The sequence below is a fragment of the Colias croceus genome, chromosome 25 (assembly GCF_905220415.1).
Source record: "Colias croceus chromosome 25, ilColCroc2.1".
NCBI lineage: Eukaryota > Metazoa > Arthropoda > Insecta > Lepidoptera > Pieridae > Colias > Colias croceus.
In genome coordinates this window covers 928109-1000197 of record NC_059561.1, presented here as the reverse complement: position 1 = coordinate 1000197, position 72089 = coordinate 928109, and the positions used below count along the sequence as shown (strand labels likewise).

General features: G+C 31.9%; 1 protein-coding gene across 1 annotated transcript; it reads left to right on the top strand.

Moving 5' to 3' along the window:
* The first annotated feature begins 23691 nt into the window (after window positions 1–23691).
* Window positions 23692–61491, top strand: LOC123703149 (hemicentin-2-like). The gene is made up of 7 exons (XM_045651052.1): window positions 23692–23762; window positions 29255–29436; window positions 46040–46141; window positions 46566–46674; window positions 48191–48302; window positions 54431–54609; window positions 61001–61491. The coding sequence occupies exons 1-7, from the start codon at window positions 23696–23698 to the stop codon at window positions 61093–61095; spliced, it is 846 nt and encodes a 281-aa protein (XP_045507008.1). The 5' UTR covers window positions 23692–23695; the 3' UTR covers window positions 61096–61491.
* Window positions 61492–72089: the final 10598 nt, after the last annotated feature.

The following is a 72089-nucleotide window of genomic DNA, read 5'->3' as shown; positions in this document are numbered from 1 at the left end:
ATTTACTTACACAATTATTAGACTTCTTCTTAACACTTTGAATCGTCATAACATAGTTTTACCATTACCCTCCGGTTCGGAAAGCAGTTTCTACAGAGAGCCAGCAAGCAATTCTGTAGTTGCTCTTTCAAAACCATTTGAATTACATTTAAAGCCGAAAAACTGTTTTACCGACGATGAACCTTTTTACCGACATTCAGGAGTTCACATATCTAGGGAATTTAGGTCCTTTACACACATACCTACGTATAAAATCTGTCATCATCTTCGTCAGTTGTATTGCCTATGTTCCCTATAGGGGCTTAACTCATAATCCACTAAGCTGACCAAGAGAGGGTTTCTATATGACATGTCATCACATAGTTCTTATGTTATAAATGTGCAAGTTTTTATGTATGTGTTTGTTACTCTTTCGTGCAAAAACTACTGAAAGGATTTTGATGGTGCTTAGCAGTGATGTAGGTAGCTTATGTACGAGAAAACTTGTGATATGAGCTATAAAAATACTTGCTTTTGACAGAGGGTTTGAACGCGAGTGAAACCGCGCGGCAAAACTAGCATTCTTATTAACTGCTTGACCCGGTTTTTCGCAGATTGATCGAGGATATAATTAAATAAGGACTATGTTACTTGGTAACGATATTAATTATAGTGCTAATGGTCAAATCATTTTTAAAATTGGTCATTCATGATATGACACATTTTGTCAAGATAATATTTGTTTAGGATTAATAAGCTACTGTGGTGTTTATCAATTTTCATTTTTTAAAACTTACGTAACTGATTTTTGGAAGAAATACCTACAATGATGTTAAATTCTTTCACCAGTTTCTATTAAAACAATGAATTATAGCATAATGTTTTTATTAGCTTAAATAGTAGAATAATTGATCTTTTAAGCTTCAAACCCGGTCATTAAAATATCAATTTAATACCTTTTATAGTCCAGGATCCACATCATACGTCACATATTTTCTCTTAGGGCTGATTTTTTAATCCTTGGTTAAAACTTATTCATCGAATAACGTATTAAACTACCATTTCAAAAATATATTCTAATTGTCCGTATTTGACAGTTTACAGGTGACATTTTAAATGTTCGTGTAATACTTTATTGGACGGATAAATTTTAACCAAGGATTGAAAAATCGGCGCTTAAACAACTCAATTTTATTCACAAATAGAATAAAGTATTTACGATAAAATGTATTCCAGCAATTTCCCATATCCACTGCGTAACGCATACAATTACTTGGAGAGAAACAATGCTATCGTGAACAATGAGTATAATAATTATGGAATGCACTTCACTCAGCAATACTGATTATTGTTTTAATTGTTCATGATGGGGATTTTCAGGGGCTCATGACTCGTGTGTTTTTAGGATTTTCGACGTCTATGGGAGTAATAAATGTTACTATACGTCCTAGATAAAACTAGAGAAAACATAATAGATTAAACTTGCATCAAAATTTCAGGCGTTCGAATTAAGAGGAGCACAATTTTTTTTGTGTTTCTTTTCAAGAATTAACATTGTAACAAGACGTATTATCTATCAGAGTAGGTACCTACATTAAAAAAAAATTAAAAACAGTGGAACTTATCCCCACCTACTATTTAAAATCTGTAAAAAATTTCACTCAACTTTATACTTTTTTCAACCATTGTTTAATAGCAAACATGTCTTTCAACATTCATTTTTATTCACAACGCAAGACAATACTTAATATTAACTTAAACATCAAGTGTCTGGCTTTAACTTAAATCTTGGACACTGCTTTATGAACCCGTCTAGACGTGTTGAATTGTGCTGAGACTAAAGTATTTGAAAATATTATGCGCTTGCAACTTTCGAGACTTGCATGAAAAATCTTGAAGTTGATCGAGCATTGTCTTGAAGGGTGTTCTTATTTCGTCTGAGTTGACTTCACTGCACCTGAAAGGGGTTCTCATGTAAATCTATATCTATACTAATTTTATAAAGCTGAAGAGTTTGTTTGTTTGAACGCGCTAATCTCAGGAACTACTGGTCCGATTTGAAAAATTCTTTCGGTGTTAGATAGCCCATTTATTGAGGAAGGCTATAGGCTACATATCATCACGCTAAGACCAACAGGAGCGGAGCAATGCGGGTGAGACCGCGCGGAACAGCTAGTAATGTATAAAATAAATTCGTGTTTGTAACAATACTTATTTCAAGAAGTGTTTCTTGTTTCGGTATTACGAAACTGTTATATGATTTTGTATATAATATACCAATAATTGCCTTTTGCTATTAGTTTAATGAATCAAGAATTTCTGGAGAGAAGATAACTTATATATATAATATATCTAATTTTGAAATTTTTACTTCTATAAGCAATACTATAATATGCTTATAATTAAATAATAGCCAAATGTCTACTTCTTTGTACGGAAGTAATCGTAAAATACAATCATTACACAGCTATCCATAAAATTAAATGTATTGTCACAGATTACTAAATAGTTGTACTTATAAGGTCTTATTTTTAATCTGTATTACCAATTTATATTCATAGTTTAGAGGGAAAATAAATTATTATGTAAATACCGACACCGTTCATCAATGTAGAAGCTAAAATCCCATCTCGAATGGAGCTTTCCCGTGGAAATAACATCCAATTACTTAAATTATTTTTTGCGTGATGCACGTGTAGATAAACAAACATAATATTAAAACTATTCGATAGTGTCCATACCTAGACCGTCTAATAATAAACGACCGACCGAAAAAAGCAATTGAAAAAAAATTACAGTCGAATTGACAACCTTGCCTATTCGAACGAATATTTTTTTGTGTTTGTGTCCTCAAAAATTTTGACAGGATTAACCGATTTTGATGATTTTATTTTTATTTGATAGCTAGTATATTCCGTGTGGTCTCATTTAAATTTGGTCTTGTTCAAGCAATTTGATGGTTGTGTAGTTTTTTGTTAAATATACTACCTATATGATATTATTATTCGTATAAAAATATATATAGTGAAGAAGTATAACATATTATTTACTTGTTACTAGCGGTCCGCCCCGGCTTCGCCCGTGGTACATAAATTTCGCAATAAATATAAAAGGTAGCCTATGTTCCTTCTCATGGTCTAAAGATTGTCTGTGCCAAATTTCATCAAAATCGGTCCAGTAGTTTATGCGTGAAAACCATACATACATACAAACCTTTCCTCTTTATAATACTAAGTATAGAAATACAGTATCTATTCCAAGTCTGTAGCATCTAAACCAATATAAGAACTAGAATTTTCTTCCTGCATTTGACATCTCTCTTATTGATATTGCAACATAGAAAATACTTTATATTTTACAAGTCCTTTCAAAGGAACTTTTACATGACGGTTAATTAACTTTAAGATAAAATAAATTAGAGTTTATTAGTTTATGGTTGCTTGTTGAATAAAATGCAGATATTTTGTAATAGCAATGTTTTTAAAAATAACTTGGGTTCCACTGTGAATTTAATGTCAATATTTGACTAGCTGAATCATACGACATTGTTCTCTTTATTTTAAAACTAGCTGCGCTCCACAGTTCCATCCGCGTGGCTCTGCTCCTGTTGGACTTAGCGTGATGATATATAGCCTTCCTAGATGAATGGGCTATCTATCACCGAAACAATTTTTCAAATCATACCAGTAGTTCCTGAGATTAGCGCGTACAAATAAACAAACAAACAATTATCTTTAGCTTTATAATATTATATTTTATAGATTATAACCTGCTAAGTATTCTATTTGAAAGTTCGTCATGCGTTATCAAACATACTAACATACTTTATTTGTGTAAAATCGAATCTGTAATATCCTTACAAATAGAATCACAACCACTGCGCCACAGCAAGTTAATAAAATATGCCCTAATCAAGATTGTTCCATACACAAGGAAAGACAATGAATAAGAATGTATATTTATGATACAGTAAGTAGGTAAGGCTGTGCACAGAGTGAGCGAGTTAGACGCTATACTATTTTTTTGATTTGACGTTAAAAAGTAGTTCTATTTTTGTTTGGATTGACACTTTCATAGTTACTATGATCCATTTCGATATTTTTTTTCTTTTAGGTACCTACTAATTAAACATTTTTTTGTTCTAACACAATAAGTTAATTAGTATTATAAAACATGGGTTGACCCACAATGCAGCCTTTAAATGGTTTCGAAACATCACGGCGTCGCCTGTTTTTGTTCCCGTGGGATGTAATAGCGATTACAAACTCGACTATTTATTATAATCACTAAAACATATTATAAAACAAAGTCATTTTCTCTGTCGTGAAAGTGAACTGAAGTGGGTAGAATTCAAGCCCACACTTTTATGTAGAATGGCAGTACATTCTTATTACATTCAAAATAATATTTAACCCAGCCTCCCGTATTATTTCTAAAAATATAATTTACTAGGTTTTAGACAAAGCGGGCGAAACCGCGGGCGGAAAGCTAGTTACCTATAATATAAAATATAGATCAATATCGCTTTATACATCTTTGTGACCCATACCTTATAACCATGAGTCAGCCAGCACTATGGAAATGTAAACGCATCGTTTATCCGACGAATTGTCATAAAGTTTTATGTTTCGTCTTGCTTCGTCTGCGTATTGTTATACAGAAGAAATTGAAGGGAATAAACCTTGGAACTGAAACTGTTAAATATGCGTATTTTTGTAGAGAAAAGGGTGTAAATTAATACTATTCAGTCAGTTTGGGATTTATTTAATTTGGTGTTAAATGCTTCTCATAATAAATTTAATTATGAAAGTATTTTTTTTATAGGGTAGATGGATTTTAAAAACTGATCGAAACTGACATTTGGCAGAGATAAACATTTTAGTTTAGGCAGTTTATTACACAAATCTTTGTGCTAAATGTATTCTTTTCCTTATATTATGTGCGTATGAAAAGTTATAATCTTCGCGGAATAAACTTAATCTGTTCACTGACGATGGAATCATATACCTAGACAAACTATAAACAAGCTAGCGACCCGCCCCGACTTCGCCCGTGGTACATTTATAGCACAATCCAATGGTGAAATAATTTTTCAAATCGGACCAGTAGTTCCTTAGATTAGCGCGTTCAAACAAACAATCAAACTTTAGCTTTATAATATTATTATAGTATAGACGTCTAATCTATGGTATAGTTGACTAGAAACAACATTATTTTTCTTCCACTACACGAGTAAAATTCTTTCAGTTGCAATCTTTAAAACAATGTGTGTCTTTCACTGTTGAATATAAATGGGTGGTTTTGTAAACAGATAAAATATACAAGTTTTATAGCGACGGACGCAGTGATAAAAGAAATGTTATTTTCTATACGAAAATTTTTAGTTAAATGTCTATAGTGTGAAAAAGTTTCACTTTTACCGTGGTTTCATAAAACCACACAACATTTTTTTTCTTAAGGAACGATTAAAAAAAATAATAGTAACCAGTTTTACATTCCTCTAAAGTGTGCACTATCAACTATTAATTCTGTTTACAGAAGTTTAATATAATTATACTTACTTGAAAATACAAACATTGTTTTTATTCTAGTCAACTAAATCCTATGCACAATTGCACACATTTAGAAAACCCTCTACTCATATTTGCAAACCATATTGTCTAAAGGAGATTGTTTTGTTTGCATTCAAAATGGCTGATTGTAAAACCACGTGCATGCATGTCATAAATTAGAGTAATTAAACACAGCCTGTACAAGAACGTGAGAGTTGATCCAACTAGTAGTAAATTAATTCAGAAAAAACTGTATACTGTAGTTATACTGTATACTGTATACGGTATACTGAAGTTTCAGTGATAAGCATGAGTAAGCTTTTGTTTTATAGATATGAAAATATTAGTAAACTAGCGCTACGCCCCGGCTCCGCCCGTGGTACCTACATGTTTACGTTTTTTCATAAGAAACATCCTCGTACTTCAAGGAATAGATTCCGCAGCGCACGCGATGACAGAATTTTTATTAAGGAATTTTTTACAGCTTGGGTTACATTATTGCATTTTAGTAAGGATCTCTAATTTTTTGAAAATGCAATATAGTCTATGTTGCTCAGTGAAGATGCAGCTTTCTAATGGTGAAAGAATTTTTGAAATCGGTCCAGTAGTTTATGCGTGAAACATACATACATATATACATAATTACAAACCTTTCCTCTTTATAATATTAGTACAGATATGTGATTTTTCTTACCACACACACATTTTATCTTCCCTTTACCGGGTTTTCAATATTCTTTGTTCACGGAAAACTTAATTAGAAGGGCCAATTATTTCCGATTAGAGAACTCCACTTTTTAAAGTCGTTTAAACAGACTTATCAATACTTACAAAGGAACAACAATCCATACTGTATGTACATTAAATTTATAACACTAAATGTAGTATAATTAACGACCATAAATTAATATAAATCGATAGATGAATGGCCATGCATATTGAGGCTATTTGTGGCAACAATGACTTATATGTTTCCATTTGGTAGCCTACAGCTCTATAATAATAATATTTAGGCATAATAGCCCTTTTAACGGATTTTAAAACGCACTTAGACATGTTAAAATCGCCCAGAACCTCGTTTGTTACAAGAACATGAAAGAAAATGAAACTACGTAATTAATATAATTAATGAATTGAATTTAAAATTCGTTCGCCTTTTAATATAGGTACTCGGAAAATATCTTATACTACAAAAGTTTATTACTATTACTCATTCTTTTATAGACTCTTATCTTGATTCTCACGACTAATTTTCACGAAAGCAAAACAGCAAAAATATATACGCAATAACATTATTTTTTGCACACAATAACAGCAAATTCAGTCCGTATTCCGACCGCTCATATTCCGATTAGATTAGATCAAGCAACCAGAATTCAAACCTAAGCTTTTTTTAACCCAGATCCCATCTAGATACCTACTGCGTCTAATGTAGAGACGAATAAAACGCTTTAAGGTTCAACCAAGATATGAGCGAAGCGATAAGCGGCAGCGAAAAAGGGATGAAACTGCTTTTACGGTATAATGTAACTTTAAAAGCTACTGTTTTCTTATTGATTACTATTAATACTACTACCTTATAATATTACCTAATGTAACGTCAGTTATTTTACAATAACATTATTTTAGGAACAACTATACATTGTAGGTATACAAAGTAAAACTATGTTGATTATGCATCGTTGTAACATGCTTCATCGAATGTTAAATATTTCTCTACATACATAATTTTATTTTGAATCTATTATAAAATAACACTTTTATCTGTATAGGTTTAGAGACTCTTCTTTTTTCATGATACATTATTTAAAACAACAAAAAATAAGAAATCTCACAAATAATGTAAACACAGCCTTACCTCAGCAATTAGTGAATATCCAAAGCGCTTAGCAGTTCAAAATCCTCGCAAATCTTTCAAATTCTATAAAATCGTGTTGGATGAAAGGTCATTAACCATGGAAATATTACAGATACGACATTTAAATCTTTATTAGTATATAGTTTGATAGAATCTTTAACTTACCTCTTGTTCATACTGTGTCAGCTAAGCGTTGTCCCGCCTATATGGGTCCTTTGCTCTATAATAAAGTAAATAAAATATTAAATATCCGCAACATGACTTATTTTAACCTAAAAAATAAAACCACAAGCATGTTACTTACCTTATCATACACAGAGACCGAAGAATTGCTAAAATTATAACTGATAATGTGTAATGATGTAAATTGTGTAATAATATAATGTAATGTATAATAATTTAATGTGTAAAAATGTAATTTATATTAATCTAAATTTATTAAAAAATCAAATGTATTAGGTATGTAAAACTTATCTATTACTATAGGTATTACGCACGCAATCTTGTACACACTCTTACTTACACTCACTCACACACACACACACACACACACACACACACACACACACACACACATAATCGCTTTTACTCACGTTATAATGGCACTGTGTCTCATGGAGTGGAAAGCGTCGATCGCCTATAGCACAGGTCTAGTACCTAGTTTAGGCGATTGTCGTGTCTCATTTATGTAAACTTTTATAATGTGGGTCCTAATAAATATTTTTTCATTTTCATTTTTCATTTTCATTTATTAAATATTGAATTTACATAAAAAAATTTTCGTGAGAATTTTTGTAAAATCTGTAGACATAGGACTGATATAATATTTTCGGAATAATATCTATCTATGAGGATCATTTTCATTCTAGTACTAGGTATTAAAATCTTTTTTTAAATTATTTTCATAATTATAAATTACCTACTCGTAATAATACAGGTTATATTTTCTACGAGTTAACAAGAGTAGAGACGGGACGAGCAGCTAGTCAGATATATAATCCAGATTTTACTTATTGTATGAATAAACTGATGCCATTATAATAAACACTTAAAGAAGCAAGCTATAATTAAACAAAAATTGTATTAACACCTGACTTTTCAAAATGCACGTTAAAATATACATTCTCTATTGAAAGAGACAAAGAGACACTTCTTTAATTATACTTATTTAGAAATATGTATAACTGTATTCGCTAGATAATTAATTATTATATTATGACATTTAATTAAGAGATGCATGAACTTTTGTTTAGAAATGAAATACTTACTTCAAAAGTGATTTATTATTAAAGTACCTATCTAATTAACATTACTGGCAAAGCAAACAAAAGTTAGTATTATGAGTTTAGAACTTTTAGTTCTATTTGATGTCTGATGTGTTATTTTGAATTGTTTTTAGAATAGAGAATTGAAATATTAAATGTGTAGGAGAGAAAATCAGCGCTGTCTGAGTTTCAAAGTTGACAGCAATTGCTGAGACGCAGTATTTAGCTTCATTTAAATACACTTATCTACATATAAGAGTTCTAACGTTCTAACGTTCTATTCTATTCTAACGTTTTTCTAACGTTTCTAACGTCTGTTCTAACGTTCTACGACGAACGGCATGTCGACGGCTGACGTCGACATGTGGCGAGCGACGGCTGAAGTAGCCTCTGCCGCTCGCAACTTGCCGTTCGTCAGTTAGAACGCTAATTGATGATTTGTTTTCCTTGTTGATTATGTATTTTTATTTCCTTTTCATTGAATGAAATTGAATCATCCTTGTCCTCAACAAACTTTCTATTTGGACCCAAAATTAAAGTTTCTATTATTATAATTTGCATTTATTATGATAGTAAATAAAGAGCAAATTATTCTGAAGTAATTTTAAAGTTATAAACCACGGATACCTCTATAACTGAGGTTCAAAGTTTGCTTTACGACCCACTATTTCGAGTTTTGCGCTTTGACCGCAGTTGACTAATTTATTCTCGACCTGCCTGACTTGCCGGCCATTCCTAGTTCTACTCTAGTTAATAGTTTGCTCTGTTTTGCGTTCATTTTGATATTGAAGGGCTATCTTTGTAGTGGAAATTTAATTATGAACTGTTGGTTGTAATATTTGTGATAATTAAATCGTTGGTTTTGAGTGTCATAAGTAAAGTGTGATTAGATTAGAATTTAAAAAGTGTTAAATTAATAGAAATGCTTTTTATATGAAAGAATGTTGCAGTTATTGAAACTTTTGGTTTATTGTAAAAGTGGGATGTCTCTATTTAAGACCTATTTTAGAAGTATTATTGCAAAAAATATTAATAAAGAAGATTTGTTGTCAAAACAAGTCATGAGGGTGCAGTTCTATAAAAATTTATAGTAAAATATGTTGTGTATTGTTCAATTCCTATTTCCTTTCAATGTAGTTGGTCAAAGGCAAGGATATCTTTTTAAATTGAAACCACAGGTTCGATGCAAAAAAACATTTGAAGTATTTTATCAACTAAGAAACAAACAATTGAAATATTGTTAGGCAAAGTAAAAACAAGAAATAAAAATAAACGACATTAAAACAACTAAACAAATAAGTAATAAAATTTGTAAAACGAATTGTCAATGTGGCATAAAGACAACACGGTACAATCTTCTTCAAAGCGACACCCGAAATATTCCTAGAACTGTTAGTCTTAAAAACTACATTTTCACATGGAATAAAAAAGCCATTCCTTGCACATGAAATTCAAATACAAAAATGCTGGAGTATAATTTCCAGCTGAGATCCTTTATTTGCAAGTCGGGTTGAAACTTGCGAAGTAGCAGCTCATTCATTTTAAAGTTTCCCTATTTTTAACCTACTTTGTTTCCCACGTAACTCGCGTTTTGGTAAAGGATTGACGGATACATCAAGGGATAGATATTATGTAGATGTAGTTAGCTTGTACGAACTCACTTGGTTGAAAAATTAAGAGTTTAGAAGTAAATGAAATAGAGCTTTTAATGTATGAATTGTACACAGTGATCCTAGTGGTTATTTCAAAATATTAGAGACAAGCGGTCAGCCCCGGCTTCGCCCGTGGTACATATTTCGCAATAAAAGGTAGCCTATGTTCTTTCCCAGGATCTAAAGATTGTCTGTGCCAAATTTCATCAAAATCGATCTAGTCGTTTTTGAACCTATTCATTACAATCAAACAAACAAACAAAGTTTTCCTCTTTATTTTTATTTTTATTTTATTTTCTTTATTTAAGGATCACAAAAGGTCGTTACATGTGTACTTAGGCTAAATACAGTTTTTTTATATATAAGTTGGCGTATGCACTACCGGTTATATGTGACCACAGCTTACACACAAGCGTTAACATAAATTTATGAAATTAATACAAAGTGATAACAAATATTAAAACAGCTTAATCATGCATATAAATATACCTGCACCAAGTGAGTGGAATTATGCTGTTTTAAGAATTTAATTAGGACAAAAAAAGTTTTATAATCTTGTTCTTCATTACAGGCCATTTATCAGAAAAAATATCAATATCCACTAAATTTAACAACGAGTTATAATGTCTTAAAGTTCTTGTAATAGGTGAATTATATTTAGTATTTGTTTTACATGAGGGTAGAAAAAATAATTTATAAGAGCTAGGACGCTTCTGTCTACAAGGCACAGATATATTTATATGGTTAAGAAGTTCTGGACAATCAACTTTACCATTTAATATTTTATGCAAAAATGCCATATCTAAAAGTTTGCGTCTGTTATCTAGGGAGCATAATTTAAAAAACTTTAATCTTTCGGAATAAGAAGAAAGCTGTAGGTTGTGATGATAAGAAAGTAGGGACAAAAATCTTTTCTGAATCCGTTCGACTCTGTTCCTGTGCACGTCATAGAACGGAGACCATACTTGAGAACAATATTCTACAATATTGCGACATAAACACAAATATAAAATTATTTTAGTTCTATAATTTTTAAATTGTTTTGTATTACGTATTATAAAACCTATTAATTTGGAGACTTTAGTTAAAATTGCGTCGATGTGTGGATAAAATGTTAGCTTTTTATCAATAATAACGCCTAAGTCTCGTATCGAGTCGACCTGTGCCAAAGATTTATTATCAATTACATAAGTTACTGGAATCAGATTTTTATTTCGTGTAAAAGAAATGTGATAGCATTTCTGAATATTTAAAGACATGTCATTCTCTTGGCACCAATTAAATAGTCTATTAAGGTCTTCTTGTATAAGAAATTGATCGTAAGTACTAGCAACAGGTCGCATTATTTTGAGATCGTCTGCGTAAAGATAGGGAGTTGTATTTTGGAAGCAGTTAATTATGTCGTTCACAAAAACTAGAAATAAAAGCGGTCCCAAGTGTGACCCCTGGGGAACACCCGACATCACGTCAAAACACTTAGATTGATAACCATTCACGACAACATATGATTTACGGAAACTCAAATATGACCTGAACCAATTCAACAAAGATCCAGTGACGCCATTTTCATTTAGCTTTAGCAAAAGCATTTCGTGATTGACTTTATCGAAAGCTTTGCTAAAGTCAGTATAAATGACGTCAACTTGAACACGATTGTCAACATAACCTATAATATTTTCTACAAATGAGATTAAGTTACTAGAAGTAGATCTATTAGAGATAAAGCCATGTTGACTACAAGAAATTATTGATTTGAAATGGTTGCTAATAAACGGATAAACTATTGATTCGAAAATTTTTGGAAAAATTGATAGGATTGAGATTGGTCTGTAGTTTTTAATATTTGATCTGAAACTATCTTTAAAGATTGGAACTATTTTTGCTTCTTTCCAATAGTCAGGGAATAGACCAGTTCGTAATGATTCATTAAAGATAGTAACTAAGGGTGGAGTGAGCATTTTATAACATTCTTTTATAAATATGGGAGGGATTTCATCAGGTCCCGGCCCTTTATTTCTATCCAAAGACTTAAGTTTATTTGAGACCATTAATTGATTTATTTCTATTTGATTAAAAGATATTGCAGGTGTGGTAGTTGATTTTATAGAATTTATAATTAAATTTTCATTTGTGTTTTGTACGGCACGGGGTAAAGAATAATTAGATGAGAAGTATTCAGCAAAGCTATTGCAAATATCATCAAAATTGTTACAAACTTTGTCTTCAAATATCATATAACTGGGTATAGCATTTTTTGATTCTCTTTTATTGTTCAAGTATGACCAGAAAAATTTAGGATTGCTTGCGATACTTTCTTCTATTTTAAAACAATAATTATTGTAACATACGTGTAATAATTTATCACATCGCTTGGTTAAAAGGTCTAAAGTTAATTTGTCCATGGGGTTTCTATATTTTTTATAGCGCAATCTAAGTTTATGTTTCTCTTTTAGTCGTTTTATTAAGTTATGTGTGAACCATAATGGATATTTCGCAGGAACAGCTTTTGTGAGAGGTACATTTTTATGTATTATATTTCGTAGACAGTTATAGAAGCTAGTAACCATATCATTTACATCAGTGCAATTTTTAAAAATCTCATCCCAATTTATATCTCCTAAATCTTTGTTTATATTTACATAGTCAGCTTTAAAGAAATTTAATTTTGACTTTCTCTGAGTGACAAGACATTTTTCAAAATTTAATGTTAGTTCAAATTTTAGAGCAGGATGATAAACGTCAAGAACGGAAAGAGAGATGTCGCTCTTATCTACAAGGACATCAATATGTGACGCTAGGACTAAATCCAATAAATTCGATTTATTATTCAATACTCTGTTGTATTGTGATAAATTATTAAAAGCCATAAACTGTGACATTATATCTCTTACACTACATGAAGATGTGTCAAGAACAGAGCAAACGTTATCAGCATTAGGCACCCAGTGTAAACTGGGCAGATTAAAATCTCCCACAACAACAGTGTACATATACTTAGACAGAAATAGACTAGCAGACTCAGTGAAATGTTCCAATGTTTGAGCGCTAACAGGTGGCGGAATATAAACTATACAGATACATAAATCAATAAACTCTTTACCATCTTTGAAACGCACAATAACCCACATATCTTCTACACCAGTATTAATATTATTACATATTTGATATGAAAAGAGATCTTTATTAACAGCTATCATGACACCACCGCCTGTTTTTTTTGACAGAGGCTTTGAGATATCCCTATCTCGTCTATATACAATGTAACGATTATCAAACAATTCTTTATCCATAACATTATCTTGAAGCCAGGTTTCAGTGATAAATATAACATCAAAGTTATGAAGCAATACATTACAGAAAAACTCATTTGTCTTGGTATTAAGACCGCGACAATTTTGGTAAAAGCAATTTAGTTTAGAGAATTTAAGTGAAACAAAAAATATATATAAATCTGTTAATCTACATAATTAAATCTATTTGATCTTATTTAGGGTATTATAGTCCTTAATATGAATAGCATCAGTGTCTTCTGACTTTCTCATGAAGATTCTACCATCACGGATCCAAACAAACTTATAACCAACTTCTTTTTTTTTAAGGCGTGCGGCTCTATGTAGTTCCTTATTCCTGGGAGAGAGATGTTCACTAATAAATACATTCTTTTTTTCGCCGGCTATCCCCAAGTGACTTGAGTTTAGTTTGTTTGTGGGGTTGGCTTTATTATATCTGATTGCAGCCGCTAGTATCCCATCTCTAACTACTGGACTACGTAACTTAATTACTATTGATCTAGGGCGAGGGCTGGTCGTATTTATTTTCGCGGTCCTGGTGCACAATTGTATATCGTTTTCATGCAAATCAAAGGACACTGTTTTCGCTAATTGCAATGTTAAGGTTTTTAAATTTTCAGAACGATGCTCCGGTACACATTGCAGTTCGATATTACTAGCTCTGACTTGTTGTTCCATTTGACATAATCTGTTAATTAAATCTTTATTTTCTAATTTAATTGCGTCCAGCTCCTTTTGAAAAAATGAGATTTCACTGAATTTGCTTTCAACCTCTTTTTTAACACTCTCATATTGCGAATTTATAAACTCCAATGAGTCCCTAAATGCGTTAATTTCTGTCTTTATTAAAGTCAGTTCAGGGTTGATATAATCTTTAATATGTGCTACAAAGTCCACGGAGAGAAATGCTTGAAACTCCTCTTTAATAATTTGTCGTATGTCCTCTTTTGTTAAGCAAGAATGTCCGATATCTGCCTGACTTATGGAAGACGAAGGACTGTCGTCACCGCGGCGAGTGCGTTGCGGGATCCACTGTGTTAGTGTATCTTTTTTTTCACCTGCAGGGCGTACCGGTGTGTTACTATTATCCCCTTTAGCTTGTTTACTAGTGCAAGAAGGGCAAGTCCATAAAAAGTCCTTGCGTTTTTTTTTGTGACGAACATTTGCACACAAATTGTGACAAAAAAGCTTGCAAATCGAACACGTAATATAATCCTCGCCATCGATCCGATTCAGACATCCAAGACAAATTTGCGGCATATTTATAATAAACCAACTTGCAAATGTTTATAATTACGATATTAAGTCAACAAGTTAGTAAACAGATGTTCAAGGTCGCGCGGTCACTTGTAGTTGCACTGTAGGTACGATATTGTCACAGCGGCCGCGGCGATGTATAATGCCACAAATTGTTTTTCACTAAAATTCACACAGTTTTGTTTCGCTCATGCAATTCTTCATACACATAAACGTTGAAAACGATTAGGCCAACGATATTAGTAAGTAAACTTTCAACTTTCTCAACTAATCACTTAATTTATCAATTTAAAACACGGAGGCTAAAGTAATGCGTAACGCTTAGTCGCAAGCGCGCGAACGAAACCAATTTATAATATACTTATTATATATATTAGTACTAGTGGTCCGCCCCGGCTTCGCCCGTGGTACCTACATGTTTAAACTATCCTATCTCTCAAGTTGGATCGAACTGCACATGGTGTGCGAATTTTATTATAATCGGTTAAGTGGTTTGGGAGTCCATTGAGGACAAACATTGTGACACGAGATTTATATATATTAAGATTTAGTGTAGATGAGTGAGATGATGAATAGGTATGAAGTAATTTAAATACATAAATTATTTTTTATTATGATGAACTGTTATGATGTAAAGAAGTGAGTTTTCATTAATAACACACTTGCAAATAGACAACGTTGATAAAATCGAGAGGCATTGTTTGTTAATCATTACATCAATCAATCAATCAATCATCAATCATCAGCCTTTCGATGTCCACTGCTGGACGTAGGCCTCTCCTAATGCACGCCACTGAGCCCGGTCGTTGGCTCTTTGCCGCCAGTTATGGCCAGCAACCTTGCGGACGTCGTCACTCCACCATGTAGCAGGGCGTCGTACGCTACGTTTGCCGAGTCGCGGTCTCCACTCTAAGACATGTGTAATCATTACATGTCAAGAAATAACTAAAGCGATTTTCCAAATTACACGATTTTTTTTCCGCTAATGGTTCCATTTTCAGCTTAATTTTCTCGTGCTTTATTTAAATATAACTTATTATTAGTTTAATGACCTCAGGCACGATTTTTATATTGTATTTCCCGTACTTCAGAAGTACCAAGAATCAAGGGGAACAGGAAAATTCGCTGATCGTTAAATTTGTAAACAATGTACCCTTAAACGTAATTGGGAACGACTTGGCAATTATAATGTTTAATAGCCTCTAGTAAATTGTTTATTTTACTGTATTTATTAAGCAATAAACGTCTTTAACTATGGCCAATGCTCACTGAACATTATTTGTTTAGCATTCAATAAATTGGTTGTCCAATTGTTCTATAAGGTTTTATGAAAATTATACCTTTTTATGATTCGCTTCTTTTGCCTTAGTTTCATTAGAGAGATCTCGCCATAAATACTTTGTCAAAAAAACTAAAACATTTATTCAATTAGACTTCTTCTAGACTCACTTTTGAATCTTCGTAACATAGTTTCACCATTCAAGCAGTTTCTACGGAGAAGAATCGTCAAGAAACTACGTTGTCGCTCTTATAAAACCACTTCAATATTGCATTGTCATGATCAACCATATCAATATTCATTTGATAATGAATAATATAATTTTCTCATAAGAAAATAGGAAGTTGAAGAATACTAATAAATATCTGCCTGATGTTCATGATTGCGTTGATTTATTTGCGTATAAAGAAAAAAGTTTTGATTATACTCCGTAATTCCGCTCTTTTTATAGTAGTATAAGTACTATGTTATGTTTTGTTTCTCATTTATTTAATTGGCTATGGCTTGCGAATCAAGTCGTCGCTGTTGGTTTGTGAAGGACGCTGCTTCGAATCCCAACAACATAACTTTTTCAAACTTCATTCAGCTGAATACCTTCTCCCCTGCAGGTTGCCTGGAAGAAATTACTTCTAAATTGTAAGGTCGCCAATATACTACACTGTTTTTACATTTACATTTGTACAGTACTAAGTAGTTGTTTTAAATTGTTAAAAAATAAATAACATTTTCTACACGCATTTACAAACTAGCATAAAAAATTTACTATACATTATTTCGATTAAACATAAACCTTTGATCTTCCACTACGAACAAACCGACATACTTAACAAACTAGATTGATAATGATTTATTAATTCCTTCATAATTATTCCTGTCACTCTGAACATTCAACTGAGAATTTGGTACATTGGAGTCAACTACCCGAAACCACAAAACGTAAGCTAGGCTCGGGAGATTAATTACAAAGGGTGTTATTTTAGCAAAAAACAATTAAAACACGCAAAATCTTATCTTCAGAGTACACTTATATAAAACAACAGCTATAACATGAAATATTCAATTTAAAAAGTTTACCATTAGGTAGTAGTCCAATAAACAACAATTGAGTTAACGTTCAATATTTTGAAAAAAAAAGAGAGATAGAACATGATAGTATGTGTCAGTTTTAATCATGAAAATATTATAAAACTAGCTTATCGCCCGCGGCTTCGCCCGCTTTGTCTAAAACCTATAAAATCTATATACTAAAACCTTCCTCTTGAATCACTCTATCTATTAACAAAAACTGCATCAAAATCCGTTGCGTAGTTTGAAAGATTTAAGCATACAAAGGGACATAGGGACAGAGAAAGCTACTTTGTTTTATACTATGTAGTTATGATACTTTTACAACACATTTGAATAAATATGTACAAACAAAGAAAAACTCGATAGCATATTTATATACACAATACACATACAATAACCCAATTTCTTACACTAATTCATTTATATGGAACGATTTTACGACGCCATATATTATTACAACCGCCATAACAATCCTATCTTCAATACAAGGAATCTATTATCCACGCAATCGTAAACGTATTTTATCAAACAATCATTTTATGTACAATTTCTTTTATTTATGTATATCAATATTAAAATTAATTACTTAATAAAACCTCTTAAGTAATGAGATTTCTTTCTCGCGATTATGATCGATGTTCATTGCTCATTATTTTTATAATAACTTATTTAATGAAACTGTTTGACTATTTTTTTTAGATAGAAATTGTGTTTATTGTAATATATTTTATGCTAAACAATTACAAAATCCATATATCACCAAACTCATTGTAACGGACGCAAGAATATTGTATCTGTATTTTGAAATTTTATTATCTGTGCGTTATTAAAAAATTGTCTTTGACAGCTGTCAAACTTGTTAGATTTTTTTGTACGCGCATGATTTCTTTGTTCTATGTAATGTTGTAATTGTTTATAAGATGCTTATATATTTTGGAAATGCATAATATAATATGATACACGACCCCTTGTGACGTGTTTTCCTTGACCAATAAAATTCGTACACGTGCAAGTCGAAAATGTCAATTAAAATTGTTATCTAGCCTTGCTCCAATTTGAAATATTCATTAAGAAAACTAGTTTCTATTGTCTATTGGTTCAACAAAGGTAAATTAACAGATACAAGTGATGCTATTGATCGATGAGTGCTTTAGTCGTTTTAATTCAAAGATGTTTCGTTGAATTAATTCTATCTGAATGGCTTGTATGGCTCTAAACAAACTTGATGATGGATGGTTTAGTAAAGTAGGTCAAATGTTTTAAAATACATAACAGTTTGGTGTTATTTTGATATCATTGTTTCACCTGTTTAATTGACTTTATACTAAGTACTTTAAATAATAGGTATATTTTCATATCATATTTTTTTATCTTATTAAACTATTTTACATATATTATTATTCTTTATTATAATGATGAAACTGTTACCAAAAGGTTTTGAATTTTGCGTCGCTCAGGCACCTATCCCAACAAATTTTCTATATCTAATGCTTAAAAGCAATAAAATAAGCTGCGCTTCACGGTTTTACCCGCGTGGCTCCACGCCTGTTGGTCTTAGCGTAATGATGTATTATAGCCTATAGCCTTCATCTATAAATGGGCTATCTAACACAGAAATAATTTTTCAAATCGGACCAGTAGTTCCTGAGATTAGCGCGTTGAAACAAACAAACTCTTCAGCTTTATAGATAATATCTTATAGATAACTAGCGGTCCGCCCCGGCTTCGCCCGTGGTACATATTAACGTTTTCTCTACATAAGAACCATCCTCGTACTTCAAGGAATATAATAAAAAAAGAATTATCGAAATCGGTTCAGCCGTTCTCGAGTTATGGAATTACAACGAAAAGTGGCATTGATTTTTATATATTAGATATGTATTTAGTATAGATACATTTCTAATTCTAGACAAATTATGATGAAATAATTACGTGAAAAAAGAATGTACAATATAAAAATAAAATCCGATGCTTCAAATTATGCACCTAATACATTAAAGTCTTTAACAAGACAATTAGGAAGACGCTATGTAAACAATCCGAAACATTTCCAGCGATTTCACACTTTCCGTTTTGAAATCAGATTTTATCAACAGAATTTTCAGTAATTCGCCGAGCCAACGTATTTCCCTTGGATCTGGCAATTTGCAAAATTAATTTCGGATAAATGTATCGACGCAAGATGATGAATTCAAAACACGTCATTCATATTGCTTAGATAGGTACTAAGCAATATGAATGACGTGTTTTGAATTCGGTTTTACTTGGAATTATTATGTTTACAATATGTGTTCACTATTGTGTGTAGGATTAATATCATTTTGTTGTTCTTCCTTCCTATTTAATCTAAATTCATTGTTTACAACAAATAAATTATTATTATGTGTAGCTATTTTTGCGTGATTTATAAGACATCCATAATTTACTCGTTATTACGAGCGATGTTATAAACATCTTACTTTTAACTAAATTTCTTAAAACTACTTGAGTTTCTCAATATGCAAAAAATTGCTGCTCAATTTTTTTATAAGAAAGCACAGGCTTTGAATTTAAACACATTTTCAGCGCCTAATTTAGTAGGAATATTGTGTTTACGACCCATCCAAAACACATCTTTGAAATTTTTCACATTTCCAGAATCTCCTCAGTGCATTTAATAAAAATATAACATACTACATTACAATATTCCGAATCTCCTAGCAATCTTAGGAATCGACAATCCTAACATTCTGAAGGGTTCTTCAAACTTCAAAGTCCTATCGCAGTGAGTTAATTAATTACCATTGTTCGAACACAATGCTCGTCAGATTCAAACAACAAAATGTTTAGCTTTTGTTTTAACAAAGCGCCTTGTTTTATTATAAGAAACTTCCTTAAGTTTGATGTTTTTTACTGTTCATTTTTAAGACGCGCAAGTTAGACTTTTGTTTTAGACTTCAATCTCAAGGCTTTCAAGATGGTGGTTAGGTATAGGAATTTTGTGAAATTAACTTGAACTAAAAGTTTTTGGTACAATAAAAACGTAATACACATGCGATGAGTGTTTAAATTGTTGTTACCCATAAAAAAAAATGTGTGCGTCCTACTAGTGTACACACGTAAGAAGTGAAACTTCTTTATGACCTTATTTTTAATATAATTTACTATATGCAACTTTACAGAAATACGTCGAATCACGCGTGGTAAGGATAAGAAAAAGATGGCGCGTAACGAAAAAATGTACACTAAATTTTTTTCCAACCCCGATAAAGAAGTTTCACTTCAATAAATAATCGTTGAATTTATTCATACTAGTTTAATGCGACATGCGAAAGTATGTCTGTCTGTCACACTTTTACAGAAGTGTTTTTAGTAGATTTAGTTTTAAGCCCAGATCAAAATGTATAAATTAATATTAACTTATTACTACTTGTTCAATAAGTATTAATGTTAACAATGCTATCTTACTCATAGAACAACTAAAAACGATCTAGTATTCACTTTAATAACTCAAAAGTTCTAACAAAATCGTTTTCTAAATGACCTCAAACCCTTCAAGGTGAATTCAAAGCAAAACTTTAACGTCCAATGCGATAGACTTGTAATTACAGACTTGAATAAATTAGAAAAGTTTGTATGGAAGTAACCCCAGCGTTGTCTCTGTGAAATGTAGTTATAATGTATTTCTGAGATCTAATATTCATAGATTTTTAAATTGACTTATTGCAATTGTTCTATATATTTTATTCTTAAAACTTCTTAAAGATGTATCTTAGATGACAAAGGCTTGCGTAACAAAAACTAGATGGAGTAACTTTCTATAGTATAATTTTCCGATTTTGAAAAATTCGTAACAACTAAAAGTTTCCTCAAAAAGTTTGCATAGGACAATATTCCACAAAAAAATTTACCTACGACACTCAACTCGACTTTACCAAGATAATCTAATATATTATATATTATAAAGGCGAAAGTTTGTATGGATGTATGGATGGATGTTTGTTACTCTTTCACGTAAAAACTACTGAACCGATTACAATGAAATTTAGCACACATATAGAAGGTAACTTGGATTAACACATAGGATAGTTTTTATCCCGGAAATCCCACGGGAACGGGAACTATGCGGGTTTTCCTCTGCAAACGCGGGCGAAGCCGCGGGCGGAAATCTAGTAATAATCATAATAATACAAAACAAAATAACTTAACCCATATTTTTAACACCTTTAAAGTGATTAAATTCCACGAATAGGCCTAATAATTAAACACCATATCTTACAATAATAAAACAACACTGAAAATACAATAAAATTTAAACAAATTTAACAGACATTGGGTAAAATCACGAAAAAATTATTAATTAATGATTATTCATTAACCCATTGAGTCCCGAGCGGCCCGATATGATAGGACCACAATAGATTTTCTATTGTGTCTGTGATTCCGGGGGCTGATTACACACACACACTTACATACAATTTCATACGCAATAAAAAAATCAACTGAAAAATTATATTTCCACGAAAACATAGCTGAAATAACACGGTTCATAATTTCATTGAAAATTAATTTTATTTGTGATACTTTTATAGATAAAAATGGCTTACTAAAAAGCTGATATTTTAATTCGTATGGAGTACAAAGAGATGGTTCGATAGGCTTTCAATGCAAACAATGGGGTCAATATACTTTATATTTCATGTAAACCTGTATTGTTACCTGCTTAATATCACGTTATTATTATAATTAATATTGATTTAGTCTTGCCATAAAATAAAGCACTTCGGAAGATGTTATAGTTTTATGTTATAAAAAATAATTGTGAGAGACTATTTTGGAGAAACAGTCAGCACATTACATCCATACTAATATTATAAATGCGAAAGTAACTCTGTCTGTCTGTCTGTCTGTTACTCAATCACGCCTAAACTACTGAACCAATTTTTATGAAATTTGGTATGGAGATATTTTGATACCCGAGAAAGGACATAGGCTACTTTTTATCCCGGGAAAACGACGCAATCCCGGAAATCCCAAAGGAACGGGAACTATGCGGGTTTTTCTTTAACTGCGCGGGCGAAGCCGCGGGCGGAAACCTAGTATAGAATAAAAGAAAACTTTATCAACTTATATGTTAATTCAAATATTAAAGAACATGGATAATATTAACAATAGCATCTCAAATATAAAACGGTTTTTTAATATGCACAGATAATATTTTGCTTTTTCGTGCTTAGACTTTAAGGCTTACTTAATAATAACTATTAGCTTTACTATTAACTATCATTCTGTTAATTCGAAAATGATACACTAAACAATGGAACTAGTCAATCAAAACTAAATCTGCGAATCCTAAATTATCATCGTGTATTTCGAAAAAAAATCTCTTAATATAAATTATGAAAGAGCATCAACTAGCATATTATTAGCTTAAACATGAAACCTTAAACTGAGCTCAAAAGAAACAGCAAAACGTGGCAAAACTGTCTCAGTCGTTCAAATTACTAATGTCAGTCTCTTGAAAGTTTGCAAAGCGCAATTGTTCTTTGAAAACAAGACCTTTGAGGAGAACTGCTTGCAGATTAGTTTTGTATGACGGACGTGAATGGCAGCTTTATCATCGAAGTGTTTAATTTGTTCCTCAATATGAAAAAGAAGACATTTACCTGGTTTTTTCACCAAAGAGTTCTTCTTGTGACAAGGCTAAAATACAATTACTTTCTACGTTACGTTCGTAAAAAGAACTGAAAAATCGTACGGTCTAATTCACTAATGAATGAACAGCAATAATAATATAATAATAATAATTTGTCTGTGGTTCACATTTTATATATTAGGTATGTTTATAAGCTTCTTGGGTATGTTTAACACAGATGTTTGACATTTGATTTGACAATTATTGACATAGACAGTGTGTTCCGTTCTAAAATATATATCACATTGAGTTTAAATTATGTAACGGTTTCATTAATTTAAAAGTTCAATTCGTTTAAATAATTGATTATACATTTAATATTTTAATAAAATTAAATTAAATAATTTTGTCTTAAATAAATTAAAAATAGGTATCCAAAGTTAATTTGTTATCATCGTAAATTTTGATACTGGCAATTTATAGTTATATTATCTGCATTCTTAAGCGAAAAAAAAACGCAAATTTACAGCTGTTGAAAAAAATTGGTTTTGGCGGTATTATAAAATTTATTCTAATCAGAAAAAAAAAATTCTGTTTATTTTAAATTTATTATTTCGTCTTTAATTTGTGAATAAATAATGTGGTAAGTGCTAGTTATTACGCCTTTATCAATCGTTATGTAAATTGTACATATTTTAAGGATTTTTTTTTAATTAGGAAAGAATTGTGTTATGGGAATAGGTGTAGTATAACTTTAAAGCGTTTGTTAAAGTTCTTGTTAAAAAAGTCATGCCTTACAAATTACATTTTTCTGATGATTATTAGATACGATTTATCAAATGTTTCTTTCCTTGTTTCAGGCGTATAGCCCGTCAGAATCGATGGAGGGGCAGCGATGCTTGTGTGTCGTTGTGTTCCTCGTCCACAGCGCAATAGGAGCTGGTGAAGGTATGTATTTTTTATTTAAACATATTAATTAATGATTTTAGTTGCTAAAACATCAATTATTAACGTCCTTCGACCATGACACGTCAATTTGAGCATAATAATATGAAAAATAATTATAAAAAATTATATTACTGTACACAATATATTTAATGGTCAAAGATGAGGTACCTATAAAAAAATGTAGTTAATGATCTACACCAGAGATTAATTATGTAGTAATCTGTGTATAACTTTATAGCAATTTCATCTAAAAAGGGTTTCAAAAAATAACTTTTGCAAAACATGAACCTCAAAATACAGCTGTTATAATGATGTCTTTGCAATGGTTTTACGTGCCTCTAGAGAGAAACAAAGAATGTCAGCGTCTTTTAAAATTCAAAATTCGAACACGTTTAGAAATTTTGAATTTGTTTCACGCGTGATAAAATTCGAACAACTTCAGATTACACGCACATATTTACGCGTGTATGCGTATTGCGTAGTGTACCTATCTGTGTGAAATACGAAATTTGACAGCTATTTATAAGGAACTAGCGGTCCGCCCCGGCTTCGCCCGTGGTACATATTTCGCAATAAAAGGTAACCTATGTCCTTTCTCGGGTATCTACATATTATCTCCATACCAAATTTCATGCAAATTGGTTCAGTAGTTTAGGCGTGATTGAGTAACAGACAGACAGAGTTACTTTCGCATTTATAATATTAGTATGGATTTTAATGTGTCAGAGCTGTGGTTAACGTGTGTTTAAAGGTTTAAATTATATTCTAGAGCTTCAGAGTTTATTTATAGCTTTCTCTAATTTGCGGGCAGAAAGTAATATCATTTCGAATCACCGTGTCTCGTTTTTAACCGCAGGCTGGCCATAACCGCTCTGCGGTGGAGTGGATTAAATTTGTTGCCAGTTTAAATATATTTTTGAAAATAGAAACTCGGCTGATAGGTATATTTTTAAATTTAGAAAAAAGTTAAACAGTCATTTTTCAAGTGTCAATTGAGAAAAAAGAGTGTTTTTACAAGACTTTCATACGCAGAATGTGAAGCCACATTTTGTTATTTTGTAGGTACTTTAAATATGTATTATTAAGGTATAATATCATATGTAAGAACTTAGATAAAAGTTAGTCTTTATAAATTACAGCTCATCCAAAATAATAAGTTCTCTCGACATCTAAAAAGAGGTACTTTGGAAACATTTAACATAATATTAAGTTGAAATAAAACGTCATGTTCGGTGCAGATGTGAACTGAATTTAGATGAAGAGAAAAAGGAATATTCTTTATAGCTTTTATGTTTATAAACGACTTTTGTAAAGGACAAAGGTGCACAAAACAATGAAAATGTAGGTGTGATCTTGTTAAAAACGACTGGCCATGTGTGTCAGAGCGATGATTATAGTTTGTGTTAGGTATTTGAAGAAATAATAAATGCTTTCCGTATCGGTGGTAAATGTTAAAAATGACGTTTCAAAAGTGCTTCTAGAAGAAGTCTAATTGAATAAATAAATGTTTGAGTTTGAAATTATGAATTTAGAATAATCGGTAGTGACCATAGAAATCTAAATAACAACTTGTTATTTAGATTTCTATGGTAGTGACTCAGTGGTTAAGACTACGTAATTTTTAAGTAAAAGCACAGAATACTAATAATTAATAGTAGGTAACGCTAGTCAAAGAAAGTCCAAAGGTTTGCAAGTTGATAATTGTGTAAAACTTATCTAGTTTTTTTACTTTTAGTTTTCGGGTTATTAAAACAGTGTTTATTTTTGGGATTTCTAATTGATTTCTAAAATTGATGTTTATATAGATTTAAGAATGGATTTAAGTATACAAATGTAGTTTACAAATGTATTTAAGGTTACAAAATATGTTTTAGTCAGGTGTTTGTTCGACTTTGCAATGTACTGAATTAATTTTAATAATTAGAATTATAATATGTGTAAATTTTAATTAATTGGCTTCAATTCTTCAATATTTACATTCGTATGTTGAGTTTAAATTATGTGAACTGTAATTATTTTAGCACCTGCTATCATGAAATCACAAATAGAGAAAATAATTAATATGATTTTATTTTATTAATATTAAATGCCGATATTTTTATGTCAACGCACGGGTGATATTAACTTTTAATAAATAAATCAATAACTATAGAAACTACACTTTTGTAGATATCGTATAATATTTCCGACAATGTGATTTTTTTACTATTATTCCATAATATCACAGATTAATAAATCGCTACATAAAAATAAAACAAAGTCGCTTTCTCTGACCCTATATCCCTTTGTATGCTTAAATCTTTAAAACTACGCAGCGAATTTTTTGTTTTTTTTTTTTAATAAATTATTGTGTGATTCAAGAGCAAGGTTTTAGTATATAATTTATTAGGATTTAGATATAGCGTAGTGTAGTTACTGTATGATCAATGGAATTATTTAATTATATTTTTTTTTATTTAAGCTCCATCAAAAAATATACTAATTTTATAAAGCTGAAGAGTTTGTTTGAACGCGCTAATCTCAGGAAGTACTGGTCCGATTTGAAAAATTATTTCGGTGTTAGATAGCCCATTTATCGAGGAAGGCTATATATCATCACGCTAAGACCAACAGGAGCGGAGCAATGCGGGTAAAATAGCACAGCACAGCTAGTATGATAATATATAAACCCCCGCAATTAAAACTATACAACACGTCATATATCCTACCATTCTTCCTATAAAAATACACCAAACACTATTAGAGTCCATCAAAAATTCACACACGTCTTCAGTCCAAGCCTTTAGAATTCTGAAAAACATTCACCATTGTTCAGATTCGACTCCAAAGGCTCTCAGGTGTCGTAAAAATCTTAATGAACCACTTGAGAACGGGGTCAGAACTCGCTTATATGTTGTTCTTTTAACTGACTTGCAGGAATGGGTTTTTAGGTAGGGAGTGATTTCGATTTTATGTGTGATATCGGTGTAGAATTTATGTTTTATTACTTTTTTGCAGCTTGTTAATTAGAATTTGATGCCTATTAATTAGTCTTAGGCTACACAGCTATATGTATGATAGTTGAATTAATTTCCTTAATATTTTAAAAGAAAATATTATATCACTACATAGTATGAAACAAAGTCGCTTTCTCTGTCCCTATGTCCCTTTGTATGCTTAAATCTTTAAAACTACGCAATGGATTTTGATGCGATTTTTTTAATAGATAGAATGATTCAAGAGGAAGGTTTTAGTATATAATTTAATATTTATTAGGTTTTAGACAAAGCGGGTGAAGCCGCAAGCAGTAAGCTAGTTCATAATATAGGACGCATGGTGAATATCATTTACTTTTGTCCGATAAATTATGAGCATACGATTTTCTTTATCGTATTTTTTAATAAAGTTAACCAGTTACAGTTACATTTGAACAGTAACGGTCACCCATCGATATATTGACTGCGCCTGTAAATGCTTAATTATTTCTTTATTTTATAACTGATAGATACACAAATCTACAGATGACGTTTGAAATTATGCTTCTCGAATAACTTGCTTCGTTCGCTGTAACCTAAAGTTACTGCTTATTTTTCAAAAGAGAGAAATCTGAAAGAACAGAAATACTTATATAAATTCCCTGCAAAGTTAATCTTTATAAACATCATAAAATACGGCATATTCTAAAACCTTAGATTAAGGATGGGATGGCAATCCTTAATCTAAGTCTAAAACTATTTAAAATGCATACAAATATTTACAATACCGATTCGATTCCAGTATTAAAAGTAATATTTTAATCCAATAAACATCATAATATAAGAGAACAATAAATAAATATTATGAATCATGAAACCGAGTCTTTGAAAAATACCTCTTAACAATTTTATTACTTATTCATTGGAACTATTTCACTTTTCTTCCATTTATATTATTTTCAAGTTTTCGACGCTGCTTTTAATGAAATTGAAATCTTCAATTTTCAAAAGGTTTTCATGGTATTGAATATAAGATAAATATCTTGTTTTAATAATTGGTATTTGTATCGAATAATGTCTTTTGTATTCAATTTTGTGCAATCGATTCAAGAGAGTTTTCCATGAACATATTTGTAAACTTACCTACTTTTATTTTGCGTAGTAACTTAATCTGTGCTTTTTTATGTATAGGTAAGCTGGCTGTGCTTTTATAATCCTGTTGTAAGTTTGTAAGTGAAAATTACATTTATAATTCTTTCTTTGACCATTAAACATGTTAATTTTTTTTCGTATTTCTAGACTATAAATATTATGTTTTCGTAATATTACAAAAAATATTTTAACACTAGCAAATTGATTGATAAACTGACAAGTGATAACTGCGTTAAAAACAACCGACTTCAAACTTGCACTTGCAAAATTTACAAATACCTACAGACAAAAATGCTCATAAAATAAAAACTACTGGGCCTATCCGAATAAAATTTTTATGGGACCAATTCGACACCATCTCGCATCGAACAAAAAAAGAATCACGTAAATCGGTTCAGAAACCTCGGAGTAATCGGTGTACATACATAAAAAAAAAAAAAAATATATACCGGCCGAATTGATAACCTCCTCCTTTTTTTGAAGTCGGTTAAAAACAGCATCCGATAGAAGATAGGTACCTAGTATAAAAATTAAACACTTTATTCGCGAAAACAAAAGTTTTAATGTATGAAAATTTACAGCATGCGGAATTGTCGGTAATTTAAAACAGATTTACTTTTCATACTTAACACTTTCTATTCCCGTAAAAAGAACACAATTAAAAAGTTTACAAATAAAACAACCGAAAATAAACGCACCAAAAATAAACTAAACTAAAGTTTCTCAATGAAGGCAAGTTTGTAAGAAAATACCCTCAATTACCTAAAACATTCTAATTAGAAGTGATATTTTCATATAATTACCCGTTCATTTGTAACTGTATCCTATTTCGGTGTAATTAGTGAAAACAAAATATTATGTTGTTTATTAATTCAACGTCTTTCTATGGGAATGGACGTGTTTTAGGAGCTCAAGATAACATCGTCGTTGAGTTTTAGTAACATTACAATGAAGATAATTGTTTACAAATTATCACACTATTATTTTGAAGATTGATTAAATCATGTATTACTTAATTGTTTTTATATTCAACATTGTACATATAAGTAGGTATTAAAATTTATACAGCATTTGAATACTATAAACTTAATTTTAAACTAAATAAAGAGGACGCGTTCCATCCTTACAGTAATAAATATTGTAATTGAAATAATGTTTCATATTGGTTGAGATGGTTGTTAAATCATCTCAATAGATGGCATGGGGTATCCTTTACACACATAAAACCGAAAAGTTAGAATAAATATGATTGCTCTGGAGGGATCATAGGTGGCTGAGTGGTCAGGCGTTGCCCCGGCATGGCAAAAAAACGCAGATTCGAATCCAGCCTTAAAATCGATTTATTTTTCTGTCTTTAAAAATGTATAACAATAAAATCTTCTACAGGTCCACCAACAACCGAGCGGCCAGAACTGAACGAGCTCACAGTATCCTTTCCACCACTAGAGGACATCTATACAAGCACTTTAGAAAAACACTTCGCGACAGAGAACAACACGGTGGTGACGTCACAGACTGGGTCCACCGCGCTACTGCCCTGTGTCATACGGAATATTGGTGATGGAATTGTGAGTATAGAGCACAGTATAGAGTTACTACTACTGCAATAAGACAAGTACTTTAAATGAAACATAATAATATGTATATTTTTGTATTTTAATTGGCTGTATTATAAGAATTAAGGCGTCGAAGACAGCGATACCTTACCTGTTGAAATCAAGGTGAAAAGCATAGTATATCCTGGGGCTTAACAATACTTTCATTTTGCAACCTTCTAAAAATAAAGAAGAATGCGATAAGAACATGCAATTTAGGTACAGTCTATAAAACCAATATTGAGTTCGGCTTATTATTTCTTCACATAAGAGACACATAGACGATATATTTCTCAGATACGCGAATATTGCTTACAAATACAAAAACAAAATACAGGTAAATACTCAAAACAAAATAAACTAAAAACAGATATTGTAGGTGCGACGGACCTTTCAAATTTGCTGCCGGGTCAGTGACTTACATTTGTTAATACATCACTGATCTTCAGTGAACACAAAGCTTAAAAGGTGACAGGTGATATCCCAGATTATATATGTATTTTACTATCTTATAATATTATATCTATACTAATATTATAAAGCTGAAGAGTTTGTTTGTTTGAATGCGCTAATCCCAGGAACTACTGGTCCGATTTAAAAAAAATATTTCGGTATTAGATAGCCCATTCATCGAGGAAGGCTTTATCATCACGCTTAGACCAACAGAATCGGAGCTACGTGGGTGAAACCGCGGAGCGCAGCTAGTGTAGAATAATGGTAGTACAACATCTTAATAAACTTAAGTTATGAATTTAATAAATTAGCTTTGTTTTAAGCTATTCGAAATTTCATTTGCTTTAAGTATAAGTAAAGATTGAAAGGGTAAAGAAATGAAAATCGCTTTTTCTATTAAAACTTCTTTCCCCTTTTTCTTCCTAAAATACAGTAATAATAATAAAAAATACACAAGTACATTCTTATTTATAGTTTTTCCTAAAATACAGTAATAATAATAAAAAAATACACAAGTACATTCTTATTTATAGTTTTCGTTATAAATTAATTGTGCCAAATATCAAAACTATAGTATATCCTAAATTTTACTCCATAGTTCATCGATAAAACATCTTAAACTATCACTCAATTAGAATATTAGTTTGTTGAACAAAGTCAAACAGAATTACTAACTAGTCAAGGGTCAGTCGCTAGCTTAATCTTAAGTTAGAATTTTAGTTCAAAACATTTCAAACAATAATACACTTTATAGTTATAACAATACAGGCTAACTTTCTCTGAATCAATTATGGTGGGCAACGTTAATATCGTGTGGTGAATTCAGGTAATTTCTAAATTAAAATTTGTTGAAATAGGACTTAATTGTTGGCAGAATCGAGCTGATTTATTATTAAAATTATTACGGTAATATGGAAGTTGAAATTTATTCCAGGCCACTTTATTGGAACAGGAACATTTATATTATTATAGCGGTCCGCCTTGGCTTCGCCCATGGTACATATTTCGCAATAAAAAGTAGCCTATGTCCTTTCTCGGGTATCAAAATATCTCCATACCAAATTTCATGCAAATTGGTTCAGTAGTTAGGCGTGATTGAGTAACAGGGAGACAGAGTTACTTTCGCATTTATAATATTAGTATGAATTTATCTTTTCTGTTGGTAATAACTGATCCAATTTTTCGTGAAAATTATTTTTAGTGTCTGAAAGGAGAATTAAGAGAATGAGAATGACCAGTACTTATCTACCAAATTATTAAAAAATGGTTGTGTGCCCGTCTTTATTCCATCAAATTTCCGGAAAAACTAAACATGTTTTAAACCCTTTTTTCACTCACATAAAGCTAATGGTGTACGACATGCCTTTACAGTTTTCATTTTCGAAAAAGAATAAGTCTCATCACTTACCAACGCCGTTAAGTCATCTTTTTAAAATTAGGTTACCATGTCCATTTGGACAAGTACTAAAAAGCCCAATAACGCGTTACCAAGGACCCCATAATCATTCCGAAACCTCAAAAGAACTATAACATTAAAAATATCCACGATTTCGTTCTAGTTTCATAACTCCTTGTAAATAACTTTTTAACTTTTTGTTACACTCGTGCCTCAGAAAACTGAACAAAGTCTGGATATAAATTGGTATAATATTATTAGCAAACATTTCTTCTGATATTATAATGCTTTTAAACCTAGTTTTGCTGAGAACAGAATAAGATGCAATTAGTGTATTATTTTGCATCAGCTTTTCATTTTCATTTTTATACCACTTTCATTGAAGCTCTCAACAACTGTTCAAATAAAAATTAAAACCAATTAAGTAATATTTTATAAAGCTAAATATACACCATTAGTATAGTACATTATTCGTTTTCCTTGATCTCAATTGCCTTGTTTTCGCTCAACCACGTTATTTTTTTTTCCTTTTACTTTAAGGGTTGCCTGCTAGAGATCGCTAACTAGTGATAAGGCCGCCTTTTGCTAATTTTAACGTATATTTAATTTTCATGTTTTAATGATTAATACAACAATAGAATTTAATTCATCCCTTCAGAAAATGCTACAAATATTTTTGATAAGACTGTCTAAAAAATTTAAAAAGACATCTCATGCGGTTTAATCAATCTACCAAGTATTTCTGTTTTTGATGGCAGAGCAAGCAAATGAGCAGGTAACCTGATGAAAACTTATAAAACTGATTATATGTTCACTTATTTTTATTTTTTCATATAAAACCTTCATATATAGAAGTCTAAATCACCTGAATCATGCATTTGAGTTTTGACCCACGCCCTCAAAGTGACAGAACTTCACATTTACCTAATAATTTTGTTCAAAAATCCAACCGAGTACCGACAAGGTAGCAAACTTATTAATGGACCTTAAATTATTTAAAAGCGAGCCAAGTAAAGCTTAACGAATTCCGAACTTTTTGTTGACAGCTCCCGAAAGACATTTTAATATTAATTAATTCATTTAATTACATCGATGACGGGATTACGTTGATTTACTGATACTGTACATTTTTCGGTTTATCTATACGTTGTTAATTATACACTTTTAATTAAACTGTATAAAATATGAGCATTAACTATATCACGTTTCACCTTTATATTGTTGTAGATATTAGTTTGATTGATGACTAAGAAATATATTTATATGTTTCTCTTTATCTTCTTCCTTTTCAATGCTATAAGTAGCTATTAAATTTTTTCCCTTTTAACCAATTACTTATAGAGTTCGACCAATATTCGTGATAATACTATCAATAACGCGCAGTCAGCTGTATAATCTGCAAGTTTTCAATTAAATCCCCATGGTCCATTGGGAATCTTCTGGAACTTCTAATCCCCATTTAGTGGAATCTCGATTCGGTTCCTGGGGAATAGAATACCTTAACGTTTTGGACTGGTTCTGTTGAATTTAATTTACTATGCAGGATTGTTTGTCATGGTTGTATAAATAGAAGTATATGTTTATGCTGTTGGGTCCAATTATATGTGGCAATTTTCGGTGGTTGATACATATCCAGGTAGATAAAGCTGGTTCTTATACTTTCAGATCAAGTTTATGGAGGCATTTAGCTATGACAGCTTCACACACGCGCATGCAATTACAAACACACACACATGCTTATTTTCAAACATATGCTATAAAAATAAGGTTATATTATCAGACAGGCACCCCGACAAATACACAAGTACATACTTACATTTACGTACGTATACGCACACGCACACACACACAAGTGTCATTTGAATACTACCCCTATCTACAACGTACTGATATTATAACCTTTTCAATAATCAAGAAATAGTGAATTAAACACATTACCCAATCTAATGAAAGAGATCACTTACATCGCGATTTCTCAACGCAATGGGGTCTTGTAATTTGGCCGTGCTATATCAGAAATTTACATACCAAACACTCATGAATATGTATGTTTTGCTGATGAACGTCATCAATATTCACACATTGCGAGCTTGATTTTATGTTTTATAGTATTTTATAACCTTAGATTATGCACATGCTGCGTCTAACGAAACGGTGTTAAAATTATTTTTCTTCTATTTTAGAATGAAGTCACTTTAGTTTTACGGGTTATCTTTTACCTGACATGCTTAAAGTTAATATTAATATACTCTCTCATTATAACTAGATACTTACTTAGTTTGTTTATATTCTTTTAGTTTAGTTTTATAGATTCAAATTGCTTAATAGGGGTATTTTTTTTACTATTTCTCAAAATTTCAAATCAATAATAGCTGTGTTTTACCTGAAATAAAACACATATTAAATATTTACCTATATTTGAAGCTTACTTATTTGAAGCTTACTTATTGAGAAGGTACGCTATGAGGTACGGTACGAGGAAGGTAAGCTTTTTCCGCCTATTTTCCCTCTCTTTCTCGTTGTATATACCAGGTGGCGCGGCCGGCGCACGATAATGTGCAGGCGCTAGATCTTCTTCATTGAGTCGAAATACTCAACAGGTGGACGTTAAGTGTAAGCTTCAAATATAGGTAAGTATTTAATATGTGTTTTATTTCAGGTAAAACACAGCTATTAAACACTTGACCGTAATTTGAAGCTTACTTATTGAGACCTGTTTGTTACCCACCTGGTGTACAATATATGGACGCCAATGTGAATTTGAATAGGTACATAAGTAATTACTTATTTCTTTATTTGAAAGAATAAGGTGTGCAGATAGTATACCAATAAATCACACAAATTTTTAAATTTTTATATTATTTATATTAACAATAAAAAGTTAATCAAATAAGAACCAAAAAGTAAATCATAATGATTAAAAGTATTAGAACTTATGAGATTGGTTTAAGCGTACCTTAGTTAACCTTTTGGGCTTGAAAAGTTAAAGTTACTACAATTTCCACTATCTTTAGCGTAAATCTGCGAAAGAGCAAGTAACGACTTTTAATTACGCATTTAGATGTTACTTACAAAATTAAGCAACAGCTCATCACCGACGAGGCAAGAATACCTCAAACTCAAACCTTTATTTATTCAATTAGACTTCTGTAGAAGCACCATTGAATCCTCATAACATAGATTTACCAGCTGTCTCAACTCACACAGTTCTAACCCAACCTGCTACTAGCGGACAAGTAGAGACCTTGGTCTTTACTTTTAGGGTCAAATAAATTAAAAGGTCATCCCTTGGATAAGGTAATAAAATAAACCAGGTAAGCGGTTTAAATTATAATACAGATAATATGTAACATCCAACCAAAGCGTGCGGTGTCTATTAATGTTTAGAGCCAACGCCACCGATCATAATATAAACATGGCTGGTACTTTCAGTGCAATGCATGAATTATTTAAAACTGATAGGTTTTAAACTCTGTACTGGAAACATATAATGAACTCAAGAAGTTAGAGACTAAAATGATAAGAGCTTATCTGTGTCCCAAACCTGCAATTACTACAGCTAAGTACGTTAAGTTTTAATCAAATTAATTTTAAGGTATAGTTATGGTTTACATCAGAACTTATATACCAAAAGTCTCGGGACTACATAACGTGACTTATTTATAAAGTGTTTGTGCATAACATCTAGGCCATCAACAGCTATATGAACGTCAGATAGGAAATGAGCCAAATTTATCCAGTAAGTAACAAAGGTTTTTAATTATACTTATTCTAATTCAACCAACTTCTACTAGCTACTCCGTATGTTTTTTGGGTAGACGGAGGCAAATAGGATTTTTCTTCCGACTATAACATTTGATATTTGGAAAATGTATACATTTCTGTATACCTTCAGAGTCAGATTCTAGTGGTGCAGCACTAAACACTGTCTATTAGGTGAATGGTGCTGCTGACCGGGCCTTCAGTTCTGCTTTCCAGAATACCTTCGCCCTTCTCGGTGCTACTACTACTGAAATAGCAGTACTCTTACACGTCGTTCAGGCCTCGAACTGACTAGGATTTCTCATATTATCGTTACAACCCTCGCTCGCTCTAACGAGAACAAATTATCGCTAAGGAATTCTGCTGCAGGACAATGGCAACAGATTAATATGCATTATTATGTTCAGGAATATGGTGCGTTCTGAATACTATCGTCGTCTGAAGGTATCTCCTTTCGATTAACTGCATTAAGGGTGCAGATCTGATCCCATTTTTGTTCCGTAGGAATGCTACGACTGCCTAAACGTTAAACTGGACAAAGAAAGTTGCCCTGAATATGGTCGGTTGTTCCAACATCCCTAATATGGCTAGCTTACCTTAGTTACCCCTTGATTGTAACTGCTACCAATTGAGGCACTGCTCGTGGGTTGTCCACAGTTTTTCGAGTGCAAAAATGAAGAACTGAACTCGTGGGGATCTATGTCGAATGAATCTGTTTTAAGATTATGAAAGGACAGTTGGTTGTGGATGCGAAGACAGGACGTTACTTTAGTCATCTGTAACCACCACGAGAGGCAGCCACGGACAGTGATATAGTAAGAACTAAACTAGCAAAGTTTAGTTGGCTTACTAGACTTTGTCATGTTTAAAATGCAGTATATCATCTGTATAGAATTGCATTTATGACCATTGATAAACTTAATTCAACCGCAACCACGAGAAGCAGGCACGGATATCGATATAGCAAGAACTAAACCAGAAAGGTTTAGTTCGCTTATCTGGTATATTTATAATGTTTCAAAAGCCGTAGGTATAGTCTGTATTGCATTGCATTTATTGCCCCCCCCCCCCTTCAAATCAAAGAAATGTGAAGTCATCTGGCAGAGCTTTCTCGTGAAGGGTAGGGGTTCCAAATAATATCTAATAATACGAGGCTTTTGTTTGGAAGGATTGACCTTCCGTTATTAATTATCCTCTATCCTAAGTAACTCAATAGTCAGAATTCACAGTACTCGTTGAGTCCTTAAACGTTTTACGTTAATAGTTGCATATAAGTTTATTATATAATATAATAATCCTGGTGGGATGACAAGAAACTTGTCTAAGCAAATGATTATCCTAATCCCTCAGCGATTTATTGTTTGAGCCCTGAAGAAAAACTCATGGGTGCCATAATGAGGCCAAACGGGTTGATAAACGAGTCGAATAAATTGCCTACAAGATCGGGCAACTAAAGTAGGCCTATGAGAGGTCAACTATACATAACCAATCGTAATTTGTTACATTCAATCGCTTTGCGATTAAAAAATCTCTTCAGGTGATTTTATGTGAAAATTGGTCGGCTAGTGCCATGGAATTACGATAACAAATATACCATTGACACAAGGCTTGGTGACAATCCTGGAAACCACCGCCACAAATCATCTGCGAGATGATATTTGATCCGACTCGCCTCCCTTTGTTGTGATTCTCTGCATTGTGAGGCTCTGCATTGGTAAATACAATTTGTTCAAGTCGCAATTTCCATAATTGATAAACCAATGGTGGTTTCCTGATTAAATAAGCGTAAGCTAACCTTTTAGGATACAAAGTATTCATTTCATGCGTCCATTATTTAACGTCTCTTACCTATTTTATTGTATTTATTAGGTTATATTACTATACTTATATTGTATAGATGGCCCACTGTGAATTAGATTTCAAAACCTTTTTCTACCTACCTTAGAAGAGTGAAGATCCGTTACTGTCATCTCTAACATTTTCGTGGGTCCTCGTTGACGAAAGCAAATATCTATGATCATTTTAATGATCAATCCTTTGTATATTTGCACCAACCGCAATCAAAGCCCCGCGAGGGCCGATATATATTTGCACCATTTCCCCGTGAGGGACGGTCGTAATCAAAGCCCCGCGAGGGCTGATATATATTTCCACCATTTCTCCTTGAGGGCGGTTGTAATCAAAGCCCCGCGAGGGCTGATATATTTGCACCTATTTCCCTGCGAGCGACAGCTGCGCGAGGGATGTTTGTAATTTGTAATAAGTAGGGCCTTCCCAAAAATACTTAATAGTCACCCTGCGAGGGTGGGTTTAACCTGGCTAACGAACCTAACCTGCGAGGAGTAGCGGTTAAACCTAGCGGCCACATTTATGTAATCTGCTTCGAGCAAGATTTAAGGTGCTAATATAAAATTAGAAGTTAATAATCATTTAAAATAATAATATAGTAACAAGGTACTTTAACTTATTTTCCAATGCTAGCAACAGCTGTCCAGGATGAAATAAGAATTGATTTGACAATGGTAATTAATTGTTATGTATATATAAAAAGAAGGCTTTAACTATTTAATAAAGTCAAAATTCAAATCATTTACACAAAATTTTAAAATGAACTTCGATTCATATTTAATTTAGTTCATACAATCGATGTCACATTCAGTTGCTTTATATCCGTTAACATTCCTTACGAACGCAGCCATACGTGGCCATACCATCGTAGGACGGTTTTATTGCACAAAATAATCTCCGCTCACCCGCAATTTTTTACTTTTTGTCAAGGTGTACAAGTTTATAATATTATTCTAAAACGTTAGAATATGTGAATAGTAAATCCTTTGAAATGTCTCTAAATTTAATTTCTAATTAAGGTATCTCGATAACTATACGATAACGTCTCTTTCCAAACTAGAAAATTTAAATGTAAAATTTTGGCACTTACTCGTTTTAACCAAAAAGTTGCATCATTTGAAACATAGGAAACGTAATATAAATAAAAGTAATTTTCAAACCAAAATTGCTGTGTGTAATACCTATGTCTATTTTCGCTTATATACGGATCAGATTAATACTCATAAAAGGACACGTATAGACTACGGATACTTTTGAATGTGTGGTACGTTCATGGTACCTACTGAACATGTGCATTGTGCGTATTCCATCATTATTCAGATGAGCGGCTAACTCCCGGACGATTTATAACATATCTCGACATGTTCGGACACGTTGTGATTCGTGCAATTACGCTAACATCAATTTGTTCCTGTTATAGGTAATACCTATATAATTTGTTCTTTGAGCTGACTCATCTCGTTCGATAATTTTTAGTTATAAACTATACTCCGAACCGTTCCTAGTGATAACGACAATGTAATAAAGTCGTAGCAATGGATTGCATGCCTGTTAAGCTTTGAGTTGGCTCATAGGATTAGCCTTGGATTTATCCATACATACTATTAATATTCACTTGTAACCTTGTAATAAAAACACATTAAAAATGAAATAAAATAAAAATATCTATATAAAAGAGAGGGTATTTGATATATTTAGTCAATATCAAATAATCACAAAAGTAATATTAACGATACGAGTAAAGCCGAACGGTAAATCTGTTAAAATCTGCTTTACTCACAGTATTAGAAATTCAAATATTCATTAGTATATATTGCATTACTTATAAAATATTTCAAAAGAAAAGTTACTATTTCACGTAAAATGTAACGGTTGTATCGTTAATTTTAAATATCTAACATGCTATTAAGTATTTAAAGCATATTGAAAAATAAACTATTGCTGAAGGATTCACTAAAAGACCTCAGCATTTTAAATAAAGTCCAACGGATATACCGTCGATTTAAAAGATTTTTGCTCATTTTTAAGTAAAATGTAATTACAATAGATGTAAAAATAACTCACTGTACCGATCCGACGGGATACACTTTTTCACACTTTTAGCACTTGCAATATGCAATACTTAATACTTAATAGCACCAAGGTTGTAGTCTTGTAGACAACCTTCTCGCGGCGGAAGCTAGACGCCAATGAAGAAGATCTAGCGCCTGCACATTATCGTGCGCCGGCCGCGCCACCTGGTGGGAGGTGTGCCGTGTGCGAGAGAGATAGCATATATACGACGAGAAAGAGAGGGAAAATAGGCGGAAAAAGCTAGGTACCTTCTCAATAAGTAAGCTTCAAATTACGGTCAAGTGTTTAATTGTTTAATATCTTTTAAAAACGTATTTACTCGTAAATTATGCAGTTGTTTTTCCTTTTACAGACAAAATTACTTATTACGATTTTTATAGCTCCATTTTTAGAAATAAAAAGCAGAAAATGTAATAGGTAAATTTGAACGAGAAATAAACGAAAACACGCAAGACTTACCTTTCATAGCAAGTGCAGCCAATTACTAAAAGAAAGATTTACGCAGGAAGGGAAAATTCATATTCGACAAACGACTTTCAACCATAACACCATTACATAAAGTTGATTATGCTACCAACGTTTTCTCAAGTTAATTATTGCATACCCTTAACACTTCAAAAATTAAAGCTTAATTTTAAAAGAGTTTTCTTCGAGTTATTTTAAAGAAGAATGGCTGTTATTCGGTCATGAATTAAATTATTAAGTAGGATTACAGGTGCGAAAGTTTTTAATAAAATTGTGAACAATCTCTCAGGTGGCGTTTTGCATAATATTTTGAAGATTATCTTTGTGTTTCAGACGTCTATACTGATTAGTTAAAACGTTTTGTACATTTTCGCGTTTTTCATCTTTTAGAAGTAGCTGAACAGTGGATATTCGATAAAAACTATTTGATCGAATATATTATAATATAATATAATACTAGCTTACCGCCCGCGGCTTCGCACGCTTTATCTAAAACCTCATAAATGATATACTAAAACCTTCCTCTTGAATCACTCTATCTATTAAAATCCGTTGCGTAGTTTTAAAGCTGATTTAAGCATACAAAGGGACATAGGGACAGAGAAAGCGACTTTGTTTTATAGTATACTATGTAGTGATTTGCATGATTATAAATTTATTTCGGCATTACCTATACTATCATCACAACAAATAACTACAGTCATACCTACAATATATTACAAATAAACAAGCAGACGGACAAAAATTGTGCCTTGCTATAAGCTTTATGTAGAGAAACATTTTTAAATATAAAATCCAAAATAAGATTATATACTTATTCAACCATGATAAAAAAATTCTCCATATTAATACAATTTTTAACATAATACAATTAAATTCAAACAAAAATTATAATAAATTCCCTCGATTCATTTAAATAAAGTTTTTGCTAAATCATACGTACGAGGAATAATTTTAAACTCCTGCATTTTGTATGCATAATGCAATCCATATTAACTCTGAAAAGCATTTTAATTTATATCTAGAATTACATTAAATGAAAAGAATATTAAACGCTCATTGAATAGAATGGAATATCTTATTACTATTAGGATTTTAATTAATATATTAAACCTTTTTTCCGTATCCAATGTTTAAAAATATTTTCTACTAGCTTCCGCCCGCGACTCCGTCCGCGCGGTAAAATTAAGAAAAATTAAGATTTATTTTTTTCTACGTATTTTTCCGGGATAAAAAGTATCCTATTTTATGCCCAGGATAATAAGGTATAATTATACCAAGTTTCATCGAAATTGAACCGTTAGTTTTCACGTGATGCCTTCACATACAGACAGACAGACAGACAGACAAAAATTTTTTTAATCACATATTTGGGTTTGGTATCGATCCAGTAACACACCCTGCTATTTATTTATTCAATATTTTCAATGTACAGAATTGACCCTTCTACAGATTTATTATATGTATAGATCTGTGGTATTACCCGCATTGCTCAGCTCCTATTGGTCTAAGCATAATGATATAATAGCCTAGCATTCCTCGATATGGATGATGAAATATTTTTTCAAATCGGATTCATGGTTCCTGAGATTAACGCGTTCAAGCAAACAAACAAACAGTCAAAGAAATCAACTCTTCAAAAATAGCGATCGAAGCCACTGTTAATGTTAAAAAAATTTAATTACTAGCTGCCCGCGGCTTCGCCCGCTTTCTCTCAAACCTAATAAATTATATACTAAAACCTTCCTCTTGAATCACACTCATCTATCTATTAAAAAAACCGCATCAAAATCCGTTGCGTAGTTTTAAAGATTTAAGCATACAATTGGACATAGGGACAGAGAAAGCGACTTTGTTTTATACTATGTAGTATGTATGATGTATACAAATTAAGCAATTATAAATTGATATAAAATTCATGAAATGCTCTCAATAGCCAATGTTATAAATAATGATTTTCTTCGAAAGAACCATTTTTTAAGGTAATGAATAGAATTTGAATAATACTAAGCCCTTTTTACGTATTGGAGGCCACTAATATATTTTTACAATTTATTTAGTTTTAGGTATAGGTATTTTTAGAAGCTACGATTACTGAAAAAATTAAGACGATCGATATGTGACGTTTTCGCATAAAAAATCATCGGAATAAGACATTTTAACGAGATATTCATAAAATGTAACGTGAATTTTAAAAGGTATACATAAAAATCAAATATTAAAATTTGTGTTGACGTATATGAAGATAAAATGGATTTAAAAAAATATAGAGAAAAAGCCTGGTCGGCTGGCTAGTATATTTATCGGAAATTTTAAAATATTCAATGAACAGTATTGTATAATATATTTTTCGCTCCATTTCTTTGCTTTTGTTCGAACCGACGAAGGTGGGAATCGCCAGCGTAAAGTTTTATTTTAATATTTAAATTTGTCGTCCATTTTTCTTGAACTATGAACAATTTGTATGAATAACGGAGTCGGAAAAGAATCAACTTTATTCTTTGAACCATTCTGCATTTGAAAAAAAGCATCTGCTTTTATTTTTAAAGAAAGTTTACCTCACCGCAAAAAGGAGTGTTATAACTTTTATTCATTTGTAAGTGTGTACTATTTTAATTATAGAAATAAATAAAAAATATTATTAAAAAAAAGACAAAGTTACCTTCAAACATACCAAAATCGTCGCCTTACTCCATGACGTGACGGTATTGCCATGACGCGACCTTGAAATTTTACTCTCAATATAAAGAAGTTTTACTGCAAAAAGTTTCGCGGGTCAGCCTTACAAATATATTTTATTTCTAAACAATCCATACTACATTCTCGTGTGAACCCTCCATTACTCTTTAATCATTACCTTCTGACATTAAAAATACAAAGAGAAACCGCTATTTAATTAAACCGCCATTTAAATTCGAAGTGTATTCAGTATTTACATTTAAACTTTAAAAGGGAACCAAACGCGAGACTCGTAAATTAAAAACGTGGCTAATTACTGTACTTATTCTATGTAAAAAAGCCTCGGCTCATTAGCCAAATTAGTCGCATTTGTAATTATTTGACGCAAGCCTTTTGTTTATGGTAATTTTAGACTTAAGTGGCATAGAAATAAAGCTGTAAGAAAAAGTGTTTTATATTCTGCTTCAATAATAATTGTTATACTTATGCCATAGAATTATTATTATAAAACATGACCTCAAATTAAATGGCACATTCGAAGCAATTGTTCCTCGGTATTCAGAGGTACTAACATGAAAACTATCGTCAAAGCATTCGTATCCTTATCGAGAGCATGACTTCATTATTACATACTAGCTGTGCCCTGCGGTTTTACCCGTATTTCTCCACGTGTGTGATGATATAATATAGCTTAATAACCTTCCTCGATAAATTGACTACCTAACAGTGAAATATGTTTTTCAAATCATATTTCACTGTTATAGATAAGTTGATTAAGCGTTCGTCCAAAAAAAACTCTTCTGCTATAATATTAATATAGATATAACTTTTTATCTTTAGTTCCTTTTAGGCACAACAGAGCCGCTTTTCAAAGTCCCATCAAAATGTTCTCGATGACCATACTAATACAATGAGGATTGTTTTCCTGCTCGCCCCTCTGACGTAGTTTATTCGACGTTCGACCCTACCCTCACTAATAAGTCTTTGTGACTGGTTTATTGTATTTATTTTCATCTGACTGCACAGGGCAGTTGTGTTAAACTTGTATTTTACACTGCTGAGTATCAACGTTAGTCTGTAAGTACGTATAAAGCCGAAGTGTTTGTTTATTCAAACGCGTTAATCTCAGGAACTAATAGACTAATTTGAAAAATATTTTCAGTGTTAGTTAGCCCACTTATCGAGATATGCTATAAGCTGTATACTGTCACGGTAAGACCAACCGCTGTACACAACTAGTTTAAAAATAATAATAGTTAAAAAAAACTAAAAAACACGCTTTTTATAGAAAACCGAACTAAAAAATAGAAAATTTTATCAAATTAGTGTATTGTCATCGGTCCTCAATAAATCTACAAAGTTTGAACGAAATCTGACCGTTTAAAGTGGGTCAAAATCGCGCCCAAAGAAGTCGGTTACAAACATACAAACATACAGGTGAAGCTAATATAAAGCGTGTAATAACGTGTACGAATGAATCTTTATTTTTATTCGTGTTTAAATTTGTATATATCGCAAAATCCAAAAAAAAAATTAAAAATCGATCTACTACTTGGTTTGTTTCTGTTACGTAACAAACCAACAAAATAATATCCTTTTCCATTCATATAATTTTAGACATCTATTTTCCAATAGATCTGAGTTCAGTACTAGTTGGTTTTGCGTAAACTACTGCAAAATATTTATTCACTTGATGGCTCTGAAACCATCGACGCCTGTCCAAACATACGAATTCCCTCGATATTGCAGTAGGGAGTGAATTTCAAATAGTTTACTATGTTGTAGGGTACATATCTTTTTTTTTTAGGTTAAATTTTTTTAAATGTTGTTTTATGTAAGATTTTTTACTAGTTGTTAATTGGATTTTTTGTATATTACTTATGCAAAATTTCACAATGAGGATAGGTAGCATCTTCTCATTATTTGAAAATTCAAACAGGATATTTTGTAACTTTTTCTCATAAAAAAATGTGTGCGTGTACTAGTTAGTGTACACACGTAAGAAGTGAAACTTCTTTATGACCTTATTTTTCAATAAATAATTTACTATATGCAACTTTACAGAAATACACCGAATCACGCGTGGTAGGGATAAGAAAAAGATGGCGCGTTACGGAAAAATGTCACGCCGCACGCGTAACGAAAAAATGTTACAATAAATTTTTTTCCAAACCTGATAAAGAAGTTTCACTTCAAAAATCACATGGAATAATATGTATGAAATTTGAAATATATACATTCATAATCTGAAATGTATTATAATATCTATATCTATTGAAATTTTAAATTACATTTGTTACTATTTAAAATTCACAAAGAAGGCTTACAATTTACAAACACGAGTGACTCTGTGAAACTAAAACTAGTACATATACCCATGTACATAGATTATTTTATGTCTCGTCCGCGCATCACGCAAAAAGCATATACCCTACTTTACCCGTAAGTTTATTTTTGTCATAAAAAGCTTACTTTGCTCAAGGTCCAAGGATAAATTTATCTCCGTACTAATAAAATTCATCAAAATTGTCTCCTAAATAACATAGAGAGAATAGATCTTATGTGTTATAAAAATATGTTTTGTTATAAAAAATGTCTTGAATTTAAAGACTTTTTGTATGTGATTTGTTGATGATACAGCTCGATGTTTTATGGACAGATAAAATAGTGTTTTATAATAGACTAGCTGCTCCGCGCGGTTCCACCCCCGTGGCTCCATCCCTGTTGGTCGTAGCGTGATGATATGAAATAATTTTTCAAATCGGACCAGTAGCTCCCGAGATTAGCGCGTTCAAACAAACAAACAAACAAACTCTTCAGTTTTATAATATTAGTATCTATATCTATACATAATATAATAAATCTGTAGAAGGGTCAATTCTGTACATTGAAAATATTGAAAAAATAAATAGCAGGGGGTGCTACTGGATCGATACCAAACCCAAATATGTGATTAAAAAAATTTTTGTCTGTCTGTCTGTCTGTCTGTCTGTCTGTCTGTCTGTCTGTCTGTCTGTCTGTATGTGAAGGCATCACGTGAAAACTAGCGGTTCGATTTCGATGAAACTTGGTATAATTATACCTTATTATCCTGGGCGTAAAATAGGATACTTTTTATCCTGGAAAAATACGTAGAAAAAAATTAATCTTAATTTTTCAGTTTTATCCATAGACGTTGTTCCGTAGAACCGCGAACACACGTTGCGTATTATTATAGGCCTAGCCGTATTTGGGAATTGGGTTCAATAGATATTTATAAGATTTAATTGTCAGAGGTACCTACTCAAAATGGAGAAATAAACCATCCACGCGAAGACCGACATCCGTGCGGACGGAGTCGCGGGCGGAAGCTAGTAGATAATAAATTAGCTGTGCCTCGTGGTTTCATCTACAGACGAAGACGAGGGAAAAAGTTTTTCTATACCTTATGTGTTATTCTGATACATAAGCTATATCACTGCCAAGTATCATGAAGATCTGATAAATAGTTATCGCGTGAAAGACTAATAAACAAACATACATTTTTTCAAACTATAATATATTATAAACTAGCGGTCCACCCCGGCTTCGCCCGTGGTACATGTTTAAGTTTTCTCTACATAAGAACCATCCTCGTACTTCAAGGAATATAATAAAAAAAGAATTACCGAAATCGGTTCAGCCGTTCTCGAGTTATGCGCTTACCAACACATTTTGCGATTCATTTTTATATATAAGATTACGTATTCCATTTTAAAAGGTCTTTATAATAATCTCATCATTTAATTTTCAATTTTAAAATCAAACATGAAAATGCTTTCAAAATTAAAATTAACTTATCATATTTATACAAACACATCTCATAAATGTACACAAATAAATAGTTTCACAATATAAATAAAGGCTTAACATTTGTTCCAGGTGTCCTGGATACGTAGGAAGGATTATCACCTGCTTACAGTGGGGTTGACCACGTACAGTTCGGACCAAAGGTTTCAAGCTATACATTTGCAACATTCTGAGGTAAACGCTATGATATATGTTCTTTGGTTTATAATATAATACTATGTAATGTGATAGGGATGAACATAATATTCAATACCTATTTTATTTTTGTATAAAGAAACAGTATGGAGTAATAATATTAAGTTTATAAAGAGAAATAATCTATTAAAATCGATAATGATTGAAAAAGAAACTTAACATGGCAAAATTGGACAAATTGTTTTCTATCTTGTGTTGTCTTATAAAATGTAACTCAGACTTTAACCACTTATAAATGGAACTATTATAGCACTTAATATTATAAGTAAATATGTATCATTACTACAAAATAAAATAGTATAGGTACCTACTATTGCTTATTGATATTGAGATCATTTTACTAAATATATTTCCTTTTATTCAATGCTGTTTCGGATATAATCATTTAAAATTGTTGTTTCAGGATTGGACCTTAAAGGTCCGATTCGTGCAGACGAGAGACGCGGGTATCTACGAGTGTCAAGTATCGTCACATCCACCAACTAGTATATTTCTACATTTAGATGTAGTGGGTAAGTAATATGATGTAAATTATTTAAATCAGAATAAACGTCTGGTTCAAACGAATAAATAGTATCAGACCTTTTAAGTAGATTGCGGATAATATTTTTATTTAACCCATTGAGCCCCGAGCGGCCCGATCGGACCACGACACAATACATTTTCTATTGTGTCTGATTCCGGGGGCTGAGTTATTAAGTAGGTAGTACTTCAATCAGACCATTTAATATTTTTTTTATATATATATATAATTTCATAGATTTTTAACGATGGTCTGTAAAACTAGGTATTAGTCAATTGTGGAGGTTTAAGTTGAAATAATATCAGACTATTTAGATGGCTAAATGATGATGGATGATGATGGTGAATGAAAATTTTAACAATATATAAAATTGAAACAAAATATAAAATTGTTATTTTGGTATAAAATTATTAACGTATATCCTACAGCTACATGGTAGCTTAATAACGTAAAAAATTTCGTCATGTTTACTTCAGAATATGGCTCATAACTTTACTTTTTTAAATATTAATAACTAATTTTACTTTGGAACTTTTTACGGCGCGGTGATATTTTTGGTCTCACGGGGCATCAAACTAGATGTCTAGTAAAATCATCACAGATATAATATAAGGGTTGACACTTGTATGTTTATTGTTATTATCTATATTCTATGTAAGTAGAGACGAATGCTCTTTTGTGAAATTACATAATATAAAACTGTGTTTTTTTTCATAACAAATTAAATCAAGCCTGAAATGATTCCACCACAAAACTTCATTCACACTAGAGAAAACGAGGTGACACACTTTTACAGACCGACAACCCTAAATGTAAAGTATGTGCACATTTATACAGATAAAAAGGCTTTTAATTTCACTAAAGCCAAAAGCCAAGAGTACTCATAAAGAATTAAAAACAACCTTCGTCACAGCCCTACGCTAAATAGCCAGCCCTGGAAATAATTAACATTCCGTGTGAATTCATATTAAAGCGAATAAACCGAAATATTTCTCATTTACGTTTCATATTTAATTTTTATGAATGTCGTTTATAGAACACGGTGAAATTAGCATTGAATTAGCATAATGAGATGAAAGGAGCATTCAATTTTTTAGAAGGAAATTATACTGATGAGTACCTACACTAAGTTGTAATAGAATATAAAATATTTTATAAAAATTTCATTATGTACTTTTTTAATTGAAATCGTAATAAAAGATATAGAAAATCTAGCACTACCTGTGTCTTTTTTATTCTTTCGTTACACAGGCTATCATAACATCACTCTTCAATGTCCTATTAATCTGTTAACCATATTGCATTTAATGTAATTGTATTGCTACGCAATCGCTACGCTCTACAGCACTGCTACGAAGTTTCGTAGCACATGTCTACGAGTTCATTTTTGCGAATCAATTTATCAACTTTTTTTATAGGGCTATGAGATAATTTTCACTTGCATACCACGCGATTATAGCCACATACTTCAGGTAGCATAGAACTAATAAGAAATCCTTTTTCAGAGGCACGAGCACAAATATCGGGACCCACAGAGAAGTACCTCAAGCCGGGATCGACCCTAAGGCTGCAGTGCTCTGTGGTTCAAACCACTGAGGCGCCGGCGTTTGTGTTTTGGTAAGACTTGATCGCTACATTATTTACGCAATAGCTTCCCGCCCGCGGCTTACCCCGTATTTTCAAAGAAAAACCTGCATAGTTGCCGTTCCCGTGAGATTTCCAGGATAAAACCTATCCTATGTGTTAATCCAAGTTAATGTATTTATTGTGTCTGGCAAGATGTAAGAACCATGAAAACCGTCCGGCTCTTGAGTTAACATCTTTTTATACGTCTCCAAGTAACATATATAAAATTTAGCTTTTAAAATATAATGAAAGTTAGGTACAATTTTATACACCTTTACTACCTGTTTCCTGCCAAAGTAACCACAACCCAGACTTGATAATCGCTAGTCGTTCTTATCAGGGGGGTTAGACAAGTGGCTTTCGTTTAGCGTAACGTTTAATAGAATAGATTATGAATGTATGAGATTGACATAAGCTGTAGATAAATGTATCGAAAGCTTACGTCAATCTCATACATTCATAATCTATTCTATCAAACGTTACGCTAATAGAAAGCCACTTGTCTAGGGGGGCTGTATCGGAGACATATACAGAGAAACTTTCAACTTTCCTAAAGAAAGGAAAGTCTGGCCGGCGTGGGCTCTTAGATTATATCTCTTGAGAGCGAAAGTTTGATAGCTCTTTTATAAAGTCACTGATAGTCTATTTTACACTTTAAGGGCCGATTTTTCAATATTTGGTTAAAATTTATCCGTCCAATATAAGGTATTACACGAACATTTTAAAATGTCACCTGTAAATTTCATATTCACAATTAGAATACATTTTTGAAATGGTAGTTTAATACGTTATTTGATGAATACGTTTTAACCAAGGATTCAAACCAAAAATCAGCCTTAAGACACATAATTTCTTTCATTATGTAGGTATTTGCCATTTTGACTGACAGATAAGATAAACAGAACATATCCTGAAAGGAGAATGCCCATGAAAGTATGGACCACAGTATAGTGTTGCGTCAATGCCAGAGTGGTTTTGGAGGGTTCTTCGATATTCAAAAGATTTTTACCAATACATTTTTTGTGATAAAAACAGGGGTTTTCAAGATATTGAGAAAAATGTGAATTAACCTCAAAACTTAAATTAACCCGATTTAGTTAGGTTTATGTGTGATTTAGGTAGTATTTTATCGTCCGAAGGCTATTTTTCGTTTAACATAATATTTAATCTATGCGTAGAGCTTTCAGACAAAGTCTATGTGTTCATCGGCTAGTGTAGGTAGGCACCAGAAATCTTCCGGGACGGATTTCAAGAAAACCTAAATATATATTTAAAAAATGCCAATAGAGTTTTTATTCGGTTTACATATTGTTGTTGTTGTTTGAATCATTTTTTCACTACATATTTGAAGAAAGAAACAAATAAGAAATAACTGGTTACCTTCCAAGCTATCTTACAAGCTATGTCATAATAATATTTTTTTTATATATATTTATATTATTTTACTTCACTATACGTATATATGTTAAAACAACCTACAGTGTATAAACAATACCTTACAGAGTGATTTTATGTTAATTGATTTTTTTGTAATTCAATGAAAACAATATTAGCTATTTACCATAGTAAATGTCATAATAGTTACCACTTGGTTACCGTGGTAACCAGTAATGGATACTAAACCTATGGTAACTGATCTAAACAATTACATGTCTTATTAGATTTTACAAAACATTCCCTGTTCAAAATATATTTTCCGATGGTAAGAAGGCCTCTAAATTGCCGAGATTATTTTTAATATATTGTTGTCTTGATGCATGAGAAAAACCAGTACCAAAAATGGGCATTCTCCTTTTAAACCTAGCTGATATATCTTACAAATTTAATATCTCAGATTCGTTAATGCAATTTTTTTTAATACCCTACAAAAATAATTTTTATTTAAATCACAACAATATACCAGTCGCGCTTGAACACTCACCGTGAATGGACGTGCGTATAAAATTAACGTTAAAAATGAAAATAAAAATTCACAACGCGTTTAGGCTTCGAGAGCGCTAGCAAAACTTTATTTTTCGCCGCAATTGTAGTTCGCCATTTCGCGGGTGACTGGACATTGTTTTGTAATGGAGATGTGAAATTAAATACGTTTTTGGGAAATAAAAAATTCGGTAGTGACAAATTCTGCGTTAGAAACGGTCGACCCGAATAAACTTTATATGGCAAGGTTGACAGACATTTTATATGGATTTTATGTTATTTCTTTAAGAGATAAGCTTTTTGAGATGTATCTAAGAACGACTACAGTTGGACAAAATATAACGTTTAACTTAGTATTTTCCAGTGTTTGAATTTTACGCGAGTATTATTCATTTCGAAATTAAAATTATTAAACTCACCCCGTGCAAAGTGCATGAAACGTCGGGATGATAATATAATGAATAAATCGCCTTTAAAATCCGTTAGAATCTTTAATTTTTAAAGTCAACTTATTCTAAAAATTATTGTTCAACCCATGTCTTCGCGTTCGTGAAATAGTTACAATCATAGAACTTTATTTGTCCTTATATCAAAATTGTGATTCATCGTCTATCATTATTTCAGTTATTTCCTTTATTACTAAGTTCTAAACTAAAACCATTAGGTAAATACAAGCAAAAGAAACTCAGCATGAACGCAGCATAACCTTACAAAAACCAACTAAAAATTAATTCCAATCTAGTTCAAGACCTAAGTCCTAAACTACAGGTACACAGAAAACACACATTTAATAAAAGTTAGGTCAACTATAAAAGTACTTAAATTTACTGCGAACACGGTTCGCGAGGTCGTGTGTTGCAATTTGACAAAACAATTTCGTCTTTATTGTCCTCAAGGCACTAATAACTTTGTTTATGAGATGTTGATGTGAAAGAAACAGCTAGAGAAGTATTTTATGTTTCCTAAAGGGTAGTTAGAATGTTTCGTACCTGAGGGGGCTTTTGTGTTTTGGTAATGTTATTATTTAAGAATACTGTCTAAAGAGTTTTTTTTTTTGAGGTTACATATTTTTCAAATAGTTATTTAGTGCTCTTATGTAAACAATAAATGACTACTATTGCAGTGTAAAAATCTTGATTGATCATTAGGTACTTAGGATCATTATTATGAAATTGTAATTTGTTAATGACAGTTGTTTACAATGACAGTTTTGATTATATTTATGAAAACTTTAACTAAAACCAAATCGTTTGATACCTACTCACTAGATTAATTTGAAAAGAAATTATAAGCCATATTTTAGATATAAACTTATTGCCACAATCAATAAGTATGATAATTTAATATAGATTCTAAAAAGTAAATTTTATCTCTCTTGTTTTTATACTACAAGCTTTCATCGTCTGCTCTATACTGTATGTTAGTTTTAGAAGTAGAAATTGAAATTGGATTTTACATACAACCTTGCTATCGTTTCCATATATTTGTTGTACAAACTTCGTTTATATACACAAAATAAATGTTTGTAAGCGCGGCAGATACTAGTCAATAGACCATTTCATTTATTTGTCTATTCACTAATCTATATTCGTACTAAAAACTATGTATATCAATCCTATATTGAAACCTACAGAACGAAACTACATTATTATTTTTCAACAAAAATCTTAACCATATTTAATTGTTCAGAACCGGATAAAATTTCATTCAAACCAATAGGAAAGCACAATCTTTCAAACAAAAAATAACAAAATCGTTTCGCCCAGTAGGAAGTTCTGAGTTAACAAATCTAAAAAAAATAGTCATATTGAGAACGTTCTCCTCTTTTGAAGTCAGTTGAAATCAAGTATTCCCATATTGAAATGTACAGAACTACAAAACTACACAGCACTCTACGTCACATCTCAGCAGAGCTTTAGTAAATAGAAAATATGTCAAAAGAACATTTCTTTCCGAAGTAACATATTGCATTTTCGATATAATTTCGTTGGAAACAAAATCTCTACGAATTTCGCATTTCAACGGTCTGACAATATGTGAAATATAATAAAATGCATGTGCACGATAAAATTCAGCTGGTTCTTCTCATTATCGATATTGTTTATTCAGGGTTTTATTGAATATATTAAAATGGATAACTCGGATTGTGAGTGAAGGCGTGGGTTAAGCAATTTTCCAGTTTCATATGAATATTGAAATGTATGATGTACCTACCTACCTAACGAATTTTTCAATAATGTTTTTAAGTTTTTGAAGTGAAACTTCTTTATCGGGGTTGGAAAAAAATTTAGTGCAACATTTTTTTCGTTACGCGTGACATTTTTCCGTTACGCGCCATTTTTCTTATCCGTACCACGCGTGATTCGACGTATTTCTGTAAAGTTGCATATAGTAAATTATTTTTTGAAAATAAGGTCATAAAGAAGTTTCACTTCTTACGTGTGTACACTAGTACACGCACACATTTTTTCAATGTTATTTCTATTATATGGATAATAATAATTATCTATAATATAATAGGAAAATCATATTATAGATAGGAGAGAAATGTCGTATATTGATCAAATTACAAATCAAGTTTTTGTTTGGTTGGATGGTTGACCGCGCTAATCTTAGGAACTACCGGTTCGATTTGAAAAATTATTTAACTGTTAGATTGTCCATTCATCGAGAAAGACTATAGGTTATATATCATTATTCTAAGACCAAAAGGAGCGGAGCAATGCGAGTAAAACCACAGGGCACAGATAGTTGAAATGAGTAACGTAAACTCCCGAATCCCCAAATGTCTAGGTCTAGGTATAGTGTAGGTCACAAGCATTATACACTAGTAATCAAAGCGATCGATTCTCTTTAAAACAAGTAGGTCAGTCTCCTGTCATTCAGTGTCTACTGAGCATCGAATCTAACTCTGTAGTATGCTTTAGTAGGCTTTCGTGTAAACTAAGATAGTACTTATGTCATATTATACCTATAGCACTAATCTATACTAATATTATAAAGCTGTAGAGTTTGTTTGTTTGAACGCGCTTATTCCAGGAACTACTGGTCCGATTTGAAAAATTCTTTCGGTGTTAGATAGCCGATTTATCGAGGAAGGCTATAATTTTTATATAAAGATATATATTATTATAATCACGCTAAGACCAACAGGAGCGGAGCAATTCGGGTGAAACCGCAGAGAACAGCTACTTATATAAATAAATCGTTCTCGAAAAATTCAGATGCGTTCTTTTTCCAATATTAACATTACCGCTTTTTTCATTTCGTTCGTTTGTATATTTTTTTAACAATTTCGAGTTCTATTTAAGCCGCGTTAAAGTTTTAAAATAGCAATATACGTCAAACAAAAACAGTCCATTTATTTGGCTATGCGAAATGATCTTTTTATTAAGACAGATGAACGGACTGTCCTTCTCAAGGTTGATAGTTATTGCCATTCCTGAGCCCGGATTATATTCAGGGACCGTGCGATTCATATTTATACGTATCTTATTATATAAGGTTATGATATTCTTATCTGGGTAATATCTGTGTCTCCACTAGTTTGTCTTGATTAAGGCCTGATGGAGTACTATGTGTTGAATATAATGTTGCGTATCTGTGGAATCGTCTATAGTTTATTAATAAATTCTAAATCTGTATAAAACACCTGTTATAAATAGCTAAGAGCTACTCATGAAAACAATAACTAGGTAATGAAACAAGCAACATATCTATGATATATTTAGGTTAATGACGAAGTGCAAATGTAACGCGATAATATGAAGAACACGCGAGCGAAGCGAGCGAAAAGCTAGTGTTGAATAAACGTGCAAAATGATACTACTACTCATTATAAAACCTATTACATCACCCTAACAAAAACTACGGCATAAAGCGCTGAAAACGTACACACAAAAAATTCAATGTTCATCATTCAAATAGAAGCGGATACAAATCTAACCAGAAATTTGAAAATCCTTTCATTCTCAAGTTATAAGTGATGTGACAAACTAAAAGAATATTAAAAGCCGGAAGCAAAGCTGCGGGTGAAAAGCTAGTTGAATAAACTTACAACACAAATTACTGCTCATTATAAAGTACTATTTTCGATCACTAGTACTACTTGCTTAATGTTTATTATGAATTACATCGCAAATAGATAGCGCACAGACAAAAAATCTTCATCATCGATTTTATTTATTTATCATCACCAGGTACCACAACAGCCGAATGATAAACTACGACGTAGAGCGCGGTATAAACGTAACGACGGACGCGGAGCAGCGCGTGTCCGACTTGCTCATACCGGCCGCGAGCGCGGCGCACGCGGGCAACTACACGTGCGTGCCCAACAACGCAGTGCCCGCTAGCATCTATGTGCATATATTTAATGGTGAGTCGGTATAGATAGAAGTTGGTATAGAATATAGAAAATTATTACCATTTATAGTATTTGCGTGTACCTGATAAACTACATAGAGCGTGGTATTCAGTCACCACAGAAGCTCTTACATATTTTTAATTGGTAGTTTTTAATTGGTAGGAGGAGGGAATGTGAATGGAAGAAATAAATTGAATTGTATGTGTAATGAGAAAGTGCTTTCTTGTATGATATAATATTATTTCGGCCTTTCCTGTACATAATAGTTGTAATACTTTGACTTTTTAAGAATATTTTTCAAAATGTTCAACAGTTATTATCCTAATCCAAATGGAAGCGAATCCAACAAACCAAAACCATTAAGTATATTCCGTTCAGTCTTTCTTGAGTTATGAGTAGTGTCATTAACACGACTTTCCTTTGTGTAAAATTATTAAGGCTAAAATAACTTTCATTACAAAATGTCTAACTATGTAGATTGGGATTAAAAAACCTGACGAATTCATTAAAGAACTATAACATGATGCTTTTGCAAAAACACAATTTTCGGGAAAAATATTAATGTAAATGTACACAAAAATAGAACACAACAAACACCAGTGTAACAATTAAAACATGAGTCGCACTCAGCAATTGAATTTGGAACAGAAGGACTTCGCGCTAAGATCTTTTGCGCACTAATTGCGACGCTAAGCGTCCGTGGCCCAGTTTTAAACGCTCATAACATTGCGTGTATCAAATTTAAAATAAAAGAAAATATGAAAAATCTATATTATAAAAGTTGTTCCTCAAAAAACAATCTACAAAAATGGTATGACATAATTTCTTCGTAAAATGAAAAAAAAAGTTTTATTGAAAAATATAAATAGCTCTAATTTCTGAACATTTTCGCTCATAACTTTTTTATTTATAGTTCTACGACAAAAAGTTACTGGACCAAAGTTGTAGAGAATTTAATTTGCAACAAATAATGTTAACAATTTTTTTTTATCAGATTAATAGTTTAAGAGATATGTCTTAAAAACCATATTAACCGCTATTTTCAAGATGGCGGCCGTGGGACGAGGGTGGCGACCCCACAAACTTGGTGATAGCTTCACACTAACCCCCCCTACACACCAAAAAAATAAAATTGCGTCCTCTAAAAAACGCAACCCCAAATGTAACTTTTCAATGGACTACTACTAAATATCTTATTCTTATATCAATTGAATACTAAAAAAAGAAATAATAAAACCTGTAATATGCCAATTATGAAAATAAAGAAAAGAATAAGTTTTTGAACAATAGCATAAGCCGCGGGCGGTAAGCTAATGTTTTATAATATAAAGAAAAGTTGTAGGCTCTATTTTACCACTATAATATCAAGAAGGCTTTCCATTTTTGTTAATTTTCGCAAAAACCTATTTTATTTCGTTTTCATTTAGTATCATTTCATTGTATTGAAAATTTGCCGAATTCAATTTAAATTATCATTATTTTATCAATGCTGATGCAAATATTATCAGTTATCTTATAAAATATTAAATGAGCTTTATTTCGTATAATTTATTGGAATGTTTATTAAACTGTGTTCTAATTTATTAAATGAATGACTGAATATGTGTGTGATAAGCTTTTCATAGAAAAATGATAATCTAGTTAATATTAAGATTATTATGTACTATTATTATAAATGCTAAATTTGGCAAGGACGAGTGGATCGGATTTGAATTAAATGTTGGTACAGAAATAAATTTTAATCTGGATTAGCGCAATTGTTTAAAGTATTATGGAAATCTGTTTAGCAATTATACAGTACTCTATCTTAATATCTTAATATATATTATAAAGGCGAAAGTTTGTAAGTATGGATGTATGGATGTTTGTTACTCTTTCACTAAAAACTACTGAACGGATTACAATGAAATTTAGCACACATGTAGGGGGTAACTTGGATTAACACATAGGATAGTTTTTATCCCGGAAATCCCACGGGAACGGGAACTATGCGGGTTTTCCTTTGCAAACGCGGGCGAAGCCGCGGGCGGAAATCTACTTACATAATATGGCTTTACTGGATCTAAATAAAATTTGATACAGATATATGTAAATTAAAGTAACCTGTATGTTATTATAGATATAGTTTTATCCATATCCGCGAGTAAATTAGTTAGTTACTATTTTAAGAAGCCGTAAAGATTTATACAATACTAGCTTTCCGTCCGCGGCTTTGTCCGCGTAATCAAAGAAACACCCTAATAGTTCACGTTCCCGTTACATTTTCAGGATAAAATCTATACTTTATCATTTTTTAGATCTCAAGCTATCTCTGTACCTAATTTCATCAAAATCGGTTTAGTGGTTGAAGCGTGAAGAAGGGTCATACAGAGTAACTTTCATTTATATAAGTAAGTTAGGATAACAATTACAACAAAAAACTACAGACAGTATCATATTACTAGCTGTGCCCTGCGGTTTTACCCGCAGTGCTCCACTCCTGCGTCTTAGCGTGATGGTATATAGCCTATAGCCATCCTTGATAAATACTTCTACTTGCTATCTAACACTGAAGGAACTTTTCAAATCGGACCAGTAGTTCCTGAGATTAGCGCTTTCAAACAAACTCTTCAGCTTTATAATATTAGTATAGATTATAATATAAGTATAGATTCGTAACATACTATACTTATGAAACATTAAACCAAAGTCACAATATTTTCATGTAAGCTTACACAATCCGAGCAGAAATATTTTTGTCTAAACGTAGCCGTAGATGCAATACCGTTGACGATTTCATCTCTTAAAGTGGATCACATGGAACGTCTTGGATTACACAACTATTTTGTTCACCTCGCCCGGTACCGATAGCAACGTCATTTTGTTGAATTTGATATTTAGATTTTATGGCATTCGGCTGTATAAATATAAATTTTCACAAGGCGGGATTCGAAGCCGTTTCCTTTTCCCGCCAATCCGTAAAATAAAATTAAATAATAACATATTTTTGTTAAAGTGGGTAGTTTTGGAAAGAGAATATTTTTGCAGCGTTTTATTAAATTGCTGTTGCTAATGAAAATTGTATATTGTTAGTGCTTAAATGAAACACATTTTTAAGAATACGGGGTCTTGGATTACACAACTATATTTTTTTCACCTTGGCTGGTAGGGATAGCAACATAATTTCATTAACGTTTGGATTACGTGGGTAGTTTTGATAATGAAATATTTTGTAGCGTTTATTGAATTGCTATTTTTGTTACTATTAAATTAAGCTTAATATGACTGGTAGTTCAATTTTTTTTTCATGCAATTTATATATAAATAGTATTAATGTATTGTTCGACTACAGGCCCATGTTGAAAAAGTTATGGGCCATTTGACTTATCTAGAACGATATAAGAGCATAAAATAATCAGATACAGCACTATGCCATCACTTGTAAGCTGTCCAACGGAGTGCAGATGAGAATTCGATAGTACAGGTAGATATTTTTTCCCTTGTCTCCATGATTTTTGTACGCGTTTCGTACGTAAATAAATTCGCATAACGTTTTCCTATTTTTCATGTAAAACATTTTAAACAAAAATTAATTTTCCCACACAATTATTTTGCTGGCCGTACTTCTCTGAAATTATCTCGAGGTTGCAATTTATAATACGTTTCTTAAAGCGGCCCCCAAGTCTTCCCTTCCAATTTTCTACCTAAGAAAGATTAAATTGCTTAAATCTAGAACATTTTGTGGCGACTCGAGTCATACAACAGTTTAAAATTCGATTAGGACTTACATTTATAAACAGCTTTAACGGTTTTTATTTGCTCTTTAAAGTGAAGTCCCATGTCCCCTAGTAGGATAAGGGGCAGATGCATTATACATCTGTTTCACTGATTGATTTTCTTTAGGGACAAGTAGGTGATCAGCCTTCTGTGTCCTACCAGACCAAGACATTTTTTTTTCTTGGTCTCCACCGGGAATCGAAGCCAATCGGTGCTACGCTCACGCGACAACCACTGTACCAAGGAGGCGGTCAGCATCGCAGTCATTTATCTGCTCTTTGGTATAATGTTTATCGTAAGCGAACGGAGAGGTCGTGGGTTCGATCGCTGATGAGGATGCAATTTGATAATGCAATTTCTTGTATAAGATAAGTAAGTATATTTACAAAGATGCTTTCCGAATTGGTGGTAAATTTTATGACGATTTAAAAGTGCGTTTATAAGAAGTCTTATTGAATAAATAAATGCTTGAATTTGAAGAGTTAAACTTTGTACGTGAAATATTATTTTTCCAAACTACTTTCAGCATAATCCATACATTAATATTATAAATTAGAAAGTAACTCTGTCTGTCTGTCTGTTACTCAATCACGCCTTAACTACTGAACCAATTTGCATGAAATTTGGTATAGATATATTTTAATACCCGCGAAAGGACATATAGGATAGGTTTTATCCCGGAAATCCCAGGGGAACGGGAACTATGCGGGTTTTTCTTTGACTGCGCGGGCGAAGCCGCGGGTGGAAAGCTAGTGTTTAAATATCAAAAATACGTACTTTCAAATGATTAATATGAACTTACGTTTAAAGATTGTTAAGAACATAATATAATTTGACCTTATAAATTACATCCTGTATTTTAGCTCAGAAAAATTAGTCGGCCCTACGACCCTTTTAAATTGAGTGGCCGAGTTTTTAATTAAATCGATCCTAAGGACCTATTAGGTACTCGGAAGGGTTAAGCGGTAGATAGGTTATGTAATTTACTAGAAAATTGCCTCGTGTATTAGTTTGGCTATTTTTAACTGTAATTGACTTACTCTGAAGCTCTTGAATTTTAACGAAGATAATTTTGATACTCAATTTGGTTTCAATCATGTGTACGCCCACGTTAATATGTTTTTGATGTAGAAAATTTTCACGAACTGATAATATGAGGTTTCATACGTGTTACTAATTGTTAAGAAGAATTAATTAATTCATCCATAAATATTTCAATTTTACTTTAAGTACTTTATTCTGAAAAAATAAGATCAAGTTAAACTGCAAGTTTTAATAAATTCGTTTGTGACTATCAAAGTTAACTTATTTTGCTCTACGATGGACCAAAAATTTAAGTTCTTTGAGAAAATTAATATTATTCTAATCGAATTTTGAAGGAACCAAATAATGTGTTATTTATTAAAATACATGCCACGAATAGCATATCCATACTAATATTATAAAATGCGAAAGTAACTCTGTCCGTCTGTCTGTTACTCAATCACGCCTAAACTACTGAACCAATTTTCATGAAATTTGGTATGGAGATATTTTGATACCCGAGAAAGGACATAGGCTACTTTTTATCCCGGGAAAGTGACGCAATCCCGGAAATCACACGGGAACGGGAACTATGCGGGTTTTTCTTTGACTGCGCGGGCGAAGCCGCAGGCGGAAACCTAGTAATAGATAAATTAGTCATTTCTATCTACTAACTCTGTCAACTCTTTTTTAACCCTATAATTTGTCCAGCAAAAGTACCAAGACGAATATTTCGAATTCCCTTAACAAGTTGAACTTTTCAAAGTGCACAATTGGAGTAAAATGCCACAAGACATTGTTAGCAGCACCTCAGTGAGTCGGAAGTTATACTGACTTCGAAGTTTTCATGAACTTTAGTGAGGACTTTGGAAGTTTGAGAGAAAGTGCAACAGATTTTTTTAAATATACATTGAATTATGAAGTATTGAAAAGTACAGATTTGATAAAAAAGTGTGTGCCGAGCACAGGTACCTATCAGAAGTGAAACTTCATTGGCAAGATACCAAAATTGTCGCCTTACTCCATGACGTGACGGTATTGCCATAACACGACCTTGAAATTGTACTCTCAACGCGTCTAAAGAAGTGTTTCTTCAAAAATTGTTAAAAGAAAAGAGAAAATCGTGTTACTTAACTCACTTATAACTCAAGAACGGCTGAATGAGTTTTGATATTTTGTGGTTGGTTGGATTTTTCTCCCCATTAAACAAAACTATATAAAAGAGAAAAACTATCTAACGAGGGGAGCTGGGGCGGACAGTTTGTTTATTATAAAACGAATGACAAACCGCTCTTCTAAGTTTACAATTTTCTGTTATTTTTACCCGACTGCGATGGGAGTGTTATGTTTTTTCAAGTGCATGTATGTATGATTGTATGTATATTTATTTGGCACACTTTAGAGCCAAAACGGCTCGTCATATTTTTATGTGAGTGGCGTCTAAATTTGCAGTCGGGTGTTGTTTTACAGTAGTAAATATTTTATGTTGTACCCACTTAAGAATTTGCAGTCGAGTTTTTTGTTATTATAATAACATATTATTGTTATTGTTAAAAGTACCATATTCACCAAAACTAACGTTAACATAATACATTATCTGTGCTAACGTACAACTTTGTTTCAGGTGAAAACCCAGCGGCCATGCAGTCGTCATCGCCCAGTTACATCCACAACATTCACAGCCTGTACACAATACTAGTTCTAAACATACTACGGTGACAATTAGATTAAGCACACTAATTTGTAATCTATTCCCTAGTTATAAAGTCCATTTTCGCGAGACAAACATCGATTGCTCCGCTCCCTTTGTCACCGACGATTCGTAACTCGCATGTTAATTTGAAATGTGCTTGCGTTTTAAAATGTTAAAACGGACTTAACTTTTCACTGCAATTCAGGCGTTCGTTTAGAAATAAATACCGCAGCCATTAACACATTTCGCTTTTATTTATGTCGCATGTAGGACGAAGTTTATGACTGTTTCATACAAATTATGCGTTTGCTCGTTTGTTGCGGATTTGTTAAATGACGGTGTGTACACGCTTTTTATTTAAAATGACTACGATAAAGGGAAATTATTAAAATGAAAAAGTTTAATAACAAATGATTTGTTACTTGCACTCACTATAAACATGATACATATTTCAAACTGTGTTTGTGTGTCTCGTAGTATTAATGCGAATAACTAAAACAAAATACTGATAGTATTGTTCACTAACAATTACGTCAAATGTTTACTTTTGAAAATATCCTAATAAATAAAAAAATTATATAAGGCAAAAAAAAATACCTACGTTACCTACCCACTACCTTAATTATTATGTAATTTATTTAGTAAAACTTTATTCACACGCTATTTTCTATTGTAAAAATTCTTTATTTAATATCAGCTTTCCAAAATATACATAAATCCAAACAAAAGCTACATTATCAGTGAATAAACTAGATCCTATTAATTCCTTGTAACACAACCCACGCGAGTAAAACCGCAGAGCGCAACTAGTAAAAATAATTACACGAATTCGTGAAATAAACGAAAAAGGTCTTTCATTGTGGATTCGAATCATGTACAAAACGGGAAAAATAAAGGAGGCTATCGGAAAAATACAATTACTTTTATTTGATCACGAACTTGCGAATTCGGACCGCTTTTGACATGATATCACATTTTTTTTTTCACTCGATTGCCAAAATAACATTCTATGGATGCCAATATACTTAGATTGTCATCCGAGTACAAATATTGAGATTAAAATAGTTTTTTTAGTCTTTATTTTGCATATAGGTACTATATGTTGACTAAATTCTTTTACATATATTTAACTTTAATTATTATGGCCAGCGTGGTAGGATATGGCCTGTACCCTCATAGAAGGCTTGTGTACCAGCAGTGGGAACGTATATGATCTGATGATGATGAACCTTTATATTCCTTATTTATATTTTTAGGTCATTCGATAGTGTTATACAAGATGAAATGAAAATATTTTTATTCACTGAAACGTTTAACAATGGTGTTTAAAAATTTCGTCATGATGAATTCCGCTATACTTAAAAAGGTATTAAATTATATCCAAACCCTACTAAAAGTATAAGGGTAAAAGGACATTGTATACCTTTTAAAATCGACCATACCCAAAGCATCATATAAGAAAAAAATTCATACTTTATGCATAGAAATTTTTCATCGCTACAACACAATATGTATGAATATAAAAGTTAATATCCTATTCATAGAATCACGTAAGGCTCATAAATAAAGTCTTAGCGAGACCCTCATATTAATAAATGATGTTTCTTGACAGTCATATTATTTTCGTAAAGAATTCTTTCACTACCCGCAACTTGCGGCTTTACTCGCGTAATAAGGAACAAAAAACACACAATAAATGCGAAAAATAATATTTAGTGGTAAGCTATATCATTTTCACTATTCGACCTAAATAGTGAAAATGATATAGCCTATATGTTACTCTGTAATAATATTTTCTACCAGCGAAAGTATTGTCAAAAGCAGTGTAGTTATTATATTATTATATATTTGTATTATTGAGTATATCCATTAAAACAGTTATAAATTATAATATAAAGGCGCAAATTACCAATCAGAGCTTTGGTATTTATTAATTTTTTAGATTTGACATGATTTTCGAATTACAATTGAATAGGTTCAGGTGTTTTTCAGTGAAAAATATTTTTTGCTTTAAAAAAGAAAAAAACCCAGCAATTACTCTTTTGAGAACGATTGCAAAAATGCGTAATGAGTTTTTGTTCACATAATAAACTAACTCCACATGGAGAACCCTACAAATTCCTTAAACATTTGAATAGTTCGTCACCCATAAAGGGTGTGACCTACATTGTTTAATCCTCTATAAGATGTATAGTTATTTATATCCAACGGAGCTCGCGGTTTCACCCACTTAATTGAAATAGAATTAAATTTCAATAATTAATGAGCATTTGACGGATACACAATCAGTTTTATGAACCCTGGAATGCCATAGATTAGGCTCAAACAACTTTCAAATAAGCTCTTTAGCGAGTTCGAGGAAATTTCACACTACAAAAAATATTTATTTAATTTGACTATCCTTAAACTTTCTAGGTAAAAATACGAATCGATTCGTCGTAATTCCCGGACAGGGCTGATATATGATATAAAAAATTACATGTGAACTAGACTAATTGGCCATTTGAAACAATATTTGGCTGACCGGTTGGCTTTGTTCGTAGTGACACTGCCTTCCAAGCCAGAGGTCGTGGGTTCGATTCCCACCCAGGGCAAATATTTGTGTGGTGAACATATTTATTTGCTCTGTGTCTGGGTGTTAATTATCTTATATAAGTGTTTATTTCAAATTATGTATGTTTATCAGCCATCTGGTTTCCATAACAATATGTTTACTATTTTAAAACACAAAACTATCTCAAAAATCACATTTATTACATTTATCCGTCAAACAACAAACTAGTCCCAAAGAACAATATCATCAAGACCCTCAATTTGAAAATAAACTAATGAGCACGGGTTCATTCAATAAACTTTAATCTTTCTAATTAGTTTCGTTGAATTCCAAGCTCCAAAACATTAATTAGAACCAATACGGATTGAGCATTCGTTAAAATCATTACCGTTCATCCTATTATCGTTCATTGAATGGCATAACTATCTGGTTACAAGTGGAGCAAACCGCTTTCAAAATGGTCTCATTACTACGTAATTGGTATACTAATGGATACACACAGACAAACTTATCGTACGGCTTGGCTTGAGCGAGTTTTGCTTGCTCTGCAAATCAATTTAGAAGATTGATTGATTTGAAAAGAAACTACCTACTGTTAGAAAATAAATGTTACATTAATAGAAATAATACAAATGCTTTAAATTATACGATAAATATAATAGAAAAAAGAGCGTGTGTTCCGTGCACACGTATCAAAAATAAAACTTCTTTGACAAGATTCAAAGATGCCAAAATCGTCGCCTCTCCATGACGTGACGGTATTGTCTTGACGTGACCTTGAAATTTTACTCTCAACGCGCCTACAGAAGTTTCTCGTCAAGATTTTTAATATAATCTTTGACAGAACCACAACAAAACTAAATTAACACTTGAAAGTATACAAAAACTGACATAAAAATACCCATATAAGTATCAGTTATAATAGTGTTTACAGTCGATTGATAACAAACAACGGAAAACGTATTTCAGAATTATCTATTGAAATCCTTATTCCCTAATGGGGTATGTGATTCCTATTTGTTTCACGGATCGCTTCTATTCGGAAGAAAGTAATATGCCATGTTATTTTTCTCCTTTGGGATAAAAACTTCGTTGTGACGTTTACTAAAACATTATAACTGTAACTGTATAAAAAAGGGTTTTAAAAGTGTTAACTTTAAAATTTTAATGGAGGTTTAATAACATTGTATCTGTAAGTATATAAAAAGGTTAAAAACAGAGGATTCCACTCTACTTTAACGGAGGATTAAAATTAACGTTTAAAATAAACAACAGTCCAATAAAAATAAGCTATGTACACACAAAACATCTTGATTTTGAAACATCTCTTCAAACCGGAGTTAAGTCCTCAAGTTAATCTATGTTTAACGTCATAACGTTTGAAAATTGACTCTAAAACGACGGTTTTATGTTTAAAGCGGTGGTTACATGGTTGAAGGGCGTATAAAACATGCTTTTGATGACTCTATCTCCGAAAATAGCGTTTAAAATCACTATACATGAGTACTTTGTCTTCAAACTAAAACTCAAACATTTATTTATTCAACTAGTCTTCATTTAGAAGCGATTTTGAATCATCAAAATACAGAAAAAAGAGCGTGTGTGCCCAGCACACGTGTCAGAAGTGAAACTTTGGCAAGAATTAAAGATACCAAAATCGATGTCGTAATTCTCCATGACGTGACGGTATAGCCATGACGCGACCTTGAAACTTTCCTCTCCTAAAGAAGTTTCACTTTAATAATAATTTACCACTGCTTCTAAAGCAGTTTGTTACCTCAAGCCGCTTGTCATGCCAAATTAAAATTAGATCGTGTGTACGCATCATTAGTTATGGTTCAATATTGCTTCATTTAAATTATGCGAAATATTCCAATAACGCTATAATGTATGGTATTTAATATTTATGTGTTATTATTACATATTGTGTGTAACAACCTAAATGCCCAGAATCAAATTTAAAAACTAATACAGTAACTAAATTAATATCCCAGTAATTAAAATAAATTAAAAAAAAATTATACCGGCCGAATTGATAACCTCCTCGTTTTTTGAAAGTCAGTTAAAAATATACAAATTAGGAGCGAAATATTAGTTATCCAAAAGTATTTTGAATATTTATTACGCCAGACGATTTTAAAAGTTTCCAAGAAGCAATCGAATGTTTGTCTCTCGAAAATAAATTCTTGTTTTTATAAAATATATAAATTAATGTAAGTTGATGTTTAAAATTACAAGCTTTGCTTAAAAGCTCATAATGAAACTTTTCATACTATGTCATAGACATACTTCTTCTGCAAAATGTATTTAAATTACTTTAAACGGTTTTAAACACGTTTTTGTTGTACATATTAGTAGAATCATGGTTAAAACTGAATATGTACTTTGTTTTAGTAATAATTATGGATAAAACGCGTTTTAAAACCGGTTTAAAGTAAATGTATAATATTGTTATTTCATAATTGTCTATAATCCTTAATAATGATTGTTTATTTTATTGGATCAATTGAAAATATTATTCATTTATTTGTACCTAATTATATTTAAGCAAAAATCCGTTGCCTTTATCATAATAACATTGAGTTACATACTTTTTAACGGATTTTAAACGCGATTTTTAATCCGTATTATTCCAGAAATTTCTGTCAGAATTGAATTTCTTTCTTTCGCAAGATTCAGTGATACCAAAATCGTTGCCTTACTCCATGACGTGACGGTATTGCCATGACCCGACCTTGAAATTTTACTCTCAACGCACCTAAAGAAGTTTCACTTCAAAAATACCTCAAGCCGCTTGTCATGCCAAATTTAAATTAGATCGTGTGTACGCATCATTACTTTTTGTTCAATGTTGCTTCATTCAAATTGGTTAGAAATTAGTAACCAATTTAAAATTCGTTAAAATTATTTAATTTATAAATATAATAATTTATATTCTCACATAAAATCACAAGAGAAAGCAAAATTGTATGTATTTTAGCATAGACATTTAATGTACTGTATACTTAAGTAATCTACTGTAACTGTTTGTATATAACAATCTCTTTTGAAATTCTAGTCTTAAATAACTATCTATAGATTTATGTTATAATATAATAATTTAAATTTTCATAATATACAGTGTGGAAATTTTCGATGGGCCTTGGAGGGAAACTATATAATAGGTATTCCTATGTGTACGTATCGATTTGAAGAATATAATAAAACTTTTTTTAAAGAGAAACTTTTTTATCGGGGTTGGAAAAAAATTTAGTGTAACATTTTTTCGTTACGCGCGACATTTTTCCGTTACGCGCCATCTTTTTCTTATCCCTACCACGCGTGATTCGACGTAGTTCTATAAAGTTGCATATATAGTAAATTATTTTTTGAAAAATAAAGTCATAAAGAAGTTAGAAACTTCTTACGTGTGTACACTAGTACACGCACACATTTATCTTTTATTTTTAGTAAGTTCGATTCCCGGTCGATACAAGTAAATTTTCGAAAATCTCCCAATCCAAATCCTCCAATGCAAATCAGCAAAATTTTTTATCTTCAGTATTTCAAGTACTTTCCCTCCATGGCCCATCTATCCACACTATATTGTGTTGTATAGATCAGACAGACTGAAACGTTCATAGATATTGATATGACAAACACACAAACAATTTATCATTACTTTATATAGTGATAATAATTTTATAATACCTTTTCTGTCAGTCAGTTAAATAATAAGAGAAAATGATGTAAATAAACCATTAATAAAATCCTTTTCAGCTATAATTCATTTTATAAAATACAATCAACTTATCAAAAGTATTATGATCATATAATCTCATAATATTCATGTATGAAAGTATTCATTTCATTAAAGAATTTTAATCATGTTTTTCATCAACATTTATACGCATAAATGATGAAAACGCATAAGTGCATGCTACCATTCCAGTACTTTATCAGTCTTTATCCATACTAATATTATAAATGCAAAAGTAACTCTGTCTGTCTGTCTGTTACTCAATCACACCTAAACTACTGAACCAATTTGCATGCATTTTGGTATGGAGATATTTTGAGTACCGAGAAAGGACATAGGCTACTTTTTATTTCGAAATATGTACCACGGGCGAAGCCGGGGCGGACCGCTAGTATTAGTATAAAGAAAACAAAATAAAAGATCTTATTGTTATTTTTTTTTTAATTTTCGTAAACTAAACTGGCCCAGAAAATGTAACAAAAACAGATTACGACTGATTTTCAGCACTACCGATACACACAAGTTTCAAAAAAATCGGTCAAGCCGTTCCCGGGGAGTATGGTAACTACACGTAAATACACACGAGAATGTTATATAGGGCACGAGAATTTTATAAGGCTGTATATACTTCAATTTATCAAACTATCCAATCAACTAAATATATCTAGATCTACAAAAAGTTACTTTTGTTATTAAATTCTTATCTCAGCTTTTACCTTAATTTGTCGAATTACGTCAATATGTGAAATTCCATACTAATTGTTATACAGTGGCATGACTATTATGGTAAGTAAATTAAAAGACAAAAGGCAATTTATTTGAATTCATATATTTTTTTAAATCTTAAACAAGGTTCCACTATTTTATTTTATTCCATTAAAATGCTTAAGCAATGTTATTTTATATTAAAAAAGAACACTTCTGACAAGTGTGCTCGGCGTACACCGAGCACACTTTTCAGAAACATCAAAGACACCAAAATCGTCGCCTTACTCCATGACGTGACGGTATTGCCATGACGCGACCTTGAAATTTTACTCTCAACGCGCGTAGAGAAGATTCACTTCAAAAATCTATTTAAAAACAATTTATAGTTTATGTATATTTCTTGTTTCAATTGAATCAATCTCTTTACAATTTATGAATTACTTTAGACATTTTGCATATTGCCTTTCGAATATATCAACAATAGGGGCCTTAGACAAACGTACGTAAAGCCCGGCATTCACTACACGCGCCGCGAGCCGAGCCCCGAGCCGTACCAATCCGTGGACAAATCCGTCATCGCCCACACACTACACGTCTATCACTATCCGTCTCCAGACGGCGAGCGCCGCGCCGAGCCGCGAGCCGCGCACAACTACACATACACACGCAGATTTGTCCGCGGACTTGTCGCCAGCTACAAATCCAGCGGATGGGTGCGCCTGTGAATGGTACCCTTAACGCCATGGAATAGAAACTGCTAACGCTAATTATTGACATAAGCTCATGACATTTTGGTAATGGTTCGATCACACTACCAACGACGCAGACGACCACGACCAAAGTTCCAATCTTGCCGAAATTTGTTCAAAATCAATATTAAAATCTCCCGTCATTCTGGTACTCAGGAATAAAAAAATTCGAGGTCAATTAATAAAAAGAAATAGGGTTTTTTGCGATTTTCGCCGAGACGGTAAGTTTATCATACAATCACCTGAACCAAAATTGTATATAGGTAATCTAATTATCTATAAAAAAGGTTAAATACATTTTTTTCTAGGAGCCACCGTTTCTATGAAAAACCTGTTTGTTTATCCATTGATCTCAAAATTTTTTTTTCCAAACACCAATACGACAGGAAATTCTTAAATTTCATTTTTAATTGTGTTTTGCACAATTTTATTTAATTGCGACTGGATGAAAATTTTGTTCGTGGTCGTCTTTGTCGTTGGTAGGGTGACCGAATCCTTATGCAAAACATCATACGCTTATGTCAATTTCTATCGATAGCGTATTCTATTCCTTGGCGTTTTGCCGTTTGGCTAAGGCCCCAGGTCATTAATAAATCAAACTTGATTATCAAGTCAAACTTAAGTTTTAAAGGCACAAAAAATTACCTGTATCTAATCATATTTGTTTTCTGTACTTGACCTATTTCTACGTACATATCTGCAAAAGTTACATAACTCTATGACATAAGAGGCTCGTAGGCTTCGTGTAATCATACAACTTTATCAACTTAGGTCAAATTAGGCTATTCGTTGGATTTTCTTATGTGATTACTGCAGAGGAATGTATAGAATAACTAGCAATTGCCCGCAGCTTCGCCCGCGTGGACAGAATATTTTTTTTGAAGTAAAACTTCTTTATCGGAGTTGGTAACAAATTGGGTTGGTAAATTTAGTGCAACATTTTTTCGTTACGCGTGACATTTTTCCGTTACGCGCCATCTTTTTCTTATCCCTACCACGCGTGATTCGACGTATTTCTGTAAAGTTGAATATAGTAAGTTATTTTTTGAAAAATATGGTCATAAAGAAGTTTCACTTCTTACGCGTGTACACTAACTAGTACACGCACACATTTTTTTTGGTACAAATTTTCACCATCGATTTTATCCCCTTGGATGTAGAATTTATCAAAGTTCTTTATTGACGGATGCCTACCTACATATCGGCCATCTGCAAACCAAATTTTAGCCCGATCGGTCCAGTAGTTTGGGCTGTGCATTGATAGATTAATCAGTCAGTCAGTCGCCTTTTCGTAAATATGTATAGATATATTTACATAATATTAACGTCTCAATCCCATTTATTTGAAGCAAGTTTGAAGAATATTTAATAGTTATTATGATAATTCAAACGAAGACAAATATAACAAATTAAAAACACTAACATCCAGTTAGCAGGAACTTGAGAGGAATATGCGAATTTTAACGGGCTTAGAATAAAAATAAATACTTTTATTTATGCTACAAGTAAACTATTGTAAAGGAACATCATATTATCATTGTTCTATAAAAACTTGTTTTGAATCCGTTAAAATTCTATAATTCCGAATTATAACACATCACTCAATTGCTAGATTTTTTTAGGCTAATTTATTTGATTTCTCATGTATTTCACTAAAACTTACTATACTAAAAAATGCTCGCTTATCAAATTCAAACTTAGTGAAGTTTGGTTGAATTTATATGTATAATACATTTTGATTTTAATGTAATTGTATAGATAGTTAAAAATATGTTCATATATTTAATGTACGCTAAGCTAATTTTAATTTTCCTTTTGTATTAAGATGCAATGTTATCAACAAATTCAAAGGTTATTTTAAACTATTGTGAAATGTAAGGATTCTCTAAATGCAACATTAATTATAATTATAAACTAGGTACACTTTGTGATAGTATTAAATTGTTTATACGTTGTAAATAGTATTTGTAAGTCAAACGGTATATTGAAATAAATAATTGTTCATTTACTATGGTGTTTCATTTTAATTCTTAATATTTATGACTAGTTTCCACCCGCAGTATTCCCCGCGTATTCAAAGTAATACCCGCACAAACATAGGATAGGTTTTGTCCCTGAAATACCACATAATATAGTTTCCGTATACATGGGATTTCCTGGATAACACATACCCTATGCCCTTTCTCAGATCTCAAGCTATCTCTGTATCAAATTTCATCCGAATCGATTCAGTGGTTCAGGCGTGAAGGAGAGACAGAGTTACTTGCGTATTTATAATATTAGGATTACCGAGAATTTTAGTATAATTTCAAGTAAATATTTAGAAGTTTAAATTGTTATGATCTTTTACATCATTTCTAAGAAGGTAAGAATTTATTATCTTGAGTGGGCAGTGAAAATTTCAGAGTTCTGTTTATATTATGGATTCAAATAGCATTAATGGTATGAAAGTGAAGTACCTACCTATTATTAGTTACTTAATTTACATTAATTTGAGTACTAAGAAATTATTAATTACTAGCTTACCGCCCGCGGCTTCGCCCACTTTGTCTAAAACCTAATAAATTATATACTAAAACCTTCCTCTTGAATCACTCTATCTATTAAAAAAAACCGCATCAAAATCCGTTGCGCAGTTTTAAAGATTTAAGCATACAAAGGGACATAGGGACAGTGAAAGCGACTTTGTTTTATTCCTACTATGTAGTGATGTACTAGATATTATGTTGTAACACGTAGAACATTAAATGGAGTGAGTTATATGATTAAATCAATATTTAAATTAAAACTATATACTTTATGTATATGTTTGTATGTCTGTGTATGAAGTCCCATGTCCCCTCGTAATGTATGGGGAGTTATATTTCACATCTGTGTCAGCGATCAATTTTTACAAGTTATGTGAAATATGCTTTTAATGTCCAGTCCAGAAAATTTAAATTAGTTAAACTTGTTTATTATTGCCAAACACACTTCATATGAATTGAAATTCATAATACTAAAACGAGTATAATGTTTCCATTCTTCATTAAGTATCGTCGCCCCTGTAAGGAGAGGGTGTGTTCGATTCCTGTTCATAAGTAGGTATATCCGACACACTCGGCCCTTCATCTGTTAAATCGTGTGCTGGCCTCCGATGCCACAATTGACATTTTTGCTAGTAGTATAAATACTGTCCTAGACCTCTGTATCAGGTACTTGGATGCACATTGAATGTAACTCCATTTTGTTTGTATTTTTGTTAACATATTGTTACTAAATTCTATGTAT

What these genes read in the sequence shown, in the direction of transcription:
- LOC123703149 (XM_045651052.1), top strand. Translation starts at nt 23,696, where the DNA reads ATGGAGGGGCAGCGATGCTTGTGTGTCGTTGTGTTCCTCGTCCACAGC. An exon ending in TCTACATTTAGATGTAGTGG is followed by an intron (nt 46,675 to 48,190) that starts GTAAGTAATATG and finishes ATCCTTTTTCAG; the next exon opens with AGGCACGAGCACAAATATCG. An exon ending in CTATGTGCATATATTTAATG is followed by an intron (nt 54,610 to 61,000) that starts GTGAGTCGGTAT and finishes ACTTTGTTTCAG; the next exon opens with GTGAAAACCCAGCGGCCATG.